Source organism: Callospermophilus lateralis, chromosome 9 (genome assembly GCF_048772815.1).
Source record: "Callospermophilus lateralis isolate mCalLat2 chromosome 9, mCalLat2.hap1, whole genome shotgun sequence".
Taxonomy (NCBI): domain Eukaryota; kingdom Metazoa; phylum Chordata; class Mammalia; order Rodentia; family Sciuridae; genus Callospermophilus; species Callospermophilus lateralis.
In genome coordinates, this window is record NC_135313.1 from 121,220,736 (window position 1) to 121,292,824 (window position 72,089).

Here is a 72,089-nt window from a genome sequence, read left to right on the forward strand (position 1 = left end):
TCAACCGGGTGACTGAGTACATTCTGCAGTTTGGCAGTTGGGGACAGCACATTCTGGGAACAAGATGAGCAAACAGTTCTCAAGATTTCAACAGTGTTTTGTTAAGCATACGGAAAAACAGGAATTGACAAGTACCTATTTTATTAACATTTCATTCCCCACTTCTTCTTCTGGTTTCTTTTAATCATAAAAGTGATCATTGATGGGTGTTACATTTTATATCTGCTCGTGTGGTATATTGTTGTCTAATTACCATAGTTTAACTTGTCCAATTTGTGCTTGGAGAAAGGAAACTACATGATTGAGCCAAAAGGGTCCTACAGTTCACAATAATATAAGGATTATTAATGGACCAGCCAGGGCTGATGAAAGCATGGTTAACCAGACGGACTGTGTGAGCCAAGATTCAAACCACCCTTTTTGGGCCTCTCTCTCTCGTTGACCCTCCTCAAAGCGTATTCTTAATTTACTCCTAGATTCTTTTACAACTCTAGTGTGGCCGGCATAAAAACAACATTCTTCCCTCAATGCACCACAAAGTTCCCTTTCTCTCATGAAGAGGAGGTTTTAACCCTCGCCTGTTCTGTAAAACAGCTTCATAGAGAGAGGTTAAACATTCCTGTAAAGCTGTGATGGAGGTTTTATTATCTTTAAGTTTTGGTCTATTGCTGCTTCTAATTGGGTCATTTGTTGTGTCCTTTGGACTAGGGCAGTGGTTCCTTTGCCCATTTCTGCAGCAACTCCTATTCATAATAGGATGGCTAAAGTGAGAATTACAGGTTCCCAGCAGAACTGGGTTGTATGCCCTCCTAATTGACCTTTAAATGGACGTGCGTCAAGATAGAGCACTCTGGGAAACATCTGCAACATTACATAATTAATCACATCTGTTGACCATTTCATGAAAACATAAACAATGTTTAAGTATATAGAATCTTTCTGTAGTAGGGAGGAACAAGGCAAGGCACCTAAGATAGCACCGAAGACAGGGAAACAGTCCTATTTGGTTGCAAACGGATTTAGATGGCATTGCTTCTGTTGTAATTAATTAATCCCCTGAACCCCAAGTTTAGGTAGTTTCAGAATTTGTACCCAACATGTAAGGGAAGGGGCTCAGAAGTTCACAGTCTGCAGAAGTTCACAAAAAGCTGTTTTTCTATCTTTTATTTTTTCCTCTGTTCTGGGCAAGTTAACTTTTCAAGGACACCTGAAAGGGAGAGAGATTTTTTTTTCCCTGCCAGCTGTTACCATGGAGCCTAGTTGGTAACTTCTTTATCTTAGAAATGTAGCCATCTCTGTGAAGCCCCAACTCAAGGTCAGAGGCCTTGTTCATATATTTTTTGAAAAACAAGTAAGGGTGTGTCTAGCTCAGAAGTGCTGATTTTTTTTAGCCAGTTGCCAAGTAGACCAGGGCAACACGAAAAGAGGAAGTTTATCTACAGTGAACTCTTTTTTAGGGACTCTTTTGCTGAAAGTTCTAAAGTCAGCCATGGTGAAGACTTCTGGAGAAGGTCAGTTAAGATTTTTCTGTGGGCCTGGTACAGAGGGGGAAGACGTGGAAGGCAAGGCTGAGAGCAGCTCTATGGGTCGGAGAATGAGGAAGGAGAGATGTAAAAGAATATTGGGAAAGGGGTTTGAGATTTTCCTAGCAACAAAAACTTGAGCAGTAGAACAGATAGAGCAGAGGGGATGACGGGAGTGAGTATCCCAAAAAGCCTGTGAGGGATTTTAAATTCATAGTCACCTGTTTTCAGTGATGACAAAGCAACTTTAAAGGCCATTTTCATTACATCATGGATAGGGGTCTGAGTGATCTCCTCAGCTGGTTTGAGCTTTGGGTTAGCTGGTTAGAGGACCTGATGGGACCCGGTGCGGGCTCTGACAGGAGAAGAGAGGAGTGAGTGTGTGGAGGGGTACCTGAGTACCGGATACCTCAGCAAGGAGGCAATTGTCTGAGAACCGGCAGAGGTTTTGATTTTTGATCTAGTAATTGGAGGGGAGAAATCAGGTTTCTCAGGTGCGAGTGCCAGCAGAGAGTCTGGAGCAGAAGGCTGAGGGTTAGCATCTATTGGAGAAGTATAGTTCAGGATGTGAGCAAAGGAGGAAAAAGTCCTCCACATAGGGGAATCTCCTTTCACCCTTTTGAGCACTTGCAGAAGTTAAAAAGGTCACGCAGAATTTGAGGATCTAGAGACCCCTCTGGGGGTCATCGGTTTTGATTGTCTAATTGGTAATATGGCCAATTCTGTGTTTTGAATTTGATGATGAGTAAGGGTTCCACCAGGCAGTCCCTGTATGTTAACATCCCCATGACTTATAGAAGAAGTCGGCTTTTCCCCCACAAAGCCGTGGCTGTTTGTGGCTTTGATAGTCTTCCGGGAAAACATAGTAATCTAGGCTTCCAACCTGCATCTGGCTCATGTGTCTCTACATTCATAATGTTTGTTTCCATTATCTATGATACGGAAGGGATTTAATGGAATTTTAGTGGGATCTGCTTTATCAGGGATATCCTAATAAGAAAAACCTATAGGCAGCTGACAAATGTCTGGGTGTTGAGATGGCCAACAGGTCCCTATGTGGGCTGTAAGCGAGATAGACCGTTCTTCTTTTCTATGAGGATTTGTGATCAGCCATCGCTGATGAATGGGCTGATGAGGATTAGGACTAGTGGTGGCCAAGGGGAGAGTCAATAGCCTTATCCTCATGCCAAATACGCAATTTGAAAGGGTTACCAGTCATTTCCAGTTTCCAGAAAGAATATGGACAGGGCACAGGCTTGAGATGGGAAGCATGGATACAGGAAGGGATTCCGTCTACATTTACTGCTGTAGGTGTTATAAATAGCACGTGATATGTTCCTTTCCAGCGGGGTTCCAGGGATGACACGTGATGTCGTCTAATATAGATGAAGTCTCTTACTTGATATCGATGTGGAGTCCTCTCGTCCCCAGGTTGGTAGGCCGTGGCCACTGTTTTAACAGGTATTGCTGAGTTCTTTCAAGAGCTTTAAGTCTGTCAAGCAAGGGGGTGTGGAAGGGATCCTTAGTTTTTTGAGTTGGGGTTAGGTCCCTTACTGGAGGAGGGGCAACATAGAGAATTTCACAGGGGGAGAGGTTACACAAAGAAACAGAGGGAGTAATTCTTACATGAAACAGTGCATAAGGCAGGAGTATAGTCCAATCTTTTATGCTGGTCTCTAAGCTTAATTTTATTAAGGTCTCTTTAATGGTTCTATTTATTTTTTCTACCTGTCCTGAGCTCTGGGATCTATAAGCATAATGTAACTACCAATTAATCACCAGGGTACTGGTTAACCCATGACTTAACTGGGCCATGAACACCAGTCCATTATCAGACCCTATTACCTTAGGCAGGCCGTATTTTGGAAAAATATCTTTCAGGATCATCTTGACCACCATTTGCGCCGTGTTTTTTTTTTCTTTTTTTTCTTTCTTTCTTTCTTTCTTTTTTTTTTTTTTTTTTTTTTTTTTTTTTTTTTTTGTTGAGATGGTTTCAATACATACTGAAAATGTATCTACAAACTAGGAGATATTTAAGTCCATACCTTGCTGGCTTAATTTCAGTAAAGTCCACTTCTGAGAATTTTCCTGGTCTGGTTCCTCGAAGGTTCTTTCCTGCAGGAAGCTAAGAAGGGTAAGCATTAACCAATTGATGAACCCGAGAGGCTTTTGATACCCACTCAGTTATTTCCTTCTGCTGTGAGTCGGTTAGTAGAAAACTCTGTTCTTGATCCTTCAGTAAAGAATGCAGTTTCTTTGAACTAAGGTGAGTGAGTTGATGCACATTTTCTACTGACTTTCTTAGAGCCATGACTATAGGAGTTTTTACTGAAGGATTTAGAAATTCCACTTGGGGGCCTTCAGGGTTAAAAGTTATTATGGCCCAGAGCTTGGTGAGCAGATCTCTACCCATCAATGGGGCCAGGCATTCTGGGATTACTAGGAAGGAGTGATGGATTTTTCCATTCCCCAGGTCCATGGTCCTCTTTGTTTTCCATGCCCGATATTTACTGCCATTAGCTCCTTGAAATAGAGACCTTTTATTTGATTGAGGACCCAATGGGGCCTTAAGGGCTGAGTATATTGCCCGTGTGTCTACTTCAAAGTTTACTGGGGTCCCCTCAACTTCAAAAGTTATTTACTTTCACTGTGAGTTTGTTAGTGTAGTTGGTTAGACTTCATTCACAAAGAGTGCTCTTTTGGCAATTTTGGTTTTGGATGCACACAAGGGATCTTTCTTTACTTTCATCAAGTGCTGAGAATCGAAGCCACAGCCTCACACAAGGCCAAAATGCTGATTCAGACACATCCCTTTCCAATGCAATTAAGCAAAGAGTAACAGGTGATGTCCACTCATTTCCATTTGAAAACTCTTTTCTTCAGGCTTTACAAAGGGGTGGCCTGAGGCAAAGACCTTCCTGACATTCAGGCAACATAACAATAGGCAAGCAAAAGGCCCATAGCAGGGTTTCTCCACTGAGACTTTCCTGGTAACACTGATATCTGAGTTTTCTGAGATGCTCACCATTCCCTTCAGCTGTCCAGTACATGGCCATATCACAGATCTTGGAGATTGTACATATCTGATACACAAAACCATGAGCCTATTCTGGAAAGTGACCAGAATTCAGGAAGAAAACAGGAACTTAGAAAGATAGTAGGTGTTGCCCATCCATAAGTCAAGCCACAGTCCATTCATCAATTGGGCAAGATGAATCCTGGGAAGCTTTCTCCTAGACAGGAAACATCCATTGATGCACTCTCTTTTCTAATTTCTACAACCACGGACACAGTGGGATACACAGAAATAGAAACACTCACCTTGTCAAATGACTTACCAGAAACAGTTCACACCAAACCAAACAAACCGCCTTTCCTACCTATTCTCAGAACATGACACAAAACCACAAACACACACCCACATCCACAAAGGCACCTCCTTCCCCCAAGGAGGTCTGTGACTATCCAGAGTGTTCTCTGACTGGTGGGCAATACTATGTTCTCCCGAATTGGACTGTCTTGTCTCAGACCTGGTCTCCTTGACCAACTCTGTGAACTTCATAGCTGCATACATCTTCTCCAGAGATTATTTCTGCATGGATCTTTGAGGTTCTTAGCAGGTGGAAGATCCCCTACATTCCTGTATTGTAAGACCAACACTGTTCCTGCATCTTCTGTAATGTTAGGTTGAGGAAACAGTGTATGGTTAGGGTTAATAACATGTTCGATTTGAGTTAGGAATCATTCTGCAGGATGAATAATGGTATTGGGAACCTGCGATATTTACAAGAATATATAGATGAAATATAAGTATGAAAACAGGAATCCTGGTAAGATTTGGAGCTCAGAAGGGCATTGGGCCCTTGATTGGGATACTTAGTTTTGCATTATGTTCTGCACACATGCCTCAGATAAATCGATATAAAATGGCATGGGACCTTGTTCCTTGGATGATTGAATGTCGAAGAGAACATCCAGTCAAAAAGGGACAGTAGGTAGGATTAGGAATATAGTCAGTAGGTCTAGAAAAAAGCGCGAGTATAGGATTCGGACCAAAATTTTTTTTTAGCAATAGGGTTTCATTTAGAGAGTGAATGTCAATGTCAGCACATGTGAAGAATGAGTCACAATGATGAGCTGGAGAAAATATGTAGGAAAGCAGATATCAATAAAGAAATTACAAAATGAGACAAAGTATAAAGTGAGTAATTCGATTAGACATTTTCAACAGGCTTGAGTTTGAATATATAACCTTAGGAAGAAACAAAAATGACGTAACCAATAGGATTGACATTTGAGAACATTAGGCAAATTGAACATGGATATTTTTAGTAATTCATGATCACGTTCCATTTTGGCTTTAGTACAATCATAAGTGCGAACTTTGCATTTTTTGTCCCGAATATAACTGTGATAAAATGTATATGTATATCAGGTGTCATGAGTATGTCTTCCACCATTTCTGGGAGCAATATTTTGAAGACATATAATTAGTATTGGGGGTACAAAGAGGTGTACTCTGTGTCTATGTATATAGAGATAATGCATGAAGAGACCATACTGTGAACAAATAATATAACTGGTTACACTTTAAATAATGGATTGAATTGATATCTGAAAATATATAGGAAATCTTATATTGATATACACTCATTCATTCCAACCAATTATACATATAATGGTAATATTAGGGTTTCAGTTTATCATGACGTGTGTGTGAGTTTTGCTTCAAAAGTGACGATGGAAATTGAAAATAATGTGTTTGGAAGGAAGTCTCATGAAAAGAGCAGTCAAGAAACATAGAGGAATACATGTGTTCTGAAACAGGATGTGATTGAAAGTGAAACAAATGCCTATCAATTTGATAAATTTTGGATGAAATATATATGCTATGATGTGCATAAAATGAAGAAATAGTAAAGTACCAGTGTTGAATAAAAATGAATGCCAAAATACACATCATGTCCCATAGGAATCTACTTGCATTGATGTGAAACTGGGTCAGTTACTGTAGAAATATTAGGATTTGTATGCACCATTTACTGAAGATAGTTTTCAGTACTAGGAAACAAATATGTATTTCAGGTGGATGAATATTTCGGAGAATAATCTTGTGAAAAGTTGATTATAAATCCACATATATGAATATGAATGCATTTAGGGAGTGTATAATAAGACACATATATTTCAAAATTTGAAAAATCTGGAGACTGTGTATATATATATATATATATATATATATATATATATATACACACACACACACACACACACACACACACACACACACACAGATATTAAAGGTAGCAATATATATGAAAATCGAAATTCATCATGAAATATATATCATCCACAGATTCAAAAATATTCATTTTACTGAACATGGATTTATGTATAATGTTGTTCAACTAGGAAGGGAACAGTGTATGGTTAGGGTTAATAAAAGGTTCAATTTGGGTTAGGAATCATTCTGCGGGATGAATAATGGTATTGGAAACCTGCAATATTTACAAGATTGTATAAGTGAAATATAAGAAAGAAAACAGAAATCTAGGTAAGATTTGAAGCCCAGAAGGGCATTGGGCCCTTGATTGGGATACTTAGATTTGAGTAATGTTCTGCAGAGATGCCTCAGATAAATTGATGTACAATGGCATAGGACCTTAAACCTTGGATGGTGGAATGTGGATGAGAACTTCTAGTCAAAAAGGGACAGTCAGTATTATTTGAAAGAGAGTTGGTAGGTTTAGAAAGAAGAGTGAGTATAGGAATTGGACCAAAACTTCTTTAGCAATAGGGATTCGGGCAGAGAGTGAATGTAAATGTGAGCACATGTGAAGAGTCAGTCACAATGATCAACTGGGGAAAATATGTAGGAAAGCAGATATCAATAGAGACATTAGGAAATCAGGCAAATGATAAGGTGATTGATAGGATTAGACATTTTCAACAGGCTTCAGGTTAAATATATAATTTTATGAAGAAACAAATAAGTAGTCACCAATAGAATTTTCATTTGAGAGCATTAGGGAAACTGGACATGGATGTTTTTTCTAATCTATGTTCACATTCCGTTTAGGTTTCGTACAATCATAAGTGTGACCTTTGTTTTTTGTGTCCTGAATATTACTATGATAAAATGTATATGTAGATCAGATGACATGGGTATTTCTTCCCCCATTTCTTGGAGCAATATTTTGAAGACGTATGAATTAATATTGGGGTTCAATGAGGTGTACCCTGTGTCTATGAATATAGAGATAATGCATGAATAGACGATACTGTGAATAAATAATATAACTGATTCCACTTTAAATAATCGATTGAATTGATATCTGAAAATACACAGGAAATTTTATATTGATAAACAATCATTCATTCCAATCGGTTATACATCTAATTTTAATATTAGGTTTATGGTTTATCATGAAGAGTATGTGAGCTTTGTTTCCAAAGTGATTATGGAAATCAAAAATAATGTGTTTGGAAAGAAGTCTCATGAAAAGACCAGTCAAGAAACCTGGAGGAATACATGTGTACTGAAGCAGGAAGTGATTGAAAGTGAAATTAATGCCTATAAGTTTGTGAACTTGTGGATGAAATATATATCCTATGATGTGCGTAAACTGAAGAAATAATAATGTACCAGTGTTTTAAAAAAATGAATGTCAAAATACACATCATGTCCCATAGGAATCTACAGGCAATGATGTTAAAGTGGGTCAGTTACTGTAGAAATATTAGGATTTGTATGCAACATTCACTGAAGTTAGTTTTCAGTACAAGGAAACAAATATGTATTTCAGTTGAATGAATATTTCTGAGAATAATCTTGTGAAAAGTTGATTATAAATCCACATACATAAGCATGAATGAATTCAGGGAGTGAATATAACACACATATATTTCATATTTTGAAAAATCTGGAGAGTGTGTATATATATATATATATATATATATATATATATATATATATATATATATATAAACACACACAGACATTAAAAAGTAGCAATATATATGCCAATCGAAATTCATCATTATATCATCAACAAATGCAAAAGTATTTATTTTAGTAAACATGGATTTATGTATAATGTTTTTCAACTGGAAAGCTCACCCATAATTTGAATTTTCAGTTCCAAAAGCATTTTGGAGGAGTTATCTCTTCTCAAAATTTGTATCTTCCTAGTCAGTCACCTCAAAAGTATGTATGTGTGATACCAGGTAGAATTCTATATGTGCAAATAAAATTACATGTGCTGAATAGGCTACAGAGAAAGGGAGACAGGAATTCACATATTCATTAACTTTAAAACACATGGAGAACTATTTCAACAGAAAATTTACTAGATTTAAAACACCAACCCTTTATCATGCAAAAGGCAAGTCCAACTATACACCATTCCTCCTCTGAACTGCTTGTATTTCTATTCTGTTTGGGTTATTTTTGTCCATCATAATGGTTTTGTAGTCAGAAACTAGTCAGCTATTGGTTAGTGTCAGGGATTCAGTATTTCAAATGGAAAATTAGATAATGAATCCAATGTGTATGCAAATATGTGCTAAACAAAATTCTTCTCACTCTCATCCAGAACAATGCCTTCACATTACTTCTGCCCCAAGTAAGACACAATTAGAGGAGAAGAGTTAGAAAATCTGTGAATACATATCAGGAATGCAAAATCCTCAGGAGTTCACAACCTTGGAGGTGGTAGGGAAGTTTCCAAAAGTAAGGGACAGTGTTGATAGATCCAACCTGATCTTTTATTAAAATTGGAAGCCATCTTTCCACAAAGCCATGAAAAGATAATTTTGGCTTTACTATAAATTAGTGCAAATTCTGAACCTGCTTGGAATGCTTACCAGTGCCTTCAACTCACCCATGCCTGGATCTCTGACCAGATAGCAGCACTCTCTGAAACTTTAGTTATACCTCATAAATATTTTCTTTCCCTGACCAGACAACTAGTCTCTGAGGCTCTAATGGTCCTCATAAATTCTGATGTTGGGGCCAGCAAAAAAAAAAAAATGTAAAATACTATTAGTGTGATGCTTGTCAAAGTTCTCTTATCTGTAACCCCCCCTTTTGTGTATCTTTCTGGGCTACATAGCTGGGCTATAGGAAAGGTGGGGTTGCTGTCTTGTTCCCTCCTTTTTGGAAGGGAGAGGCAGCCTGGCCGGTTGAAATAATAAGCTTGCCTTAATTTGATTTCAATTGGAGTCAGTGGTCTTTTCTTGCATCCTGGTCTAACATTTTGGAGTTACAAAGCGAGATGACCCTGATCACAAGATCACCCAGATCACAAGACCAGACTGCTGGAAATTCTGAAGCTGGCCTTCCCTCCAGGGCTCCAGGCTGGAGAGCCACTCTAGGTGGTGTGCAACTTGAGATGTTTAAAGGCCTTGGATTGAGCCTTCGGTCCGTGGAGAACTGCAGTGAACCAAAGCACTAAAACTATTAGCAAGCACCTGGTGGAGGAGGCCTACATAGGTAAGTGACACTTTTATAACATCTGATATCCGGTAAAGGGTGATCTCTTCTGATGACAGAGAGGTGACCTGGGGAGGCTCACATATACTCCTCTCTGGGACAGTAACGAGAATCATTCTGTCCTCTGTTCTGTTCTGTAGGGAATTGCTCTGGAAGGGTAGAGAGGTGCTGACGCGCACGCATGCCCTCCTACCCCAGACCTTTAACAAGATGTTGCATTGCTCCTCTGTTTTTTTCTTTTGGCACCGGGTTTCTTTTTTTGTGTGTGTTTTCTTCTGTGTTCTATATGTTATTTGTTTGTTTGGTTTTGTGCGTTTTGTTGTGTGATTTCTGTGGTAAAATCTTAAGGATATTGGACGTGAAAAAGGGTAACAAAGCAAGTAAGCCTGACACCACTTTGGACTGTGTTCTAAGGAACTATGATGAACTTTACCCTCCTTTGTTAAGCAGGATGAGAGAAGCCCCAAGCTGGCTGCCTGGAACACACCCACTGCAGAGGGCAATTCCTGCTTGGGACCTAAGAACTGAGTATCTCCCAGGCTAACAAGTGAAACTACTTTAAAACCCCTTGTCCCTCCAGATCAAGAGAGTCACAACCTTTGGGCAAAGTCCCCTGTGTTTCTCCTTTGCTAGCAAAGCAATAAACCTCCCTTTTTCTTTTTCTCTAAACCCAGTCCTCATTATTTAATTGGTATTAATTGGCTTCAAGATCAGGAAGCGAACTTTAAGTTACAAATTTTGATAGCCCCCCACCCCGGAACTTTTTGAGTGCTGACTACTAAAATGTTAGGAAATGGAGCGTGCGTGGGGTGGACCCGAACCTGAGGAGGTAATCCTGTAAGTAAAAGGAGGGACTGAGGGACTCCCAGCAGCTGCTGAAGTCCTGTTGAATCAGGGAATTCCCTCCTTCCTTTCCAGCACTGTAAGGATTATACCACCTCTGTCTTCTTAAAAAAGAGAAAAAGAAAAAGGGGACACTAAATGCAGTAAAGTCACCATGGAGACCCTTGATTTTACATTTCAGGTTGCCCTCTGTGAAAACATCAGGTCCCCTTGTGGGGACATCTATGGTGCCACTGGTGTAGGAGATTTTTCTCTTATCTGCTCGGTTTTAATGGCTTCCGTCTGTCAACCATAGTCTGGAGCTCCTTTCTGTCTTCCTTGTGTCTTTGTTTCTGCCCCTTTAAGACATGAGCAATAATGTTTTGATATTATAAATTGTTTCTTGGGAATGATCTTAGCTGAATGTGTGTCTAAATGATGATGTTTTATTGTAACAATCTGTTATCTGAATAGTTTTTTGAATCATTGAATAATCTTGCAGTTAAATGTCAGTTTTAGGTAATTGTTAATTTATGATTTCAGATAATTCATGCCAGAGAACTTAAATACTTAGGATGGAAAACTAAAGAACTCTACTTCCAAGATGGCAAGTAACTTCGCAATCATTCAGTCTTTTTTTTCACCAATTTTGAATTGGGTAGCCTGGAAAATGTCACTGTGTGTACCAGTGCATTAATTTGGACAAGGATAGTAAATCATAGTATATCTTTTGACAAAACAAGATGTAAAGATATAATATTTTGTGAATTGCATCTTAAACTTGTATCATTATTTTCAACATCCTAATCTGAAAATTATGGGTAAAATGCCTTAGGCCTGAGGTGTCTGCTCAGAATAGCAGTTTTTTCCAACTCCTTCAAGACCTCAGCCAGGACTTATGTTGAAATGCAAATGAAAGAAGCCTGCAAGCTCAGTCAGAGACTGGTCTGAGGCCTAAGGGGGAAAAATGTAAACTGTATGGTATCACCTAATTACTGGCCAGTCATTTTTTCTAGGACTCTTATTTTTTTTTCTTAGATTCTTTCTTTCTTTTTTTTTTTTTTTTGAGCTCATGATTTTAATCCTACAGACCTAGGTTAAAGTTTTTCTGATCAATTCTCTCTTTGAACCACTGTGGAGTTTTTGAAACATTGCAATGGAAATTTCACCAGTGAAAAGCTACAAGGCCTTTACTATTATTATGTGTGCACACTTCTTTATGTGTTGTATGTATATATATATATATATATATATATATATATATATATATATATATATATAAATGTATACATATGTCCTTATATCATATATGTGATACACAAATTAACATATATAAGAAGCGCCCATAAAAATGCGCTCATAAAAACAAATTTTAAAAAGTGGAACCAAAGATCTTTAATTCACGTGATTTAAATGTTTCAAATTAAATTGGTTAAACAGATAAATATAAATGTCTTTAAATTTAATGTCACAAGTTTTTCTAGGTGTTCAAAAATCTAATAAAATATTAATGTCTACAAAAGGTCTAATATGCCTTTGTTCTAGGACTTTTCCTTCAACAACAACAAAAAAAAATGTTTACAATTTTCAATACAATTGTCTAATATTTTGATAAATAAGTAAAGTAAATTTCATATGGGATTACTCATTCGTGAGTACTTTTGTTTGATATCTGATTGATTTACTAAGGTGTGTACAAGTTTGTACTAAAGTCTGTATAAGATTGTAAAATTCAATCATGTGTTAAAGAGACAAAAATTTCTGAAAACATACGTTTACCCATAACATTGTGTTTATTAAGTTTTATTTTTTCTAGAGCAAGCAACCATAAAAATTAAACAACTGATAAAATAAGAACTGTTATTTTAGAGAACTGTACTGCCATTTCTTTAAAAGCTAAACTTGGTTAATGTAGAAACATCAATGTAATTGTGATGCTATCAATGTGCTCATATCTTCCATGTATACAAGTCTGTAAGGTAGAAACTTGAAAAGAGCATTATATCAAGCTGGTGTTCTAAAGTTATATGGTAAAAAAATTATATTGGGGATTTATTTACCTGTTATCAATAAGACATATAAAGTTTTATGTTACTTTTTACATTGGGGAACAATTTAAATGTATTTTTAAGTTAATGAGAGCCTAAAATATGTAAAAGTTAAAAACTTTCAGCCTTTCTTTAATTCATGTTTTAAATGTGATATCATACGGTGTTAGCTAATGTTCATGTGACCTCAAACAATTTATGTAAACTTTGTAAAATGATATTTAAAAAACAAAGATCAGCTTTCGAACTAAAACACTTAAGATTCATAATGACCCCTGCATTACCTGAGATAAGGCTGTGTGTCCCATCTTACAACATGTCAGAATGACTACGAAAGCATTAGGTCAGATTCTATTTCATTTAAAGTTATGTTCAAAAGTTTCATTGGTTTTTTTTTTCTGCAAAAATTCCAAGGATCTCAAACAGGGTATATAATGTATAACTCAGCCAAAAAATTAAGGGTAGGTATTACACGAACTAAGTATTTTTACTCTTGTTAAAAATTTTTATATTGTAATTTCCTTATAAGTGATATAAAGAGTCCCTCTCAGTGTTTTATAGAAGTGTTGCTTTAAGAACACAACATGGGTTAATTTAAGTTAATAAGTCATCACCTACAAGACAGACAGAATAATACAGATCCCACCTAATAAACAGATAAATAATTTTAAAGTTATACACATTAAACCCCAGTACTTGTAATATAAGGCTGTTAAAAATTATTTTCTGGATGTTTAAGATTAGCATTTAATTAAAGTTAAATGAAAAGGGTCAAGTAAACCAATATTTTGCTCTTGCCCTCTGAGTCAGTCTGAATCCAGGGAACAGGGGACTTCTCTAAAGAGCTTTGCAACTCTGGGCCACATAACCTCCCGATCAGGGAGATTAATGAGACCACTGGAGAACAGAAAGCCAATCAGTGCATTTGCCATGAAGAGGAGAGTCATCAGAGAAGGGAGACATCCTGATGCTTCTGAGGAAAACCACATGGTCAAGCAAGATCTGGACCCACCTAGCAAAAATGGCACTATCAGAACTGAGAAGATGCTCTCAAGTTTCCCCAAAATTGACTCATAAAAGCTCAGCTGACTGTATACAATAGACAGAAACAAAAGTCAGTTTGACTGTTTCATCTTAAACACTTAGCAAAGACAGTTAAAACGAAAATACAGCCATTCTTGGGTATTTTAATTAATAATTATAATAATAATAATAATAATAATAATAATAATAATATTTTAAGGTATACACTTTATGTTAGCCTCCGAAAATAAGTGAGACTGGAAGTTACAAAGAAGGATTCTCAGACAGGAATGCCTGATAACTATAAAAAGAGACTATCAAGAGGAGCTGCCAGAGGCAGAAGTTTTTAGGTTAAGTCCTACTGATATTCCTAACCTACACAGGTAGTCTTGGTGTCTGATAGTACGATTATCCAGCCCTGAGTAACAGAATTAAAGGTTTCTCTATTAGACACAGAGGTCAACTAGTAAAAGGATTTAGCAAGATCAAATGACATTAAATTATTACACTGTATCTTATGGGGAGGGACAACTGTAACAAGATAATTAAAAGGTTAAGTTGACAGTCCTGATAACTGGGGAAACTAAATCCTGGTGAGGGAACTTCTATACAGCGACATGTTTCAACTGCTGCAACATTTATTCAGTACTCATTGAGAAACAAAAACTTTCAGGGCAGCGGAACAATAGGTAATCAAAAGGCCCAAAGCAGGGTTTCTCCACTGAGACTTTAATGGTCACACTGATATCTGAGATTTCTGACATGGTCGCTATTTCTTTCAGCTATCCAGTACATGGCCATGTCACAGAGATTGGAGGTGTTACATATCTTGAACACAAAACCATGAGTCTATTCTGGATAGTCGCCAGAATTCAAGAAGAACACAGGAACTTAGGAAGATAGCAGGTGTTGCCCATCGATAAGGCAAGCTGCAGTCCATTCATAAATTGGGCAGGATGAATGTTGGGAAGCTTTCTACTAGACTGGACACATTCAATGATGCATTCTCTTTTCTAATGTCTACAACCACGGACAGAGTGGGATACACAGACATAGAAACACTTGCCTTTTCAAATGACTTACTAAAAACCATTCACTCCAAACCAAATAAACCGCCTTTCCTACCTATTCTCAGAAAATGAGACAAAACCACAAACCCACACCCACACACACAAAGGCACCTCCTTCTTCCAAGTAGGTTTGTGACTATCCGGAGTGTCCTCGGACTGGTGGGCCATGCTGTGTTCACCGGAAATGGCCTGTCCAATCTCAGATCTGGTCTCTTTGGCCAACTCTTTGAAGTTGTCAGAAGCGAGCTGTGAGCCACTACCTGCTTTCTCAGGAAAGGCCGCTCTTCAGAGCTTTCCTGGCATTTGGCCATCCTCACATCAGTAGGTACAAAGAAAGACTGACCCTGTCATTGGTAAATCCAAACAAGTGAGACAACTGGGACTGGGAATGGGACTGGCTCTGGGTGCCTGGCATCCCGGATCCCAAGTTCAGAGAGTTTCATCACCAAGGAAGTGAGATGAGGTCACTTCCTTCCTGAACTGAATGAGGTCACTGCCTTGGCAACCAGTTTGTCCTAACAGTTGCTTCCAAGGGTCCCATGAGATGGAGGCTGCCCCTACTTCCTGTGACCCTTTCACAAGTTAGAATGTTAAATCAAACATAGGGACCCGAGAACAGCTCTCCACACAGGCCTGGTTTGGTCCATCTTCTCTACATTAAGAATAGAGAGGCTGATTCAGACACAATCCTTCATCCTGACTAGGTTGCTTTCCATGGAAGAAGACTTTTGCTCTCTCAGATCCTTCATAACTGCCTACATCTTCTCCAGGCTTCATTTCTGCATGGACCTTTGAGGTTCTTAGCAGGTGTAAGATCCCTTACATTCCTGTATTTTAAGACCATCTCTGTCTCTGCTCTTCTGTAAAGTAAGATTGAGGGAACAGTGTATGGTTAGGGTTAATAACAGATTCGATTTTGGTTAGGAATCATTCTGCAGGATGAATAAAGGTATTCAGAACCTGCAATATTTACAGCAATATATAGGTGAAATATAATTATGAAAACAGAAATCTATGTAAGATTTGAAGCCCAGAAGGTCATTGGGCCCTTGATTGGTATACTTAGCTTTGAATTACTTTCTGCACAGATGTCTCAGATAAATCGATATACAATGGCATAGTACCTTGTACCTGGGATGATTGAATGGAGAAGAGAACATCCAGTCACAAAGTGATCGAAGTTAGGATTAGGAAGATATTCGGTAGGTTTAGGAAGAAGAGTGAATATAGGATTTGGACAAATGTTCTTTAGCAATAGGGTTTCGGTTAGAGAGTGAATGTAAATGTCACCACATGTGAAGATTCAGTCACAGAGATGAACTGGGGAAAATATTTAGGAAAGAAGATATCAATTGAGACATTACAAAATCAGGCAAAGTATAAATTGAGTGACACGATTAGACTTTTTCAAAAGGGTTGAGTTTGATTATATAATCTTTGGAAGAAACAAATATGTAGTCACCAATAGGACTTTCATTTGAGAGCATTAGGCAACCTGGACAAGGATGTTTTTAGTAATCCCTGTTCACTTTCCATTTAGGTTTGGTACAATCATAAGTGTGACCTTTGCTTTTTGCATCCTGAATATTACTGTGATAAAATGTATATGAAGGTCAGGTGACATGAGTATTTCTTCCACCATTTGAGAGGAATATATTGAAGATATAAATTAGTATTAGGTTTCAATGAGTTGTACCCTGTGTCTATGAATATAGAGATAATGCATGAATAGACGATACTGTGAATTAATAATATAACTGATTCCACTTTAAATAATGGAATGAATTGATATCTGAAAATATTTAAGAAATCTTATATTGATATACATTCATTCATTCCAACCAGTTGTACATCTAATGTTAACATTAGGGTTATGGATTATCATCAAGAGTGTGTGAGTTTTGCTTCAAAAGTGATTATGGAAATTGAAAATAAAGTGTTTGGAAAGAAGTCTCATTGAAAGACCCGTCAAGAAACCTGGAGGAATACATGTGTTTTGAAACAGGAAGTGATTGAAAGTGAAACAAATGCCTATAATTTGCAAACTTGTGGATGAAATATATATCCTATGATGTGCATAAACTGAAGAAATAGTAAAGTACCAGTGTTGAATAAAAATGAATGTCAAAAGTCACATCATATCCCATAGGAATCTACTTGCATTGATGTTAAACTGGATGAGTTCCTGTAGAAATATTAGGATTTGTATGCACCATTCACTAAAGTTAGTTGTCAGTACTAGGAAGCAATATGTATTTCGGGTGGATGAATATTTTTAGAATAATCTTTTGAAATGTTGATTATAAATCCACATACATGAACATGAATGAATTTATAGAGTGCATAATAAGAAGCATATATTTCATATTTTGAAAAATCTGGAGTGTGTGTGTGTGTGTGTGTGTGTGTGTGTATATATATATATATATATATATATATATATATATATATATATATACATATAACACACAGACATTAAAAAGTAGCAATATATATACCAATCGAAATTCATTGTGAAATATATATCATCCACAGGTCCAAATATATTTATTTTACTCAGCATGGATTTATGTATAATGTTGTTCAACTAGAATATTCACCCATAGTTTGAATTTTTAGTTCCAACAGCGTTTTGTAGGAGTGATCTCTGCTCACAATTTGTATCTGCCAAATCAGCCATCTCAAAAGAATGTACATGTGATACCAGGTAGGAATCTATATGTGCATATAAAATTACATGTGCTGAATAGGCTACAGAGAAAGGGAGACAGGAATTTATATATTTGTTAACTTAAAAACACATGGAGTACTATTTCAACAAAAAATTGACTAGATTTATAACAGCTACACTTTATCATGCAAAAGGCAAGTCCAATTGTACACCATGCCTCTTCTGAACTGCTTGAATTTTAAATCTCTTTGGGTTATTTTTCTCCATCATATTAGGATTAGTAGTCAGAGTCTAGTAGCTTATGGAGTAATGTTAGGGATAAAGTATTTCCATAAGAAAATTGGAAAATGAATCCAATGAGTAGGCAAATATGTGCTACAAAAATTCCTCCCACACTCATCCAGAACAATGCCTTGACATAACCATTTCCCCAAGTATGACACAATTAGAAGAGACAAGTTTGAAAATCTGTGATTATATATCTGGAATAAAACATGCTCTGGAGTTCACAACCTTGGAGGTGGTAGAGGAGTATCCAAAAGTAAGGGACAGGGTAAACACGCCACAAACATGGAGTTCTGCTGGAATAAAGACTTATTAAGAAACAGCCTCTGAGTTGGACACATGAAATATATGTTGTTGTCAGGAGCTTTAGCTTCCTTTGTAGTGAGACCATCAAAGCTGGGTCTGCATCTATGTGACCTGTAGGACGTGGTTTTTTATTTTCCAATGAACACGAGGCAGCAGTGCTGAATTCTATCTTTGTAGGTAAACTGTAGCCCTAGGACACTATGTGTCTCCCCCCCTGTGAACCGTGAAGCCATTTGGTCATCCTCCATTTTTCCTGGGGTTTCTTGCAGCTGCACTGGGAGGTTGGTATTTGCTTCACGAAATACAAGGAGTTCAACTGGGACACAGTGCTGGAGGGAGTTCTGTCATGTGTGGTGGGACAGGGTCGGCAAGAGAATGCAGCAACCAGGCTTCTATCCCATATAGCTTGCCCCCTTGAATATAGCAACCTGATTCTGAACATTGCCCTAAAAGTTCTCCATATAACAAGATGCCTTTACTTAAAAGGGTCTGCTGGCTACGCCATGTCTGTCACAAGCCATTTGGAAGACAATGCGGATCCACATGGCCCCACCACAGATGTTTTATCACACACCTGACCACCACTCCTTTAGGCCCACTACTCAGCAGGCACCAACTTACTGGCATCTCTGTTCTACACCATTTTTATGAAACCCAGTCAATCAAGGCACTGTGTGGTACACTCATGATCAGCAACAGGACATCCAAAAGATGTCCAGTGCCACCTGTTCATGGGAATTTAAAAAATTATATGGTATTTATCTAGCCATTTTTTAAGGATGAGGTTGGAGGCACTGTGGGTTTCAAATCATTCAGGAAACATTAAATGGTGAAGAAGCTCATTTCATAGAAAGCTCTGGAGGACTATCACAGGCAAGACTTCCCCAAAAGTGGCCATAATGTCACATGAAGCCAGGCCCATTGAGGTATACAATGTGAGGTCCATGTGTGTTTTGCCTCTCAACTCTGGCTGTCAAGTTTTTCAGAATAAAATTATGTGATATCCTAGCTGAAATTCCCAGTGCTCTGTGGAAAACAACCCTGGCCCTAGATAAGTTTTCAAAGGCAACTCTTGTGCGTGGCCTCCTAAAATCCCAACACAATTCATGGCAATATTTCTCTGATGTCAGTTCCGGAACTCAGTATCTAAGGGGAATCACACCAGAGTTCAAGCCAAGGTGGACCCAGTCATCCCTTCCAACTGCCACACAAATAACCGCAATTAAAACCAAAACACTGCCACATGGCCCTCATCTTCTTCCATATAGGCACTTAACAAAAACTCTGGTTGGTGGTTTCCATGACGGATGAAGCTCAAGACAGTGTCAAAAATATGCTCCCTTGCCACTCTTTTGCCTAAAGTCAGAGTGGCCTGGACTCACTTCCGGTGAACCAGGAGTGATCAAATAGGCCTGCCATTAATGCTGCTCTGCTTCTCCAATTTGAGGCCTACTGACAGTCTGGTATAGATTCTTTATGCGATTTGGAGTCATGAGAAAACCCAAGCACCTCTGCAGGGCTTTTAAGAACTCATTTGACCCAACGGATCCCTATTCTCACTTGATGGAGGTCAGGAACCTAACAGAGGAAGGCAAGTGACTTCATCCACAATGACTGATCTTATTGCCATTTTGGTTTTGGATGCACATATGGGATCTTTCTTATGATCCATTAGGTGCTGAGAATCTAAGCCACAGCCTCACACAGGGCGAAGAGGCTGATTCAGACACATCCTTTCCCAAAGCATTTAAGCAAAGAAACACAGGTGATGCCCATTCATTTCCATTTGAAAACTGTTTTCTTCAGGGTTCCCCAAAGTTTGGCCTGAGGCAAAGACCTTCCTGACATTCAGGGCAACAGAACATTAGGTAAGCAAAAGACCTAAAGCAGAGTGGCCAGAATTCAGAAAAAAAAACAGGAACTTAGGAAGGTAGCAGGTGTTGCACATCAATAAGGCTAGCCACACTCTATTCATAAATTGGGCAGGATGAATGCTGGAAAGCTGTCTACTAGACAGAAAACATTCATTGATGCATTCTCTTTTTTAATATCTATATCCACAGACACAGTGTGATACACAGATATAGAAACACTCTCCTTGTCAAATGACATTCTAGAAGCAGTTCAGTACAAACCAAACAAACTGCCTTTCCTACCTATTCTCAGACCATGAGACATAACCAGAAACACACACCCACACCCACAAAGGTACCTACTTCCACCAAGTAGGTCTGTGACTATCTGGAGTGTCCTCTGACAAACTGACTTTCCCTGAAATGGCCTGTCCTGTCTCAGATTTGGTCCTTTGGCTAACTCTTTGAGGTTTTCAGTAACCAGGGGTGAGCCACTACCTGCTTTTTCAGGATAGGCCCCTCTTCAGAGCTTTCATGGCATTTGCCCATCCTCAGATTAGTAGGTACCAAGAATGACTGACCCTGTCCTTGGTAATTCCAATCAAGTGAGCACACTGAAACTGGGACTGGGAATGGCTCTGGATGCCTGGCTTCCTGGATCCCAAGTTCAGAGAGTTCCATCAACTAGAAAATGAGGTGAGGTCACTTCCTTCAGGAACTGAATGAGGTCACTGCTTTGGTAACCCTATGTCCTTACAGTTGCTTCCAAGAGTCCCATGAGATGGAGGCTTCCCCTACTGCCTATGACACTTTCACAAGTTAGAATGGTATATCAACCATAGGCACCCTAGAAAAGCTCTCAACAGAGGCCTGGATTGGTCCACCTTCTCTATATTGAGAAGATAGTGGCTCATTCAGACCATCCAGATCAAGTTGTTTGCCAGGGATGATGACTATTGCTCTCTCAGGTCCTTCATAGCTGCATACATCTTCTCCAGGGATAATTTCTGCATGGACCTTTGAGATTCTCAGGAGGTGGAAGATCCCCTACATTCCTGTATTGTAAAACCACCTCATCCCTGCTCTTTTGTAAAGTTAGATTGAGGAAACAGTGTATGGTTAGGATTAATAAAATGTTCGATTTGGGTTAGGAATCATTCTGCTGTATGAATAATGGTATAGGGAACCTGTGATATTTATAAGAATATATAGGTGAAATATAAGTATGAAAACAGAAATCTAGGTAAGATTTGAAGCCCAGAAGGGCATTGGGCCCTTGATATGGATACTTAGCATTGAATTATGTTCTGCACAGATGTCTGAGATAAATCGACATACAATGGCATGGGACCATTTACCTTGGATGATTGAATGTAGCAGAGAACATCCAGTCAAAGAGAGAGAGTCGGTAGGATTAGGAAGGTAGTCCGTATATTTTGGAAGAAGAGTGAGTATAGGATTTGGACCAAAAGTTCTTTAGAAATAGGGTTTCTGGTAGAAAATGACTGTAAATGTCAGCACATGTGAAGAGTCAGTCACAATGATGAATTGGTGAAAATATGTAGGAAAGTAGATATCAATAGAGACATTAGGAAATGAGCAAAGTATAAAGTGAGTGATTGGATTAGACCATTTCAACAAGCTTGAGAGAATATATAATCTTAGGAAGAAACAAATATGTAGTCACCAATAGGATTGACATTTGAGAGCATTAGGCAAACTGAACGTGGATGTTTTTAGTAATCCCTGCTCACTTTCCATTTAGGTTTTGGTAGAAGCATAAGTGTAACCTTTGGTTTTTGTGTCCAGAATATTACTGTGATAAAATATATTTGTAGGTAAGGTGACATGAGTATTTCTTCCACCATTACTCGGAGCAATATTTTGAAGATGTATAAATTACTATTGGGGATACAAATAGGTTTACACTGTGTCTATGAATATACAGATAATGCATGAATAGATCATAATGTGAATAAATAATATAACTGATTCCAATTTTAAATAATGGATTGAATTGATATCTGAAAATATACAGGAAATGTTATATTGATATACATACATTCATTCCAACGAGTTATACATCTAATGGTAATATTAGGGTTATGGTTTATCAGGAAGAGTGTGTGAGTTATGCTATTGTGGGTAAAGGGACACGTGAGCCAGATGCAGGTTGGCTAGCTTAGATTAGTATGTTTAGATGGCAGTTATCAATGCCACAAAAGCCACGGCTGTGTGAGGGAAAAGCCAACTTCTTCTGTAAGTCATGGGGTTGTGAGCATGTAGGGGCAGTCTAGTGGTACCAAATTCCTCATCAAATTCAGTACACCGCATTGGCCATATTACCAATTAGACAACCAGAACCAATGGCCCCCAAAGGGGCCTCTAGATCCTCAAATTATGCGTAACCTTTATAACTTTGGCAAGTGCTCAATAGCGTGGAAGGAGATTCCCCTATGTGGAGGCCTTTTCCCTCCTTCACTCAAATCCTGAACTATGCTTCTCCAATAGATCCTCACCCTCTGCCTTCTGCTCCAGACGCTCTGCTGTCAATCCCACCTCAGCAACCTTATTTCTCCCCTTCAATTACTAGATCAAATACCCAAACCTTCGCCGTTTCTAAGACCTTTGCCCCCTTGCTGAGGTAGCAGGTACTGAGGTACCCCTCTACACACTCACTCCTGTCTTCTCCTGTTAGGGTCCGCACCGGGTCCCACCAGGTCCTCTTACCAGCTAACCCAAAGCTCAAACAGGCTGAGGAGAGCTCTGAGACCCCTATCCAAGATGTCACGAAAATGGCCTTTAAAGTTGCTTTGTCAACACTGAAAACAGGTTACTAATAATTTAAAGTACCTCAAAGGCTTTTTGAGATACTCACTCCCATCTTCCCCTCTAGTCTATCTCTTCTACTGCTCAACTTTTTGTTGCTAGGAAAATCCCAAACCCCTTTCCCATTATTCTTTTACATCTCTCATTCCTCATTCTCAGATCCACAGAGCTGCTCTCACCCCCCACATTCCACGTCTTCCCCCTCTGTACCAGGACCACAGAAAATTCTTAACTGACCTTCTCCAGAAGTCTTCACCATGGCTGACTTTAGGACTTTCAGCCAAAGAGTACCTATAAACGAGTTCAATTTAGATAAACTTCCTCTTTTCTTGTTGCCCTGTTCTACTTGCCACTGGCTGGTATAATCAGCAATGGTAAGCTAGACACCCCCTTACTAGTTCTTCACCAAATATGTGAACAAGGCCTCTGGCCTTGAGCTGGGGCTTCACAGAGATGGCTACATTTCTAAGATAAAGAAGTTACCAACTGGGCTCCCTGGTAAGAGCTGGCAGGGAGAAAAAAGAAAGAGAAGACAAAAGCTCTCCCCCTCCCAAGTGTCCTTAAAAAGTTAACTTGCCCAGAACAGAGGAAATAAAACAGAAACAAAAATTGCTTTTTGTTAACTTCTGCAGACTGTGTACTTCTGAGCCACTTCCCTTACATGTTGGGTATAAAATTCTGAAACTACCTAAACTTGGGGTTCAGCGGATTAATTGATTACAACAGAAGCAATGCCTCTAAATCCATTTGCAACCAAATAGGACTGTTTTCCTAGCTTCGGTGCTATCTTAGGAGCCTTGTCTTGTCTGTCCCTACAACAGTATAATTCTACATACTTAAACATTGTTTATGTGTTCGTAAAATGGTCAACAGATGTGATCAATTATGTAATGGTGCAGATGTTTCCCAGAGTGCTCTATCATGACACAGGTTCATTTAAAAACCAAATAGGGGGGCAAAAATCTTGGTTCCGCAGGGAAGCTGTATCCCTCACTTCAGCCATCCTATTTGGAATAGAAGTTGCTGCAGGGGTGAGCACAGGAACCACTGCCCTAGTCCATGGGACACAACAAATGACCCAATGAGAAGCAGCAAGAGATCAAAACTTAAAGATATTAAAAACCTCCATCACAGCTTTACAGGAATCTTTAACCTCTCTCTCTGAACTAGTTTTACAGAACAGGCGACGGTTGGACCTCCTCTTCATGAGAGAAGGGGTCTTTGTGCTGCATTGAGGGAAGAATGTTGTTTTTATGCCAACAATACTGGAGTTTTAAAAGAATCTATGAGTAAATTAAGAAAACGCCTTGAAGAGTGTCAACGAGAGACAGAGGCCCAAAAAGGGTGGTTTGAGTCTTGGTTCACACAGTCCCCGTGGTTAACTACATTTTTATCAGTCTTGGCCGGTCCATTAATAATGCTCATATTATTGCTAACTGTAGGGCCCTGTATGCTCAACCATGTAGTTTGCTTTCTACAATCTCAAATTTGACAAGTTAAACTTATGTTAATCGGACAGCAATATACCCGACTAGCAGACATAAAATGTGACACCCCCCAATGATCACTTTTATGATTAAAAGTAACCAGAACAAGAAGTGGGGAATGAAAGGTTAATAAAATAGGTACTTGTCAATTTCTGTTTTTCTGTATGCTTAACAAAATAGTGTTGAAATCTTGAAAAGTGTTTGCTTATCTTGTTCCCCAAATAAACTGTCGCCAATTGCCAAACTGCAGAATGTACTCTCTCACACATTTGCACACAAACCGCCCACTTGCCGTGACCAATCAATAAATTTCACTCCCTGCCCTCTCCAAGGAAAGTATATAAGCTCTGCTTAAGCTGTTCTCAGGGCTCTCTGCTAAATTCAACTGAGCACTGAGCCGCAGCATGCTGGACACCCAATAAACACTTTGCTGTTGCATGAGACAGTCTCTTGGTGGTCTCTTACTCCAACGCTCAACCAACCTTTACATTGGTACAAACATAAGTGTGACCTTTGCTTTTTGTTTCCAGAATATTACTTTGATAAAATGTATATGTAGGTCACGTGACATTAGTATTTCTTCCACCATTTGGGAGGAATATTTTGAAGACATGTAAATTAGTATTGAGGGAATAAAGAGGTGTACCCTATGTCTATGAATATAGAGATGATGCATGAATAGACAATATTGTGTATAAATAATATAACTGGTTCCACTTTAAATAATGGATTGAATTGATATCTGAAAATATATAAGAAATCATATATTGATATACAATCCTTCATTTTAACCAGTTATACATCTAATGGTAATATTAGGGTTATGGTTCATCATGTAAGGTGTGTGAGATTTGCTTCAAAATAATTATGGATATCAAAAATAAAATGTTTGGAAAGAAGTCTCATGAAAAGACCAGTCAAAAAACATGGAGGAATATATGTGTTCTGAAGTAGAAAGTGATTGAAAGTGAAACAAATGCCTACAAATTTGCGAACTTGTGGATGAAATATATATCCAATGATGTGCATTAACTAAAGAAATTGTAATGTACAAGTTTTGAAAAAAATTAATTTCAAAATACACATCATGTCCCATAGAAGTCTACTTGCATTGATGTTAAACTGGGTCAGTTACTGTAGAAATATTAGGATTTGTATACACCATTCACTGAATTTAGTTTTCAGTAGTAGGAAACAAATATGGATTTCAGGTGGATGAATATTTCTGAGAAAAATCTTGAAAAGATGATTATAAATCCACATACATAAATATGAATGAATTTAGGAAATGTATAATAAGACACATATATTTCATATTTTGAAAAATATGGAGAGTGTGTATATATATATGTATATATATATATATATACATATATATATATATATATATATATACACACACACACAAACACACACAGATATTAAAAAGTAGCACTATATGCCAATTGAAATTCACCATGAAATATATATCATTCACAGATCAAAAATATTCATTTTACTGAACATGAATTTATATATAATGTTGTTCAGCTAGGAAGCTCACCCATAGGTTGAATTTTCAGTTCCATCAGCATTTAGGAGGACTGATCTCTTCTCACAATTTGTATCTGCCAATTCAGCCACCACACAATAGTGTACGTGTGGTATCAGGTAGGATTGTAGATGTGCTTATAAAAATACATGTGCTGAATAGGCTACAGTGAAAGGGAGACAGGAATTCACATATTTGTTAGCTTTAAAACACATGGAGAACTATTTCAACAAAAAATTGACTAGATTTATTACTCCTACCCTATATAGTGCAACAGGAAGTCCAACTGTACACCATGCCTCTTTTGAACTGCTTGTGTTTCAGTTTTGTTTGGGTTATTTTTCTCCATCATATTAGGATTAGTACACAGAGTCTAGTAGGGTATGGGTTTGTGTCAGGGATTCAGTATTTCAAATGGAAAATTGGAAAATGAATCCAATGTGTATGCAAATATGTGCTACAATAAAATCCTCCCACTCTCATCCAGAACAATTCCTTGACATTACCTTCGCCCCGAGTAAGACACAATTTGAGGAGAAGAGTTATAAAATCTGTGAATACATATCTGGAATGGAAATTGCTCAGGAGTTCACAACTTTGGAGGTGGTAGACGAGTTTCCAAAAGTAAGGGAAAGTGTAAAACTCCACGATCATGGAGCTCTGCTGGCCTAAATACTTTTTGAGAAACTACCTCTGATTTTCGGCACTTGAAATATATGTTGTTGTCAGGAGCTTTATCTTCCTTTGTAGTGAGACCATCAAAACTGGGTCTGCATCTATGTGACCTGGAGGACATGGTCTCTAATATTCCAATGAACATTAAGCAGCAGTGCTGAATTCTCTCTTTGTAGATAATTGTGGCCACTGGGGGCTAAGTGTCTCCCCATGTGGACTGTGTAGCTATTTGGTCATCCTCCACTTTTTGCGGTGTTTCTTGCCGCTGCACTTGGAATTTGGTATTTGCTTCACGAAATACAAAAAAGTTCAACTGGGACAAACTGCTGAAGGGAGTTCTGTCATGTGTCATGGGTCAGGGTCTGCAGGAGAATACAACAACCCAGCTTCTATCCCACATAGCTTGCCCCCTTGAGCAAAGGAACCTGATTCTGAACATTGCCCTGAAACTTCTCCATATAACAAGATGCCATTACATACAAGGTTCTGCTGGCTGCTCCATGTCCGTCACAACCCATTTGAAAGCCAATGCCAGATCCACATGGCCCCACCACAGATGTTTTAACACACACCTGCACAACACTGCTCTTCGACCACTAATCAGCAGGTTGCAACTTATTGACATCTGTGTTCTACATCATTATCATGAAACCCAGTCAATCAAAGCACTGTCTGGTTCACTCAAATCAGCATCAGGACATCCAAGGTTGTTAAGTGCCACCTGGTCATGGGAATTTCAATAATGTCATGGTATTTATGTAGCCATTTTTCAAAGATAAATTTGGAGGCACTGTGGGTTTCAATTCATTCAGGAACCATTAAATGTTGAGGAACATCATTTCAATGAAAGCTCTGGAGAACTCTCACAGGCAAGGCTTCCCAAAGAGTGGCTAAAAGGTTACATGAAGCCAGGCCCATAGAGGTCTACAATGTGAGGTCCATGTTTGTTTTGACTCTTAACTATGGCTGCCAAGTCTTTCAGAATTAAATCATATGATATCATGGGTGAGATTCCCTGTGCTCTGTGGAAAGCCACCCTTGGTCTAGATCTCAGTTTCCATGGGTGACTCTCATGCGTGGCCTCCAAGAATCCCAACACAATTCATGGCAATACTTCTCTGAGGTCAGTTCCACAACGCAGTCTCTAAGGGGAATCACAACAGAGTTTAAAACTCGGTGGACACAGTCATCTCCCAACCGCCAAACAAATGACCAGAATTAAATCCAAAACACTCCCACATAGCCCTCATATTCTTTCATATATACATTCATCATAACCTGTGGGTGGAGATTTCCATGAGGGGCACATCCAAAAACAGTGTCCAAAAGAAGCTCCCTTGCCCCTCATTGGCCTAAAGTCATTGTGGCCTGGACACCCTTCCTGTGAATCTGGAGTGATCAAGTAGGCCTGCTCTCTGCTTCTCCAATTTGAGGCCTACTGACTGTCAGGTATAGATTCTTCATGTTATTTGGAGTCATGAGGAAACCCAAGCACCTCTGCATGGCATTGAAGAACTCATTTGACTGAAAGGATCTCTATTCTCACTTGATGGAGGTCATGAAACTAAGAGACAAAGGCAAGAAGCTTCATCCACAATAACTGATTTTTTGCCATTTTGCTTTTGGATGCACACATGGGATCTTTCTTTAGATCTATCTGGTGCTGAGAATCTAAGCCACAACCTCACACAGGGCCAAGATGCTGATTCAGACACATCCCTTTCCAAAGCAATTAAGCAAAGAGCCACAGGTTATGCCCATTTTTTTCATATGAAAACTATTTTCTTCAGGCTTCACAAAGTGTGGCCTGAGGCAAAGAGCTTCCTGACATTCAGGGCAACAGAAGAATAGGTAAGCAAAAGGCCCAAAGCAGGGTTTCTCCACTGAGACTTTCCTGGTCACACTGATATCTGAGTTTTCTGAGATGCTTCCATTCCCTTCAGCTATTCAGTACATGGCCATTTCACAGAGCTTGGAAGTGGTTTATATCTTGGAAACAAAACCATGAGCCTATTCTGGAGAGTTACCAGAATTCAGGAAGAAAACTGGAACTTGGGAAGATAATAGGTGTTGCCCATCTATAAGGCAATCTGCAGTCCATTCCTAAATTGGGCCGGATGTATGATGGGAGCTTTCTATTAGACAGGACACATCCATTGATTCATTCTCTTTTCTAATGTCTACAACCTCGGACACAGTAGGATACACAGACATAGAAACAATCCCCTTGTCAAATGACATACAAGAAACAGTCCACTCCAAACCAAACAAACCGACTTTCCTACCTATTCTCAGAACATGAAACAAAACCACATACTCACATTCACACTCAAACGGCACCTCCTTCCCCCAAGTAGGTCTGTGACTATATGGAGTGTCCTCTGACTGGTGGGCCATACTATGTTCTCGCAAAATGCTTTCTACGGTCTCAGATCTTGTCTCCTTTTCCAACTCTGTGAAGTTGCCAGGAGCCAGTCGTGAGCAACTATCTGCTTTCCCAGGAAAGGCTCCTCTTCAGAGCTCTACTGGCATTTGGCCATCCTCACATCAGTAGGTACAAAGAAAGACTGACCCTGTCCTTGGAAAATCAAAACAAGTAAGCCCAATGTGACTGGGACTGGGACTGGCTCTGGATGCCTTGCTTCCTGGATCCCAAGTTCAGAGAGTTCCATCACCAATGAAGTTAGGTAGGTCAATTCCTTCAGGAACTGAATGAGGTCACTGCCTTGACAACCATATTGTCCTAACAGTTGTTTCAAAGGGTCCCATAAAATGGAGGCTGCCCCTACTTCCTGTGACACTTTCAAATGTAAGAATGGTATTTCAACCATAGGCACCTGGGAACAGCTATCCAAACAGCCCTGGTTTGGTCCATGTTCTCTATATTAAGAAGAAAGAGGCTGATTCAGACACATCCCTTCATCCTGACCAGGGTTTTTTGCCATGGAAGATGACTTTTGCTCTCTTAGGTCCTCCATAGCTGCCTACATCTTATCCAGGGATCATTTCTGCATGGACCTTTGAGGTTCTCAGCAGCTGGAAGATCCTGTACATTCCCGTATTGTAAGACCAACTCTGTACCTGGTCTCCTGTAACGTGAGATTGAGCGAACAGTGTATGGTTAGGGTTAATAACAGGTTCGATTTGGGTTAGGAATCATTCTGCGAGATGAATAATGGTATTGGAAACCTGCGATATTTACAACAGAAATCTAGGTAAGATTTGAAACCCAGTAAGGCATTAGGCCCTTGATTGGGATACTTAGTTTTGAATTATATTCTGCATAGATGTCTCAGATGAATCGATATACAATGGCATAGGACCTTGTACCTTTGATGATTGAATGTCGAAGAGAGCATCCAGTCAAAAAGGGATAGTCAGTAAGATTAGGATGATAGTTGGTAGGTTTAGAAAGAAGAGTGAGTATATGAGTGGGACCAAACATTCTTTAGCAATAGGCTTTTGGGTAGAGAGTGAATGTAAATATCAGCACATGTGAAGGGTCAGTCACAATAATGAACTGGGATAACATCCTCACTCCATGGGTGCATCCTCCCCCAAGTGGAGAGGCCCATGGGGGACGAACCCTTATGGCAAGGGCAGAAGATGGTTGGTCAGAGCTGTTACTCATACTTTTATATAAGAAAAAGATATCTGTGGAGATGTAAACTTAAGAAATAAGCCTGTGAGAAGGGTAGAACATCCTTTTTAATGTTTGCAGCGCTTCCTTCACTGTCTAGGGTAAGAAAAATAAGGGCAAATAATTCATGGTTAAGTCGATGCCTGGGAGTGGTAAATCCAAGGGCGGAAGCCTTATGGAGTGTTAGCCAAGTCTTTAAGCTTAGGTGGGCACGTTCCACAATGCCTTGGCCCTGAGGGTTGTATGGAATTCCAGTAGTATGACGAAATTGCAAGGTAGCACAAAACTATTTAAACTTGGCACAGGTATATGCAGGATAATTATCTGTTTTAATATGTATTGGTTTACCCATTATGGATAAGGCTGAAACAAGAGGAGAAAGGACATCTTTGGTAGCCTCTCCAGAATGTGGTGATGCAAAAATAAAGTCGCTGAAGGTATCTATAGAAACGTGTATATATTTGGTTTTTCCAAATTCAGGAAAATGAATAACATCCATTTGCCAAAACTGATTCGGCAGTAATTCTCGGGGGTTAACTCTCAAGTGTTGAATGGGGAGGGAGTCAGTGCAACCAGGGTATGCTTTTACTATTTCTCTTGCCTATTTCCTGGTAATTTTACAAAGTAATTGAAGGCTCTTGGAATTTAGATGGTGAAGATTGTGTAACTCCGTGGCCTTTTGAATGGAGCCCACAAAAATTGGAAAGATGGAACGAGTTGCTGCATCAGCTTGGGCATTACCTTGTGTTAGAGGCCCGGGAAGATCAGAGTGTGCCCTGATGTGTCCTAAGAAAAATGGGTTTTGTCTGGCCTGAATTAGCTGCTAAAGCTGGTGAAACAGAAAGGCCACATTGGAAGAAGCCTTAATGGCAGGTGAAATCTCCAGCATGGGCACAGAATGAGCAATGTAGGCACTGTCTGTATTAATATTAACAGGATTATAAAAAAAATGTTATAAAAACTTGTGTTATGGCAAACAATTCCAAAAAATGTGCTGACTGATAGATATTATCAAAGGTGGTAGGCTGGTTATTGATAAAAAAGACCACTTGGCCATTACTGGAACCGTCTGTAAAGACAGTAAGGGCTTGAGGAATGGGAGCCCTTTGAGTAATTTTTGGAAAAATAAATGGATGTAACTGGACAAAATGTAAAAGGGGGACATTGGGGAGGTGGTTATCAATTGTTCCCAAAAAGCCTGATAGGGCAATAAACCATTCATCCCATGTCTGTATTAAAAATTTTGTTTGGTCCTTCGTATATGGAATTAAAATATTATCCGTTTCTTTGCCAAAATGTTGTCGAGAAAGCAAACGATCTTTAATAATAATAGAAGCTACCTGAGCAAGATAAACAGTAATAACCTTGGAGGATGTGGTGGGAAAATGGACCCAAAGCAAGGGGCAGCCTTTATTTTTAAAATGTGGATCTCGCTGCCAAAATATTTCTGTGGGTGTATGAGGAGTGTGTAAAATAATCAGAACCAGAGGAAGGTTATAAGAAATTTGTGTAACAAACTGTTGGGCAATGGCTTCTGTGACTTGGTTTAATGCCTGTCATGCCTCGGGAGTAAGCTTTTGAGGGGAGGAGGGGTGGGAATCACCTCTCAAAACATCATTAAGGGGCAAAATTACACAACTGGGTAATTTTAAATATGTTCTTAGCCATTGAACATCCCCCAGTAATTTTTGAAAATTATTAAGTGTATGAAGATTGTCCACACGTAGTTGTATTTTACGAATTTGGATCTGATTATCTTGAAGTTAAAGGCCAAATAGGTATAAGGGTCCTGTGTTTGAACCTTATCAGCAGCTTTCTGTAGTCCCAAGGTAGTGAGGGTTTTGTAAAGGTCCAAGTAACGATTATTAAGGTCATTGGTATTAGGTGCATCAATTAACGAATCATTGATATAATGTAAATTATAAATTTGTGGCCATCACTCTCTCACAGGGTCTACTGCTTGAGCAACGTATTTTTGGCAAAGACTAGGGCTGTTGGCCATATCTTGGGGAAGAACCTTCCATTGAAATCTCTGCATAGAGCCCTGAAAATTAATGTGTGAGAGACTAAAGGCAAAATAGGGTCTAGCCTCAGGATGTAAAGCAATGGTAAAAAAGCAATCTTTTAAGTCAATAACCATTTTAAAGTCAATAACCATTTTAAAATAGTTTTTGGGGATAGCCACTGGTGTGGAAATACCTGGCTGTAGTGCTCCCATCGGGCACATAACTTTATTAATGGCACACAAATATTGTAAAAGGTGCCACTTGCCTGATTTTTTCTTGATAACAAAAATATTTGTATTCCATGGTGAGGTTGAGGGTTCTACATGGCAGGCTGCCAGCTGTTCCTGCTTTAACATGGAGGAAGCCTCCAAATTTTCTTGGGTAAGGGGCCAGTGATCCACCCACACAGGAGTCTGAGTCTCCAAAATAATTTGATCTGCATGGGGTACAGGAGTGTCAGGGACCAACACTAAAAGTCCGAATACCCAAGCCCATATGTATTTGTTTTCTGTATGGGTTGTATTGGCTCAATCAGTCCTTGTCTCAGTCTCACAAAGCTTGTACCAGGGACAAAATTAATACGAAGCATTTGATGAGTCACCATGGAATTGGGACTGGAAAATATAACTTCCATTTGACTCAAAATATCTCGACCGCATAGGTTAGCAGGGAGGTCAGGAACAAAGAAAGGAGTGACAGTTCCCTTATTACCCTCTTTATCAGTCCAGCTAAGAGCCCTAGATCTGACCAGAGGATTTTTTGACTGTCCTATCCCTTTAAGGTCTGTCAAGGATGGGGTGAGGGGCCAACCTGTTGGCCAGAATTTTTGAGAAATAATTGTGGCATCAGCACCAGTAAAAAGAATTCCTTGGAATTCCTTTCCTTAAATAAGTAAGATAAGGGTGGGTCTATTGTGAGAAATGGGCTGAACCCAATATACATCAGAGGAGCCCAAGGAGGTAGTCCCCTTCGGTAGGTTTGGGTGGTGGAAGTGCCTCCTGAATCCAAGGGAAGGAGTATTAATTGTGCAAGTGTTGTTCCTGCTGGGATGGCCACAACTCCATTAATAGCTGTGGCCAGTATTTTTATTTCTCCTGTGCAATCATTATCATAAATGCCAGGGAAGACCTGAACACCTTGTAAGGTAGTAGAGGCTCTTTCAAGAATAAGGGCACACGTATGAGATGGAGGGGGACCCATAATTCCAGTGGGTATTATCTGGGGCCTTTGCATTGACTCCAATATTGTATTGGTGGCGGCAAAAAGATCCAATCCTGCGCTGCCTGGGATGGCTAGTTGGAGGGAGGCAATTGTGGAGAAGGACTTTGCGATAGGCTGCTGAGGGCATTTGTCTTTGATATACACTCACTCACCAGTAATGACCTTTACCACATCTACGGCAAAGGGTAGCTGGGGGTTTTTTAGCTCCAGTTTAAGGAGACGCTATTCCTAAGCTTTGTTTGCCTGTCGCACACTCACATACAAAATGGCCAGGTTGTTTACAAGTAAAGCAAGTACGTGAGCCAGGATTGTGAAAGGCCTTGGTAAAGACGGCACCTAGGGCGAGACCCATGGCAAGGGCTACACCCACCCCTGCACAGAGTCTAATAAAGTCAGAAAGTTTCACTTTATCCTTATGTGTTCAAAGAACATCCTGACATGCCAGGTTGGCGTTTTCTAAGGCAAGGTGTTTTACAAAGGTTCTTTCACTTTCGCTTGGTCCTAGCAAGCATTCCGCAGGTAGGTTAAGCCGGGGAACAAAGTCGGTATAAGGCTTGTCGGGCCCTTGTCTAATTTTTGCCAGGGAAGTGGTAGCGGAGGCCTTTTGAGGGAGGCGACTCCAAGCATGTAAGCCAGCCATCTGAATCTGCGCCAAAAGTCCAGCAGGGAAACGTGCCTGTTTAGTTTTAGTGTCAAAAGGCGCATTGCCCACTATCTTAACATAAGTCCAGGAATTAGAGAAGGACTTAGTTAATTTTTTTTGAGTGGTTTCCTGATGGTGCTCTTTGAAATCTGCATTCCATAACAGCAAGTCTCCGGCACTGAGGGTAGCTTGGTCTAAAAATTTCCAATCATTGTTAGTAAGACATTGTGTGCTGTGGCTTTCTAATACAGCCTACGTGTAGGGCTCAGTGGGTCCATAGTGAGCACAAGACTTTTTAAGTTTTTTCAAGAAAATGCAGGCTTAATATTTTGTAGACACTCTGGGTTCCTTCCTTCGGAGGGGTGAACTCCTCATCCTCTGAGTCCTGATCTCCTTGATCCATTTCCCACACTTCTTCCTCTTGATCCTCGTCTAAGTCTTTGAACTCAACCTGGGCAGGCTTATCTATCTGACTGCAGGTGACTGGGAAGGGGAGAACAGTCCTATGGAGTGGCTTAGCCTTTGTTTTAGACCACCTTGGGCCAGCTTGCGTTGACTCCATGCCTAAGGCTATTGAACAGAGCTCAGAGTCCAGGGATCTTAATTCTTTTAAAAGTTGGATCTCTTTCAGTCTATGTTGGAGAGACTCTCCCAAGGAGGCCAGGTTAGGCAACGGAAATGGGGAAAAAATATCTGGTGTGGGGATTTGGCCCCTGAAGGGCCGGAGCACAAAAGGCAAGAGAGATATAGGAGGCAGGTGGATGTGTAAGTCCTATAGGCTGTGGCAGGGTCCTAAGAGGTGGCCGTTCTTCTGAATCATAGGGAGCTGCTTCCTTCTCCAAGTTAGCCTCCTCTCCAGGGATCAATGTGTCTCCAGGATTGTAAACTGGATAAAGGTGGTTGGTAACCATTTGAGCCCTATTCATTAGGGTGGTATTTTGAGGGGGACAAGGAAGGTTCCAGGGTCCTGGGGAGACTGAGAATGGTCTATGTCTATACTAACTGATGGGCATGCGAGGGGGGACAAGAGGTCTTTTGCATAGTCTGTTCCCCAATCCTGAAAAGTTTTAAGGTACCATTGTCAAAGGGTGAACTTTTAAGAATTTCATTAATTAATTTCCAGTAGAAAAGGTGGGAAAAGGCAATTTTTCTGGCCAAAGGATTCATAATAATCTTTTAAACAGTCTCCTACTCTAAGCTATCTTTTACCATCAATGGTCCCTTCAAGGGGAAATCATGGACACAATTCCCCTATGTATGAAAAAAAAAAATTTAAGTCCTTTTTCTTAACACACACCCCCCCATGTCTTGAAAGACTCCTTGAGGGCTGACAAAACAAATCATGTGACGAAACTGCTTGTCCCATGGTGGGTCACTCCCCGTGCGTTATCCCCACTCTCCTCCTGGATCTGTCTCTCGGTGGTGTGTGCTGAGGCAATCGAGAGCTCCGCTTGACCAAGTCTTCCAGGAGAACGGGGTTCCCTATCACTCAAAGGCTCAAGCCCCAGTCAGTGGGCGCTAGATGTCCCGGCTGACAGGACACATCAACATGGGCAGCGAACCTAGATGGGGAGAAATGAAGAGACAAGAGTCACGAAGGATGACAACTAGACAAGAGTTCTGATCAAGCTGCAAAATTCATTGTTCACACAGGGGAATTTATATGCTGGAGATGGGAAAGCTCTCTTATTGGCAGTTCCTGGATGTCTTCACAAGGTGAGATAACCTCAGGCTATTTCAAGAAGACAGATGGCCATAGGATGTCTCAGGGACACAGATGGCTACAGGATGTCTCCAAGACAGGATATCTCCCTGGGTGCTGTTTCTTGTAAGTGTCAGGCTATTCTTTGAAGGAGAATTTCTTCTACCCCTGACAGTCAGGGATTCAGTATTTTGAATGGAAAATTGGAAAAAGAATGCAATGTGTTTGTATGCAAATATGTGCTACCCAAAAATCTTCCCACTCTCATTCAGAACAATGTCTTGACATTACCTTCACCCTAAGTAAGACACAATTAGAGGAGAAGAGTTAGAAAATCTGTGAATACACATCTGGAATGGAAAAAACTTAAGAGTTCACAAACTTGGAGGTGGTAGAGGAGTTTCCAAAAGTAAGGGACAGGGTAAAAACTCCACAAACATGGAGCTCTGCCGGCCTAAAGATTTCTTGAGAAACTGCCTCTGAGGTTGGGCACTTGAAATATATGTTGTTGTCAGGAGGTTTAGCTTCCTTTGTAGTTAGACCATCAAATCTGGGTCTGCATCTATGTGACCTGGAGGACATGGCTTCTTATTTTCCAATGGACAAGAAGCAGCAGTGCTGAATTCTCTCTTTGTAGTTAAACTGTTGCCACTGGGGGCTAAGTGTCTCCCAGTGGGGACTGTGAAGCCATTTGATCGACCTCCACTTTTCGTGGTATTTCTTGCAGCTGCACTGGGAGTTTGGAATTTGCTTCTCGTAATACAAGGAGTTCAACTTGGACACAGTACTGGAGGGAGTTCTGTCACGTGTGGTGGGTAAGAGTCTGCAAGAGAATGCACCAACCAGGCTTCTATCCCACATAGCTTGCCCCCTTGACAATAGCCATCTGATTCTAAACATTGCACTGAAACCTCTCCATATAACATGATGCCTTTACATACAAGGGTCTAGGGGCTGCACTATGTCAGTCACAAACCATTTGGAAGCCAATGGCAGATCCACATGACCCCACCACAGATGTTTTAACACACACCTGCACACCACTGCTCTAGGCCGACTACTCATCAGGTTCCAAATTACTGGCATCTCTCTTCTAACACTATTTTCATGAACACCAGTCAATCAAGGAACTGTCTGGTACACTCATGATGATCAATAGGACATACAAAGTTTCTCCAGTGCCACCTGGTCATGGGAATTCAAAAATTTAATGGTATTTATCTAGCCATTTTTCAACGATGACATTGGAGGCACTGTGCGTTTCAATTAATTCACAAACCATTAAATGGAGAGGAAGCTCATTTCAATGAAAGCTCTGGAAAACATTAACAGGCAAGGCTTCCCAAAGACAGTCCAAAAGGTACATGAAGCCAGGCCCATTGAGGTCCACAATGTGATGTCCATGTGTGTTTTTACTTGCAACTATGGATGCCACGTCTTTAAGAATAAAATCATGTGATATCCTTCCTGAGATTCCCAGTGCTTTGTGGAAAGCAACCCTGGGCCTAGATCTCAGTTTCCAAGGGCAACTCTCATGTGTGGCCTCCTAAAATCCCAACACCATACACAGCAATACTTCTTTGAGGTCAGTTCCAGAACAAAGTCTTTAGGGGAATCACACCAGTGTTCAGGCCCAGGTGGACCGAGTCATCTCTTCCTACAGTCACACAAATTACCACAATTAAAACCAAAACACTCCCACATGGCCCTTATCTTCTTCCATACAGACACTCAACATTACCTCAGGCTGTTGGTTTTCATGAGGGGCGCATCCAAAGAGAGTGTCCAAAATAAGCTCCCTAGCCTCCATTTTCCTAAAGTCAGTGTGGCCAGGACACCCTTTCTGTGAACCAGGAGTGATCAAAGAGGCCTGCGGTTAATACTGCTCTGTTTCTCCTTTTTGAGGCCTACTGGGGTTTAGATTCTTTTTGTTAATGGAGTCATGAGGAAACCCAAGCACCTATGGTGTAGACTCTGCAGGTCTTTGAAGAACTCATTTAACCCAAAGGATCTCTATTCTCAATGATGGAGGTGAGGAACCTTACAGAGGAAGGCGAGAGACTTCATCCACAATGACTGTTCATTTGGCTATTTTGGTTTTGGATGCACACATGGGATTTTTCTTTAGATCCATCAGGTGCTGAGAATCTAAGCCACAGCCTCACACAGGGCCAAGAGGCTGATTCAGACACATCCCTTTAAAAAGCAATTAAGCAAAGAGCCACAGGTGATGTCCACTCATTTCCATTTGAAAACTGTTTTCTTCAGGCTTTTCAAAGGGGTGGCCTGAGGCAGACCTTCCTGACATTCATGGCAACAGAACAATTGGTAAGCAAAAGGCCCAAAGCAGGGTTTCTCCACTGAGACTTTCCTGTTAACACTGATATCTGAGTTTTCTGAGATGCTCACCATTCCCTTCAGCTATCCAGTACAAGGCCATGCCATAGAGCTTGGAGGTGGTACATATCTTGGACACAAATCCATGAGCCTATTCTGGAGATAGGCCAGAATTCAGGAAGAAAACAGGAACTTAGGAAGATATTAGGTGTTGCCCATCCATAAGGCAAGTGCAGACCATTCATAAATTTGGCAGGATGAATGCTGGCAAGATTTTTATTAGAAAGGACACATGTATTGATGTATTATCTTTTCTAATTTCTACAACCAGGAACACAGTGGGATACACAGACATAGAAACACTCACCTTTTCAAACGACTTACTAGAAACAATTCAAACCGAACCAAACAAATCGACTTTCCTTCCTTTTCTCAGAACATGAGACAAAACCACAAACCTACACCCACACCCACACAAACCCCCAAGTAGGTCTGTGACAATACGGAGTGTTCCTCGACTGGTGGGCCATAATATATTCCCCCATAATGGGCTGTGCTGTATCAGATATGGTCTCTGTGGCCAAATCTGTGAAGGTGTCAGGAGCCAGAGGTGAGCCACTACCTGCTTTCACAGGAAAGGCCCCTCTTCAGACCTTCCTGGCTTTTGGCCATCATCACATCAGTAGGTACCAAGAAAGACTGACTCTATCCTTGGTAAATACAAACAAGTTTGACCACTGGGACTTTGACTGGGAGTGGCTCTTGGTGCCTGGCTTCCTGGATCACAAATTCAGAGAGTTCCATCACTAAGGAAGTGTAGTGAGGTCACTTCCTTTAGGAACTGAATGAGGTCACTACCTTGGCAACCACTATATCCTAACAGTTGTTTCCAAGGGTCAAATGAGATGGAGGCTGCACCTACTTCCTGTGACACTTTCACAAGTTATAATGGTATATCAAACATAGGCACCCGGGAACAGCTCTCCTCACAGGCCTGGTTTGGTCCATCTTCTCGACATTAAGAAGAGAGTGGCTGATTCTGACACAACCCTTCATCCTGACCATGTTGTTTTCCATGAAAGATGACTTTTGCTCACTCAGGTCCTCCATAGCTGCCTACATCTTTTCCAGGGATCATTTCTGAAAAGACCTTAGAGGTTCTCAGCAGGTGGAAGATCCTCTACCTTCCTGTATTGTAAGACGAACTCTGTTTCTGCTCTTCTGTAAAGATAGATTAGGGAAGTGTGTATAGTTAGGGTTAATAACATGTTTGAATTGTGTTATGAATCATTCTTCTGGATGAATAATGGTATTGGGAACCTGAGATATTTTTAAGTATATATAGGTGAGATATATGTATGAAAACCAGAAATCTAAGATTTGAAGCCCAAAAGAGCATTGAGAACTTGATTGTGATACTTAGTGTTGAATTGCGTTCTGCACAGATGTCTCAGATAAATCCATATACAATGGCACAGGACCTTGTACATTGCATGATTGATTGTGGAAGAGAACGTCCAGTCAAAAAGGGATAGTCGGTAGGATTAGAAAGATAGTCTAATGTTTAGGAAGAAGAGTGAGTATTGGATTTGGACCGAAAGTTCTTTAGCAATAGGGTTTCAGTTAGAGAGTGAATGTAAATGTCAGCACATATGAAGATTCAGTCACAATGATGAACTCAGGAAAATATGTAGGAAAGCAGATAAAAATAGAGATATTACAAAATATGGCAAAGTATAAATTGAGTGATAGTATTAGACATTTTGAACAGGGTTGAGTTTGAATATGTAATCTTAGGATGAAACAAATATGTAGGATTGACATTTGAGAGCACTGGGCAACCTGGAAACGAATGTTTTTAGTGATCCATGATCACTTTCCTTTTAGGCTTTGGTACAATCATAATTGCGAACTTTGCATTTTGTGTCCAGAATATTACTGTGATAAAATGTATATGTAGATCAGGTGACATGAGTATTTCTTCCAGCATTTCTGGGAGCAATGATTTGAAGTCCTATAAATTAGTATTGGGGGTACAAAGAGGTGTACCCTGTTTCTATGAAAATACAGATGATGCATGAAGAGACCACATTGTGATTAAATAAAATAACTGGTCGCACTTTAAATAATGGATTGAATTGATATATGAAAATATATAAGAAATCATATATTGATATACAATCATTCATTCCAACCAGCAATACATCTACTGATAATATTAGGGTTATGGATTATCATGAAGTGTGTGTGAGTTTTGCTTCAAAAGTGATCATGGAAATCGAAAATAATGTGTTTGGAGAGAAGTCTCATAAAAAGACCAGTCAAGAAACATTGAGGAATACATGTGTTCTGAAGAAGAAAGTGTTTTAAAATGAAACAAATGCCTAGAAATTTGTGAAATTGTGGATGAATTATATATACCATTACCTGGTGCGTGAGGGAGTTCTGTCACGCGTGGTAGGTTATGGTCTGCAGGAAAATGCACCAGCCAGGCTTATATCCCTCATAGCTTGCCCCCTTGACCATAGGAACCTGATTCCAAACATTGACCTGAAACCTCTCCGTATAACAAGATGCCTTTACATATAATGGTCTGCTGGCTGCACAATGGTAGTCACAAGCCATTTGGACACCAATGGGAGATCCGCATGGCCCCACCACAGATATTTTATCACACACCTGCCCACCACTGCTCTAGGCCCACTCCTCAGCAGGCTCCAACTTCCTAGCATCTCTGTTCTGCACCATTTTCATGAAAACTAGTCAATCAAGGCACTATCTGGTATACTCATGATCAGCCACAGTATATACAAAGATTCTCCAGTGCCACCTGGTCACTGGAATTTTAAATTCCATGGTATTTATCTAGCCATTTTTCATGAATGAAGTTGAGTCACTGTGGGTTTCCATTCACTCTGGAACCATTAAATGGTGAGGAAGCTCATTTCAATGAATTATCTGGAGAACTCTCACAGGCAAGGCTTCCCAAATAGTGGCCAAAATATCACATGAATCCAGGCCCATTGAGGTCTAAAATGTGACATCCATGTGTGTTTTGACTCTCAACTATGGCTTCCAAGTCTTTCAGAATAAAATCATGTGATATCCAGGCTGAGATTCCCAGTGGTCTGTGAAAAGCCACCCTGGGACTACATATCAGTTTCCAAGGTGAACTCTTGGGAAGCCTCCTAAAATTCCAACACAATTTTTGGCAATACTTCTCTGAGGTCAGTTCCAGAACTCAGTCTCTAAGGGAAATCACACCAGAGTTCAAGGCCAGGTGGACCCAGTCATTTCTTCCAACCGCCACACAAATGACCACAATTATAACCAAAACACTCCCACATGGCTCTAATCTTCTTCCATATAGACACTGATCATAACCTCTGGCTGGAGGTTTCCAAGAGGGGTGCAGCCCAAGACAGTGTCCAAAATATACTCCCTTGCCCCTCATTTGCCTAATGTCAGAGTGGCCTGGACACTCGTCCAGGGAACCAGGAGTGATCAAATAGGCCTGCTGTAAATACTGCTCTGCTTCTCCAATTTGAGGCCTACTTTTCATGATTTATAGATTCTTTATGTGATTTGGATTCTGGCAAACCCAAGCACCTATGGGCTAGCGGCTGCAGGGCTTTGAGGAACTCATTTGAACCAAATGTTGCAATTCTCACTTGATGGAGGTCAGAAACCTTATAGAGGAAGGCTAGAAACTTCTTCCACTAGGACTGCTCTTTTTTGCCAATTTGGTTTTGGATGCTGAGAATCTAAGCCACAGCCTCATACAGGACCTACAGCCTGATTCAGACACATCTTTTTCCAAAGCAATTAAGCAAAATGCCACAGGTGATTCCCATTCATTTCCATTTGAAAACTGTTTTCTTCTGGCTTCACAAAGGGGTGGCCTGAGGCAAAGACCTTTCTGACATTCAGTGCAACAGAACAATAGGTAAGCAAAAGGCCCAAAGCAGAGTTTCTCCATTGAGACTTTCCTGGTAACACTGATATCTGAGTTTTCTGAGATGCTCCCATTCCCTTCAGCTCTCCAGTACATGGCCATGTTACAAAGCTTGGAGGTGGTACATATATTGGACACAACACCATGAGCCTATTCTGGAGAGCTGAAAGAATTCAGGAAGTAATCAGAAACTTAGAAATATTGTATATGTTGCCCATCCAAAAGTCAAGCAGCAGTCCATTCAAAAATTGCGTAAGAATAATCCTGGGAAGCTTTCCACTAGACAGGACACATCCATTGATGCATTCTATTTTCTAATGTATACAACCACGGACACAGTGGGATACACAGACTCAGAAACTCTCGCCTTGTCAAACGAATTACTAGAATCAGTTCACTCCAAACCAAACAAACAGCCTTTCTTACCTATTCTCAGAACATGATACAAAACCAGAAACCCACACCAATACCCACAAAGGCACATCCTTCCCTCAAGTAGGTCTGTGACTATCCGGAGTGTCCTCTGACTGGTGGGCCATACTATGTTCCCCCGAAATGGCATGTCCTGTCTCAGATCTGTTCTCCTTGTCCAACTATTTGAAGTTGACAGGAGCCAGGGGTGAGCCACTACCTGGTTTCTCAGGAAAGGCCTCTCTTCAGAGCTTTCCTGGCACTTGGCCATCCTCACATAAGTAGGTACCAAGAAAGACTGCCTCTGTCCTTGATAAATCCAATCAAGTGAGAACTCTGGGACTGGGACTGGGACTGGCTCTGTGTGCCTGGCTTCCTGGATCCCATGTTCAGAAAGTTACATCACCAAGGAAGTGAGGTTAAGTCACTTCCTTCAGGAATTGAATGAGGTCACTGCCTTGGCAACCACATTGTCCTAAGACTTGCTTCCAAGTGTCCCATGAGATAGAGGCTGTCCCTACTTCCTGTGACACTTTCACAAGTTAGAATTCTTTATCAACCATAGGCACTCAGGAACAGGTGTCCACACAGTCCTGCTTTGGTCCATCTTCTCTACATTAAGAAGATAGAGGCTGATTCAGACACAACCCTTCATCGTGACCAGGTTTTTTGCCATGGAAGATGACTCTTACTCTCTCAGGTCCTTCATAGCTCCCTACATTTTCTACAGGGATCATTTCTGCATGGACGTTTGAAGTTCTCACCAGGTGGAAGATCCCTACATTGCTGTATTGAAAGACCAACTCTTTCCCTGCTCTTTTGAAAAGTCAGATTGAGGGAACAGTGTATGGTTATAGTTAATAACATGTTCGATTTGGGTTAGAAATAATTCTGCTGGATGAATAATGGTATTGGGAACCTGCAATATTTATAAGATTATAGAGGTGAAATATAAGTATGAAAACAGAAAACTAGGAACGATTTGAAGCACAGAAGGTCATTGGGCACTTGATTGGTTTACTTAGCTTTGAATTAGGTTCTGCACAGATGTTTCAGGTAAATAAATAATCAATGGCAGAGGAACTTGTACCTTGGATCACTGAATTTAGAAGAGAACATCCACTCAAACAGGGTAGTCAGTAGGATTAGAAAGATAGTTGGTAGGTTTCAAATGAAAAGTGAGTAAAGCATTTGGACCAAAAGTTCTTTAGCAATGTTGATTCAGTTAGAGAGAGAATGTCAATGTCAACACATGTGAAGTGTCATTCACAATGATTAACTGGAGAAAAGGTGTAGGAAAGCAGATATCAATAGAGACATTAGGAAATCAGGCAAAGTACAAAGTGTGTGACAGGAAAAGACATTTTTAAAAGAATTGAGGTTGAATATATAACCTTAGAAAGAAACAAATATGTACTCACCAATAGGAATGATATTTGAGAGCAGTAGAGAACAAGGATATGGATGTTGTTAGTAATACATGGTCACATTCAATTTAGGCTTTGGTACAATCATAAGTGTGACCCTTGTATTTTCTGTCAGGAATATTACTGAGATGAAATGTATATGTATATCAGATGAGTAGAAAATACATCATGAAATATATATCATCCACAGATCCAACATGGATAACATGGATATATAGGTAAAATATAAGTATGAAAACAGAAGCCTAGGTAAGATTTGAATCCCAGAAGAACATCGGGCCCTTGATTGTGACACTTAGATTTGAATTATGTTCTGCAGAGGTGTCTCAGATAAATCGATATAATATGGCACAAGACCTTATATCTTGGATGACTGAATGTCAAAGAAAACATGCAGTCAAAAAGGTATAGTCGGTAGCATTAGGAAGATAGTCAGTAGGATTAGAAAAAATAATGAGTAAAGGATTTGGACAACAAGTTTTGCTTCTCCAATTTGAGGCCTACTGTCATGCATGGGCGATGCTCATGCATGGCCTCCTAATATCCCAACACAATTCATGGCAATACTTCTCTGAGGTCATTTCCAAAACTCAGTATCTTAGGGGAATCACACCAGAGTTCAACCCCAGGTGGACCCAGTCATCTCTTCCAACCACCACACAAATGACAACAATTAAAACCAAAACACTCACACATGGCTCTCGTCTTCTTCCATATAGACACTCATCATTACCTCTGGCTGGAGGTTTCCATGAGGGGCGCAGCACATGACAGTGTCCAAAATAGCTCCCTTGCCCCTCATTTGCCTAAAGTCAGGGTGGCCTGGAAACCCTTCCTGTGAACCAGGAGTGATCAAATAGACCTGCGGTTAATATTGCTTCACTTCTCCAATCTGAGGCCTACTGACTGTAGGATTTAGATTCTAAATGTGAATTGGAGTCATGATAAAACCCAAGCACCTAAGGGCTAGCCTCTGCAGGGCTTTGAAGAACTCATTTGACCCAAAGGATCCCTATTCTCACTTGATGTAAGTCAGGAACCTTACAGAGGAAGGTGAGTGTCTTCATCTACAATGACTGCTCTTTTTGCCATTTTGGTTTTGGATGCACATATGGTATCTTTGTTTAGATCCATCTGGTGGTGAGAATCTAAGCCACAACCTCACACAGAGCCAAGATGCTGATTCAGACACATCCCTTTCCATAGCAATTAAGCAAAGAGCCACAGGTGATGCCCATTCATTTCCATTTGAAAACTGTTTTCTTCAAGCTTCACAAAGGTTGGTCTGAGGCAAAGACCTTCCTGACATTCATGGCAACAGAACAATAGGTAAGCAAAAGGCTCAAAGCAGGGTTTCTCCACTGAGACTCCCTGGACACACTGATATCGGAGTTTTCTGAGATGCTCGCCATTCCCTTCAGCTATCCAGTACATGGAAATGTCACAGAGCTTGGAGGTGGTACATTTCTTGGACACAAAACCATGAGGACAAAATGGAGAGTGGCCAGAATTCAGGAAGAATACAGGAATTTAGCATGATAGTATGTCTTGAACATGGATAAGGCAAGTTGCAGTCCATTCATAAATTGGGCAAGATGAATGCTGGAAAGCTTTCTACTAGACAGGACACACCCATTGCGGCATTCTTTTTTCTAATGTCTACAACTACAGAGACAGAGGGATACACAGACATAGAAACACTCGCCTTGTCAAAGACTTATTAGAAACATTCCACTCCAAAACAAGCAAACTGACTTTTTTTTACCTATTCTCAGAACATGAGACAAAACCACAAACTGTCGTCCACACACACCAAGGCACATTTTCCCCCAAGTAGGTCTGTGACTATCCGGAGTGTCCTCTGACTATATGCCATATGATGTTCCTCAAAAATGGCCTTTCCTGTCATAGATCTGGTCTCCTTTGTCAACTCTGTGAAGTTGTCAGGAGCCAGCAGTGAGCCACTTTCTGTCCTCTCAGGAAAGGCCCCTCTTCAGAGCTGTCCTGGCATTTGGCCACCCTCACATCAGTAGCTACCAGGAAAGACTGACTCTCTCCTTGGTAAAATTAAACAAGTGAGCTCACTGGAACTGGGACTGGTACTGGCTCTGTGTGCCTGGCTTCCTGGATCCCAAGTCCAGAGAGTTTCATCACCAAGGAAGTAGGTGAGGTCACTTTCTTCAGGAACTGAATGTGGTCACTGCCTTGGCCACCTCTTTGTCCTAACAATTGCTTGGTATGGTCTCCGAGATGGAGGCTGCCCCTAATTTCTGTGACACTTTCAGAAGTTAGAATGGTATGGAAACCATAATTGCCTGAAAACAGCTCTCCACCCAGGCTTGATTTTGTCCTTCTTCCCTACATTAAGAAGAGAGAGGCAGATTCAGACACATCCTTTCATCCTGACCGAGTTGTTTGCCATGGAAAATGACTTTTGCTCTCTCAGGTCCTTCGTAGCTGCCTACATCTTCGCCAGGGTTTATTTCTGCATGGACTTTTGAGGTTCTCAGCAGGTGGAAAATCCACTACCTTCCTCTATTGTAAGACCAACTCTGTCCCTGCTCTTCTGTAAAGTGATAATAAGTGAACAGTGTATGGTTAGGGTTAAAACCATGTTCAATTTGGGTAAGGAATCATTCTGCTGGATGAATAATGGTATTGGGAACATGTGATATTTATAAGAATATAGACATGAAATATATGTATGAGAACAGAGATCTAGGAAAGATTTGAAGCACAGAAAGGCATTGGGCCTTTGATTGGTATACTTAGCTTGAATTATGTTCTGCACCAAGGTATCAGATAAATTGATACACAATGGCAAAGGACCGTGTACACTGGATGATTGAATGTAGAAGAGAACATCCAGTCAAAAAGGGATAATCCATAGAATTAGGAAGATAGTCAGTATGTTTAGGAAGAAGAGTGAGTCTAGGAGTTGGACCAAAAGTTCTTTAGCAATAGGCTTTCAGTTAGAGAGAGAATGTGAATGTCAGCACATGTGAAGAGACTGTCACAATGATGAACTGGGGAAAATATGTTGGAAAGCAGATATCAATAGGGACATTAGGAAATCAGGAAAAGTATAAAGTCAGTTATAGGATTAGATATTTTCCACAGGCTTGAGGTTGAATATATAATCTTAAGAAGAAACAAACATGTAGTCACCAATAGGATTGATATTTGAGAGCATTAGGCAACCTGGACGTGGATGTTATTAGTAATCCATGCTCACTTTCCATTTAGGCTTTGGAACAATCATAAGTGTGACCTTTGTATTTTGTGTCCAGATTACTACTGTGGTAAATGTATATGTAGATCAGGTGACATGAGTATTTCTTCCACCATTATGGGGAGCAAAATTCTGAAAACTTATAAATTAGGACTGGGGATACAAATAGGTGTACCCTCTTTTGATGATTATAGAGATGATGCGTGAATTGACCATATTGTGAGTAAAGTGTATAACTGGTTCCAACTTTAAATAATGTATTGAATTTACATCTGGAAATCTATCAAAAATCTTTTATTGATATATATTCATTCATTCCAAAGAGTTATATATCAAATGGTAATATTAGGGTTACAGTTTATTATGAAGAGTGTGTGAGTTTTGTTTCAAAAATGATTATGGAATCAAAAATAATGTGTTTAGAAAGAAGTCTAGTGAAAAGAAAAGTAAAGTATCATGGAGGAATACATGTGTTCTGAAGTAGGAAGTGATTGAAAGTGAACCAAATGTCTACAAATTTGTGAACTTGTGGATGAAAAAATATATCCTATTATGTCCATAAACTGAAGAAATTGTAATGTACAAGTGTTGAATTAAAATGAACTTCAAAATACACATCATGTTCCATAGGAATCTACTTGCATTGATGTTAAACTGGGTCAGTTACTGTAGAAATATTAGGATTTGTAAGCACCAATCACTGAAGTTAGTTTTCAGTACTAGGAAATCAATATGTATTTCAGGTGATTGAGTATTTCTGAGAATAATCTTGTGAAATGTTGTTTATAAATACACACACAGGAACATGAATGAATTTTAAGAGTGTATAATAAGACACATATATTTCATATTTTGGAAAATCTGGAGAATATATATATATATATATATATATATATATATATATATATATATATATACACACACACTCACACACACACACATTAATATGTAGCAATATGTATGAAAATCGAAATTCATCATGAAATATAATTCATCCACATATCCAAAAATATTCATTTTACTAAACATGGATTTATGTTAATTATGTATAATGTTATTCACTAAGAAGCTCACCCACAGGTTGAATTTTCTGTTCCCTCAGTATTTAGGGGAGTCATCTCTTCTCACAGTTTTTATATTCCAAAGTCAGTGAGCTCACAAAATATATGTGTGATATCAGGTAGGGTACTATATATGCATAAAAAAATACATGTGCTGAATAGGCTACAGAGAAAGAGAGACAGCAATTATTATATGTGTTAACTTTAAAAATTCATGGAGAAATATTACAATGAAAATTTGACTAGATTTATAACACATACTCTTGATAAAGCAGAAGGCAAATCCAAGTATACACCATGCTTCCAATGAAAGGCCTGTATTTCTATTCAGTTAGGTTTTTTTTTCTCCATCATATTAGGATTAGTAGTCAGAGTCTAGTAGGGTATGGGTTCGTGTCAGGGATTCAGTATTTCTAATGGAATATAGGAAAATGAATCTAATGTGTATGCAAACATGTGCTACACAAAAATCTTCCCACTCTCATTCAGAGCAATGCCTTGACATAACCATTGGTCCAAGTAAGACACAACTACAGGAGAGGAGTTAGAAAATCTGTAAATACATATGTGGAATGGAAATTGCTCAGGAGTTCACAACACTGGACGTGGTAGAACAGTTTCCAAAAGTAAGGGAGATGGTAAACACTTCAGAAACATGGAGCTCTGCTGCCCTAAAGACTTCTTGAGAAACTTCCTCTGAGGTTGGGCACAAAATATATGTAATTGTCAGGAGATTTAGCTTCGTTTGTAGTGACACCATCATATCTGGGTCAGCATTTATGTGACCTGGAGGACATGGTTTCTTATTTTCTAACGAACACGAGGCAGAAGTTCTGAATTCTCTCTTTGTAAATAAACTGTGGCCACTGGGAGCTAAGTGTCTTCCCGTGTGGTCTGTGAAGCCATTTGGTCATCCTCCATTTTTCGAGGTGATTTTACTGCTGCACTGGAAGTTTGGTATTGGCTTCACGAAATACAAGGAGTTCAACTGGTACACAATGCTGGAGGGAGTTCTTTCACGTGTGGTTGGTCAAGGTCTCCATGAGAATGTATGAACCAGGATTCTATCGCACACAGCTTTCCCCCTTGACTATAGCAACCTGACTCTGAACATTGCCCTGAAACCTCTCCATATAAAAAGATGCCTTTACATATAAGGGTCTGCTGACTGCACCATGTCACTCTCAAGTATTTTGGAAGCTAATGGCAGATCCAGGTGGTCCTACCAAATATATTTATTCACACACCTACAGTCCCCTGCTCTACGCCCACTACTCAGCAGGCTCCAACTTACTGGCATCTCTGTTCTACACCATTTTCACGAAACCCAGTCAATCATGGCACTCTCTGGTACACTCATGTTCAGCAACAAGATATCCAAAGTTCTCCATTGCCACCTGGTCATGGGAATTTCAAAAAATTTATGGTATTTATCTAGCCATTTTTCAAGGATGAAGTTAGAGGCACTGTGGGTTTCAATTTATTCAGGAACCATTAAATGGTGAGGAAGCTCATTTCAAAGAAAGCTCTGGAGAACACTCACAGGCATGCCTTCCTAAAGAGTGGCCAAGAGGTCACATGAATCCAGGCCCATTGAGGTCTACAATGTGAGGTCCATGTGTGTTTGGACTCTCAACTATGGCTGCCAAGTCTTTAAGAATAAAATCATGTGATATCCGGGCTTAGATCCCCCGAGCTCTGTGGAAAGCGAAATTGGGCCTAGAACTCAGGATGCAAGAGCGATTCTCATGCGTGGCCTCCTAAAATTTCAAGAATATTTATTGCAATACTTCTCTGAGGTCAGGTCCAGAATTCAGTCTCTAAGAGGAATTACAACAGAGTTCAAGCGCAGGTGGACCCAGTCATCACTTCCAACAGCCACACAAATGACCACAATTAAAACCAAAACACTCCCACATGGTCCTCATGTTCTTCCATATAGACACTTATCATAACCTCTGGCTGGAGGTTTCCATGAGGGGCGCAGACCAAGACACTGTCCAAAATAAGCTCCCTTGCCCCTCATTTCCCTAAAGTCGAGGTGGCTTGGACACACTTTCTGTAAACCAGGAGTGATCAAATAGGCCTGCCCTTAATACTTCTCAACTTTACCAATTTGAGGCCTATTGCCTGTGGGGTTTAGATTCTTAATGTAAATTGGAGTCATGACAAAACCCAAGCACCTATGGCCTAGCCTCTGCATGTTTTGAAGTACTCATTTGACCCAAAGGATCCCTATTCTCACTTGATGAAGGTCAGGAACCTTACAGAGGAAGGCGAGTGACGTCATCCCAATTACTGCTCTTTGCGCCATTTTGGTTTTGGATGCACACATGGAATCTTTTTTTAGATCAATCAGGTGCTGATAATCTAAGCCACAGCCTCACACAGGGCCAAAGGGCTGATTTAGACAATCCAAAAACAATTAAGCAAAGAGCCACAAGTATGCCCATTCATTTCCCTTTGAAAACTTTTTTCTTCAGGCTTCAAAAAGGGGTGGCCTGAGGCAAAGACCTTCCTGACATTCAGGGCAACAGAACAATTGGTAAGCAAAAGGCCCAAAGCAGGGTGTCTCCACCGAGACTCTCCTAGTCACATTGATATCTGAGTTTTCTGAGATGCTCGCCATTCCCTTCAGCTATCCAGTTCATGGCCATGTCACAGAGCTTGGAGTTCGTATATATCCTGGACACAAAACCATGGGCCTATTCTGGAGAGATGCCAGAATTCAGGAACATCAGGATCTTAGGTAGATATCAGGGGTTGCCCATCGATAAGACAAGCTACAGTCCATTCATTAATGGGGCACGATGAATGATGGAAATCTTTCTACTAGACACGACATATCCAGTGATGCATTCTCTTTTCTAAAGTCTACAACCACGGACACAATGGGATACACAGATATAGAAACACTCGCCTTGTCAAACGACTTACTAGAAACAGTCCACTCCAAACCAAACAAACCGAATTTCCTATCTATTCTCAGAACATGAGACAAAACCACAAAACCACAACCACACCCACAAAGGTACCTCCTTCCCCCAAGTAGGTTTGTGACTCTCCGGAGTGTCCTCTGACTGATGGGCCATACTATGTTCCCCTGAAATAGCCTGTCCTGTCTCAGATCTGGTCTCCTTGGCCAACACTGTGATGTTGTCAGGAGCCACCGGTGAGCCACTCCCTTCTTTATCTAGAATGGCCCCTCTTCAGAGCTTCCTGTGACACTTTCACAAGTTTGAATGGTATATCAACCATAGTCACCCAGGAACAGATCTCCACACAGGCCTGGTTTGGTCCATCTTCTTGACATTAAGAAGAGAAGCTGATTCAGACACAACCCTTATCCTGACCAGGTTGTTTGCCATGGAAGATGACTTTTGCTCACTCAGGTCCTTCATAGCTGCCTACATCTTCTCCAGGGATCATTTCTGCATGGACCTTTAAGGTTCTCAGCAGGTGGAAGATCCCCTACATTCCTGTATTGTAAGACCAACTCTTCTCCTGCTCTTCTGTAAAGATAGATTGAGGGAACAGTGTATGGTTATGATTAATAACATGTTTGGTATGGGTTAGAAATCATTCTGCTGGATGAATAATGGTATTGGTCACCTGCGATATGTACAAGAATATGTAGGTGAATATATGTATGAAAACAGAAATCTAAGTAAGATTTGAAGCCCAAAAAGGCATTGGGCCCTTGATTAGGATACGCAGTGTTGAATTACATTCTTCACAGGTGTCTCAGATACATCGATATACAATGACATAGGACCTTGTACCATGGATGATTGAATGTAGAAGAGAACATCCTGTCAAAAAGGGATAGTCGGTAGTGAAAGCTTAATAAATTAGGTACTTTTAACTTCCTGTTTTTTTGTATGCTTAACAAAACTCTGTTGAGAAATGTTTGCTAATCTTTTTCCAAAATGTGCTGTTCCCAAGTTCCAAACTGCAGAATGTACTCCCTCACTCGGTGTCCGGCAAACCGCCCACTCGCCCTTACCCATCAGTAAATTTCCTTCCCTTCCCTCTCCAAGGAAAGTATATAAGCTTTCCTTAAGCTGTTCTCAGGGCTCTCTGCTCTATTCAAGTGAGCTCTGAGGCCCACCATGCTGGACCCCAAATAAACCCTTTGCTGTTGCATGAGAAAGTCTCATGGTGGTCTCTTCATCCGAAGCTCGCATGAACTTTACATATTGAGGTTCCACCGAGTTCTGGCAGCGGCGGACGAGAGACCCCAAGGGGCTTCTCTTGGGGCAAGTAAGGCGCCTCTTTCTGGTTTCATATTTCAGGTTAGGGCTTGGCAAAATCGCTGGCTATGAAGAGCCTGAGCTCTCTCTGATGGTGTCTGAGAGACGTGTCACAGAGACACAGGGCACATCCCTGGGGGACGCCCCAGAAGACTCGGGAAATCAAGGAACAATAGTCTCCTCGACTCAGTGATATTTTGTTTCAGATTCGGTATTGCTAGCCCATCGGATTTTCCCAGCTACTCCTTCCGGGTCTCAGTGTTGGACGTCCATTGCCTGTCTTTATTGTCTTGTCTTTTCTGTGTCCTGTGTCATTGCTTTTACTGTTTGTGTACCTTTCATTATAGGACAGAGCACTTCAATGCCTCTGTCCCTGACCCTTGATCACTGGACCAAAGTCCGTTTAAGGACTCAGAATCTTTCTTTTTCAGTAAAACGCTGGACCTGGCAGACTCTTTGCTCCTCAAAATGGCCCACCTTTGGATTCGGATGGCCCCTAGAAGGCTCATTCTACTTTCCACTAATTTAAAAAGTCAGAGATATTGTCTTTCAGCCGGGGCCACATAGCTATCCTGATCAACAGCTATATGTCTTAACTTGATAGGACCTCTGCAAATCTCTTCCTCTATGGGTGAAGCCATTGCTTGCCCCTGCCCCCGCTCCTACTCCATCCCCCATGATATCTCAAACCCTCTGCTCCTCCCCCTCATTCACCGTCTGTTCTCCCTGATTTGACTCTACTGAACTCTCCTCCCCCTCCTTATCCCCTGCCCTCGTCCCCTAACCCACAACACCCTCTAAGTGATTCTCCTTCTGCTAACTCAGCCTCTCTGCCATTGGAGAAAGCTAAGCCGGCCCAGCACCCTCCAGATAACTCCCTCGTGGCACACACATCCCCTCCTCCACTAGAAGAAGCTGGCCCGGCTAAAGGAACTCACTGGCGGCGAATAATTGAAAACCCTGGATCTCCCATGATGCACCACTTCCGTCCCTATTGGCCAAAGATTGATGATGGCCATGGGGGAAAAATGCAAGTCTACAATTATTGGCCTTTCTTCTCTTCAAACCTATATAACTGGAAAAATAAAAATCCCCCTTTTTCCGAGGAACCCACCCGGCTCACAGGTCTGCTTGAGTCATTGATGTTTTCACACCAGCCTACTTGGGATGACTGCCAACAACTCCTAAGGACTCTCTTCATGACAGAGGAACAAAAGAGAATCCTCCTGCAAGCTAGAAAAAATTATTCTCAGTCCAAGTGGGCAACCAACACAACTTCCCAACATAATCAAAGACGGCTCTCCCTTGAACTGACCCAACTGTGACCCCAACACCTTTGAAGGTAGGGAGAATCTGTGCACTTATCGCCGGGCTCAAATAGCGGGTTTCAAAGTGGCCACTAGGCGACCAACTAATTTGGCAAAGATAAGAGAGATTATTCAAGTGCCTGATGAATCTCCCTCTATGTTTCTAGAGAGAATTATGGAGGCATATAGGAGATATACTCCTTTCGATTCTCAGGCAGAAGATCAAAAGGCATCTGTCATAATGGCCTTTATTGGGAAAGGTGCCCTGGATATTAAAAGAAAGTTACAATGCTTAGATAGATTACAAGATATGACTTTGAGAGATTTAGTCAGAGAAGCCAAGAAGGTATACTATAAGAGAGAAACTGAGGAAGAGAAAGGAGCAAAGGGAGGATAAACGAAACAAATACAGACTAAGGCGTTGACTAAAGTCCTGGTCACAACAAAAAATAGGCCAGAAATTAAGAAACAGGGAGACAGGAAGGGATACCTGTGCCCATGCCAGAGGCCACCCCTGGCCTCAGATCAATGTGCCTACTGTAAAGAAAAAGGAAACAGGGCCAAAGAGTGCCCCAGAAATAGACAGCCACATTAGGCAGCCATTCTGACTCTGGAGGATGACTACAAGAGTTCGGGCTCAGATCTCCTCCCCGAGCTCAGGGTAACTTGAAGTGGTGGGGACCCAGTAAACTTTGAAGTGGATTCAGGGGCAATACACTCAGCCCTTAAGGCCCCATTTGGCGCTCTGTCAAATAAAAGGTCTCTATTGCAAGGGGTTAACGGCAGTAAATATCGGGCTTATACAACTACGAGGACCATGGACCTGGGGAAAGAAAAAATCCATCACTCCTTCCTAGTAATCCCAGAATGCCTGGCCCCATTGATGGGCAGAGATCTGCTCATCAAGCTCTGGGCCAAAATAACTTTTAACACTGAAGGCCCCCAAGTGGAATTTCTAAATCCTTCAGTAAAAAATTCCTATAGTCACGGCTCCAACTATGCCAGTAGAAAATGTACATCAACTTACTCACCTTGGTTCAAAGAAACTGCAGGCATTCCTGAAGGATCAAGAACAGAGATTTAAACTAACCCACTCACAGCAAAATGAAATAACGGAATGGTTAACAAAAGCCTGTCAGGTCCATATTGGTTAATGATTACCCTTTCAAGCTTCCTGCAGGAAAGCACCTACGAGGAACCAGACCAGGACAATTCTGGGAAGTGGACTTTAATGAAATTAAGCCAGCAGGGTATGGACTTAAATATCTCCTAGTCTTTGTTGATACATTTTCAGTATGGATTGAAACCTTCCCCACAAAAAAAAGAAAAAAGAAAAAGAAAAAAGAAACAGCGCAAATGGTTGTCAAGAAGCTCCTGGAAGATATTTTTCCAAGATACGGCCTGCCTAAGGTAATAGGGTCTGATAGTGGACCGGGGTTCGTTGCCCAGGTAAGTCAGGGGTTAGCCAGGACCCTGAAGATTAATTGGAAGTTACATTGTGCTTATAGACCCCAGAGTTCAGGACAGGTAGAAAGAATGAATAGAACCATTAAACAGACCTTAACGAAATTAAGCTTAGAGGCTGGAATAAAAGATTGGACTATGCTTCTGCCATATGCAATGTTGCATGCAAGAGATACTCCCTCTGTTTCTTTGTGTAATCTCACCCCCTATGAAATTCTCTATCGTGCACCTCCTCCAGTAAGGGACCTAACCCCAACTCTAACACCTAACGATCCCTTCCACCGCCCTTGCTTGACAGACTTAAAGCTCTTGAAAGAACTCAGAAATACCTGTGAAACCAGCTGGCCAAGGCCTACTAACCTGGGGATGAGGGGACTCCACATCGATATCAAGTAAGAGACTTCATCTACATAAGACGTCATCAGGTGTCATCCCTGGAATCCCGCTGGAAAGAACCATAGCAGGTGCTACTTATAACACCTACAGTGGTAAAGGTAGAAGAAATCACTTGCTGGATCCATGCCTCTCATCTCAAGCCTGCGCCCTGTCCAGACTCTGGCAGGAAACTAGAAAAGACTGGATACCCTTTCAAATTGCATATTCGCCGTGTGGATAAGGCTATAGACTCTCCCATTGGCCACCAGTAGTCCTAACCCTCCTCAGTCCGTTCAGTCGTGATGGGTGATCACAAATCCTACTGGAAAAGAAGTATACTCTATCTTGCATACAACCCCCTTAGGGAACTGGTGGCCATCTCTCCATACAGACATTTGTCAGCTGGCTATAGGTCTTTTCTATTAGGGTATCCCTGATGAAGAGGATCCCACTAAAATTCCATTAAATCCCTTCCGTAACATAGATAATGGAAACAAACATTATGGATGTAGGGACACGAGAGCCAGTTGCAGTTTGGCTAGCCTAGATTACTACATTTGCCCGGCGGACTATCAAAGCCACAAACAGTCACGGCTGTGTGGGGGAAAAGCCGACTTCTTCTGTATGTCATGGGAATGTGAGCATACAGGGGCTGCCTAATGGAAGCCAAACGCTTCATCAAATTCAGTACACATCCTTGGCCATATTACCAATTAGGTAACCACAACACATGGCCCCCAGAGGAGTCTCTAGATCCTCAAATTCTGCGTGTACTTTTTAACTTCTGCAAGTGCTCAAAAGGGTGAAAGGAGATTCCCCTATGTGGAAGCCTTTTCCCTCCTTCACTCACATCCTGAACTATGCTTCTCCAATAGATCCTCAACCTCAGCCTTCTGCTCCAGACTCTCTGCTGTCACTCCCATTTAAGCACCCTTATTTATCCCCTCCAATTACTAGATCAAAAACCCAAACCTCCGCTGGTCCTCAGACCACTTCCCCCTTGCTGAGGTAGCAGGTACTCACGTACCTCTCCACCCACTCATTCCTCTCTTCTCCTGTCAGTGACCACACCGGGTCCCACCAGGTTCTCTTACCATCTAACCCAAAGCTCAAACCAGCTGAGGAGATCCCTCAGACCCTTATCCAAGATGTAATGAAAATGGACTTTAATGTTGCTTTGTCATAACTGAAAACAGGTGACTAAGAATTTAATGTCCCTCACAGGATTTTTGGATACTCACTCCCGTCTTCCCCTTTGCTCTAACTGTTCTACTGGTCAAGTATTTGTTGCTAGGAAAATCCCAAACCCCTTTCCCATTATTCTTTTACATCTCTCCTTCCTCATTCTCAGATCGTCAGAGCTGCTCTCAGCCCCACCTTCCCCGTCTTCCCATGCTGTACCAGGCCCACAGAAAAGTCTTAACTGACCTTCTCCAGAAGTCTTCACCATGGCTGACTTTAAAACTTTCAGCAAAAGAGTCCCTACAAAGAGTTCAATGTAGATAAACTTTCTCTTTTTGTGTTGCCCTGTTCTACTTGGCCACTGGCTAAAAAAACTCAGCACTTCTAAGCTAGACACCCCCTTACTAGTTTTTCAAAAAAATGTGAACAAGGCCTCTGGCCTTGAGCTGGGGCTTCACAGAGATGGCTACATTTCTAAGATAAAGAAGTTACCAACTGGACTCCATGGTAACAGCTGGCAGGGAGAAAAAAGAAAGGCAAGAAAAAGTGTCCCCCTCCCAGGTGTCCTTGAAAAGTTAACTTGCTGAGAACAGAGGAAAAAACAGAAACAAAAACTGCTTTTTGTGAACTTCTCAGGACTATGAACTTCTGAGCCCCTTCCCTTACATGTTCGGTACAAAATTCTGAAACTATCTAAACATGGGGTTCAGGGGATTAATTGATTACAACAGAAAAAGTGCCCTCTGAATCCGGTTGCAAGCAAATAGGACTGTTTCCCTGTCTTCAGTGCTATCTTAGGTGCCTTGCCTTGTCTTTCCCTACAACAATATATTTCTATATACTTAAATATTGTTTATGTTTTCATGAAATGGTCAACCGATGTGATTAATTGTGTAATGGTGCAAATGTTTCCCAGAGTGCACTATCATGACGCAGGTTCATTTGAAGATCAAATAGGGGGGCATACAACCTGGTTCCCCTGGGAACATATACCCTCACTTTAGCCATACTATTGGGAATGGGGGTTGTTGCAGGGGTGGGCACAGGAACCAGTGCCCTGGTCCATGGGACACAACAGGATCCAGTGCCCTGGTCCATGGGACACAACAGGTCACCCAATTGGAAGCAGCACTAGACAAATACATAAAGATATTAGAAACCTCCATCACAGCTTTTCAGGAATCTTTTATCTCTCTATCTGAAGTTGTTTTACAGAACATTCGAGGTTTGGACCTCCTCTTCATGAGAGAAGGGGACCTTTGTGCTGTATTGAGGAAAGAATGCTGTTTTTATGCTGACCATACTGGTGTTGTAAAAAAAATCTATGAGTAAATTAAAGAGACACCTTGAAGATCATCAACGAGAGAGAGAGGCCCAAAAAGTGTGGTTTGATTCTTTTCACACAGTCCCCCTGGTTAACTACGCTTTTATCAACCCTGGCCGGTCTAATAATAATCCTCATATTATTGCTAACTATAAAACCCTGTATGCTCAACCATGTAATTTCTTTTCTCCAAGCTCAAATTGGACAAGTTAAACATATGGCAATACCCCACTAGCCGACATAGAATGTACACCCACCAATGATCACTTTTATTTATTTATTTTTCCTTTCAATACATTTTTTCTTTTTTTTTAAATTAATTTATTTATTTTTTCATCTTCCATACATTTGATTCAAATGAGTTATGCATTTCCATTTTTACCCCAAATACAGATTGCAGAATCACATCAGTTACACATTCACAATGTTTACATAATACCATATTAGTGACTGTTGTATTCTGCTGACTTTCCTATCCCCTACTATCCCCCCTCCCCTCCCCTCTCATCTTCCCTCTCTACCTCATCTGTTGTTGTTCCATTCTCTCCCTTCCCCCCCTTTCCCCTCACAACCTTGTATATGTGATTTCGTATAAAAATGTGGGTGTCCTTCCGTTTCCATGCACTTTCCCTTCTCTCTCCCTTTCCCTCCTATCACTCGTCTCAGTTTAATGTTAATATTTTCCTCATGCTCTTTCCCTTTGTTCAGTTCTTAGTTGCTCTCCTTAAATCAAAGAAGACATTTGGCATTAGTTTTTTAAGGATTGGCTAGCTTCACTTAGCATAATCTGCTCTAATGCCATCCATTTCCCTGAAAATTCAATGATTTTGTCATTTTTTAGTGCTGCATAATACTCCATTGTGTATAGATGCCACATTTTTTTTATCCATTCATCTATTGAAGGGCATCTAGGTTGGTTCCACAATCTGGCTATTGTGAATTGTGCTGCTATGATCATTGATGTGGCACTATCACTTTTATTTTTAAAAGTATCCAATAGAAGAAGTGGGAAATGAAAGGTTAATAAAATAGGTACTTGTCACTTCCTGTTTTTCTGTATGCTTAGAAAAACACTGTTGAAATACTGACAACTGTTTGCTAATCTTGTTCCCAGAATGTGCTATCCCCAACTGCCAAATTGCACAATGTACTCCATCATCCGTTTGAACGCAAACCGCCTACTCGCCCTGACCCATCAATAAACTTCTATCCCTGCCGCCTCCAAGGAAAGTATATAAAATCTGCTTAAGCCATTCTCAGGGCTCTCTGCTCTATTCAAGGGAGCTCTGAGCTCCAGTATGCTGGACCCCTAATAAACCCTTAGCTGTTGCATAAGACAGTCTCTTGGTGGTCTCTTCCTCTGACGCTCGCCCGAATATTATTGGATGATTAAATGTAGAAGAAAACATACAGTCAAAAAGGGATAGTCAGTAGGATTAGAAAGATAGTCGGTAGGTTTAGGAAGAAGGGTGAGTATAGAATTTGGAACAAAAGTTCTTTAGATATAATGTTTCAGTTAGAGTGAAGTTAAATGTCAGCACACGTGAAGAGTCAGTCACAATGATGAACTGGGGAAAATATGTAGGAAAGCAGATATCAATAGAGACATTATGAAATCAGTCAAAGTAAAAAGTGAGTGATTGGATTAGACATTTTCAAGAGCGTTGAGGTTGAATATATAATCTTAGGAAGAAACAAATATGTAGTCACCAATAGGATTGACATTTGAGAGCATTAGGAAACCTGGACATGGATGTTTTTAGTAATCCATGTTCACTTATAAGAAATCTTATATTGATATACAATCATTCATTCCAACCAGTTATACATTTAATGGTGATATTAGGGTTATGGTTTATCATGAAATTGTGTGAGTTTTGCTTCAAAAGGCATTATGGAAATCAAAAATAATGTGTGTGGAAAGAAGTCTCATGAAAATACAAGCCAGGAAACATGAAGGAATACATGTGTTCTGAAGCAGGAAGTGATTGAATGTGAAACTAATGCCTATAAATTTGCTAACTGTGGATTATATATATATATATATATATATATATATATATATATATCCTTTGATGTGCATAAACTGAAGAAATAGTAATGTACCAGTGTTGAATAAAAATGAACGTCAGCCTACATATCATGTCCCATCAGAATCTACTTGAATTGATGTTAAGACTGTGTCAGTTACTATAGAATAATTAGGATTTGTATGCACCATTCACTGAAGTTTTTTCTCAGTACTAGGAAACAAATATGTATGTCAGATGGATGAATATTTCTGAGAATAATCTTGTGAAATGTTGATTATACATCCACATACATGAATATGAATGAATTTAGGGAGTGTATAATAAGACCCATTTCTCATATTTTGAAAAATATTGAGAATATATATATATATATATATATATATATATATATATATATATACATAAACAGACACACACAGAGACATTAAAAATAGCAATATATATTCCAATGGAAATTCACCATGAAATATATATCATCCACAGATCCAAAAATATTCATTTCGCTGAACATGGATTTATATATTATGATTTTCAACTAGGAAACTCACCCATAGGTTGAATTTTCAGTTCCAACAGCATTTAGGAGGAGTGGTCTCTTCTCACAATTTGAATATGCCATGTCAGCCACCTCACAAAAATGTAAGTGTGATAACAGGTAGGATTCTATATGTGAATATAAAAATACAGGTGCTGAATAGGCTACAGAGAAAGGAGACAGGAATTTGTTGAGAGCCACAGCTGAAGGGGCCCCAGTAAACCTCCAGCTGCCAGCAAATTTCCAGCTGTCTACTGATTATTGGCTCTCAGCGGCCCCAGCAACATCTAGCTGATTGACTCCTCTGCGGTGATGCTCATTGGGCTGTTTCCCTGCCCTTTCAGACCACTGAGCTGCTCATTTGGGAACTTTTTTGGCTCCACCCTTGTGACCGAGCCAATCGGCTTCAAGAGCAGGAGGATTGTGGGAGTTGGAGAGGCTTGTGGGTGTGAGAGAGACTTTACAAGGAAGCCAGTGGTGGCAGTTGGGCTCTAAGAGTTTTTCCTGAGGAGCTGTTTTGTTTGGCGTGTGTGGTTCTAAAAATTAAGTTTGTTTCTTTTGACAAGTGGCTCCTTAATCGTGCCCAGCCAGACTGAAGCATTTGGTGGCTCGCACGGGGACCGACTGAGGGTAAGTCATAAGGTAAACTGCTTGCCCCTGAGGGCAGGGTGAGAGGATGGGTAGACATTTTAAGATTCCTCTTTAGTTTTGCTTCACTTTTGTTTTAAGTTGCCTGTCCCTGGATATGAGTGAGATGGAAGAAAAACCGCTCACATCTGAGGAAAAACTTTTTACATCTGAGGAACAGAGAGTGATAAAGGATGGGTGCACATGTCAGGAGGATAGAAAAGCTATAATGACTTTTTGTTGTTCTCTTTTTATTTTATTCTGTCTCGGTTTTGTTTGGCGTCATCTTGTTGGGTTGTATTATAGTAGAAATGCAGAATCAAAAATTAGTAAAAAACAAACTGAAAAAGTGTTAAGTAAATTGTTAGAGGGAGGAGGCATCTCACTAAATCAAGAACAGTCAGGGCATATGTTGATACAATATAAAAATGTAGCCCATGGCTTTTTAAGGAGGAGTTGTTAAATATATCAGAATAGAACCATCATGGTGAAGATTTAAAAAGAGGAGAAAAGAACAGCCCAGGGAATCTTCCAGTTGGCACATTGCCATTGTGGACATTCATATCTGGTTTGCTTAGTCCAAAGCCTTCAGTTCAGACAAAGATAGAGGAACAAAGCTTAGATCAGAAAAAGCCATCAGGGGGAAAGTTACCAAAGGAGACTGCTACTAACAACTTTCTATCACCAGAGGGCATTAGTGCCCAACCAACAGCGCCACCTCTACAGGAGACTGTTACTAACACATTTCTATCACCAGAGAATGCAAATGTCCAACTAACAAGGCCACCTCCATATGCTGGAGGGCCCCCAACCCCCACAGTTGATAATTTGGATGCTGAGACAGGATCTCAAATATAAACATGCCCTGTATTTGAGGTAGAAGGGCAGCGAATTCACCATGCTTTAAATTTCAAAATAGTGAAGCAGCTAAAAGAGGCTGTAACAACCTATGGTCCTCAAGCAAACTTCATTGTAAGCTTGGTCGAATCCATTAACAACTTGAACATGACTCCAGTAGATTGCGCTAATATGTGTAAAGCTGTGCTAATTGGAGGTCAGTATCTGTTATGGAAGGTTGCCAATGAGGAATTTTGCAAGGAGACGGCTAGGCAAAATGCAGCAGCTGGTAATGCTCAGAGAAATCTAGATATGTTGTTAGGAAAGGGACCTAATGAGGATCAGCAGCAACAAATTGCATATGTTCCTGGCGTATACCCACAAATTCCTGTAAAGGTGGTTAGGGCATGGAAGACTCTACAAGGACATGGAGGTTTACAAGGTAAATTATCTAAGGTAATACAAGGAGCTAATGAATCTTTCGCTTAATTTGTAGATAGGCTTATTCCAACAGCTACCAGAGTTTTGGAAATACAGAACAAGCAATGCCATTAATAAAACAACTGGCTTATGACCAAGCAAATTGTGGGTGCAGAGACATCATTAGACCATGGAAACATGTGGATTTAAACACATATATTAAATTGTGCAAAGACACTAATGAACAAGAGCAAGTCGTGGCAGCTGCAGTACAACAGGCTTTAGATGCCAGAGACATTAATGAACAAGGGAAAACTGTGGCAGCTGCAGTAAAACAGGCTTTAGATGCCAGGCTAAGAACATGCTACAATTGTGAAAAATCAGGACTTTTTAAAAGGAATTGCCCCATAGGACGAGGGTTTAACAAAACTAGGTTTCACAAGAGTAGAATACGGGGTATTTGGCCACGATGGTGTAGAGGGAGACATTGGGCTAATGATTGCCATTCTCAAACCACCATAGAGGGTACTTCATTATCAAAAGAACGAACAAGGACCAGGTGATTATCCACGATATCATGGAGAAAGCCATCGGGCTCCATTTGCCAAAAAATGGACAGGGGGTCCCAATACTCTGGGGCAGCAAATCACAAATATACGGAGCACTGGAGGAACCCAGCAACCCCATCAGGGTAGTGCCCAGGACACATTGTCCATCAGATCCCTCATCAGAAAAAAGCAGAGGGAGCACAGGGTTGGACATCTGTGCCTCCACCACATCAGTACTAACTCCAGAGATTTGGGAGTTCAAATCATTCCCACAGGGGTGAAAGGACCTCTTCCCAAAGGAACAGTAGGCTTATTATTGGGACACAGCTCTTCTCCTCTAAAAAGACTTATGATAAGTCCTGGGGTAATTGATCCCAATTATGAAGGTGAAATAAAAATTTTAGCCAGTTCTCCAAAGGGTATATTAGTAATTTCACCAGGAGATAGAATAGCACAATTACTAATAATACCAAGCCTACATGATAAATTTTCCAGTCATACTGTAGAAAGAGGTTCCAAGGGATTAGGCTCCACAGGTGTAGATTGGGCTATGCTTTCTTTAAATTTAAATCCTCGCCCCATGCTAAAACTAAATATTCAAGGACATGAATTTAATGGGCTACTGGATACAGGTGCAGACCTTAGCATCATCTCTCGTCAAGAATGGCCAAAACATTGGCCATTACAACAAGCCACTCAAACACTTCGAGGCATAGGAGTGGCGACTAATCCCCATAAAGGTGCAATGGTATTAGATTGGAAGGATCCTGAAGGATGTGAAGAAACTATACAGCCATATTTATTGGACCATCTTCCCGTAAATTTATGGGGATGAGATGTCCTAGATCAATTAGGTTTGACATTAACAAAAAACATCAATCAAAATGCACCCACTATTATGGCTAGACAAGGTTTTAGGAAAGGAAAAAATTAGAAATACAAGAACAAGGCATAGCAGCACCAATACAAATTGATCAAGGATCAGACAGACATGGGTTGGATTTTCAGAAAGGCCACTGAGACAATAAAAATTACTTGGAAATCAGAAAGACCAGTATAAGTTCCTTAGTGGGCCCTGACTAAAGAAAAGATACAAGCAGCCCATGACCTGGTCAAACAACAATTAGCGGAAGGACATATACAACCTTCTGTATCTCCCCATAATACTCCCATTTTTATCCTCAAATGAAATCTGGTAAATGGATATTATTTCAAGATTTAAGAGCCATTAATAATGAGATGGTTATTATGGGACATGCTCAATCGGGGATTCCTCAATTGTCTGCTTTGCAAAAACTTGGCATGTTTTCGGTATAGATATTAAAGATTTTTTTTTTCAGTTCCAATTCATCCTGAGGATAGTCCACGTTTTGCATTTACTATTCCTGCACTGATACACGAAGGTCCTGATCAGAGATATGAGTGGAAAGTACTCCCTCAAGGGATGGCTAACAGCCCAACTATGTGTCAAATTTATTTTAACAAAGTAATCAAGCCACTTAGAAATCAAAATCCTGAACTACAAATATTTCACTATATGGATGATGTATTATTAGCACACAAAGCCAAAAACCCATTGCTAGAATGTTATGCCACACTTACAAACTTATTAAAAATTGTAATCTAGAGATAGCAATAAATAAAGTACAATTAAATTTTCCAATTAATTATTTCGGAGTTCTATAATCCTCAACCATGGTCCACCACCAAAAATTCAAATATGATTAGATCAACTCAAATCAATTGATGACTTTCAAAAGTGATTAGGAGACACAAATTGGATAAGGCCTTATCTTGGTATAACAACAGGAGAGTTAGGACCTTTATTTGATATCTAAAAAGGTCCATCAGATCCAACTTCACCCAGAATGTTAACACCTGAAACAAGAAAGGCATTAAAAAGCATTGAAACATATATGGGAAATATGCATTTGGATAGAGTTGATATAATTTTGCATTTATTATTTATTGTATTTCCTACAAAAAATATTCCTACAGGAGTATTTTGGCAAGAAGGTCCATTATTATGGATACATTTATCTTATTCTTCTAACACTATTATTACTAGGTATCCTGAGGCTGAGGGACAATTAATACACATAGGAATAAAAGCAGCAAAGGGAGTGTTTGGAATTTCTCCCAATAAAATTATTACTCCATATACTATGAATCAAATTGATGAATTAGCTAATGAGTTAAATACTTGGGCAACATTCATGTGTAAATCTAATGTTTCATTTGTTAACCACTTACCATCTAATCCTTTATTGTCGTTTTGCTCATCGCATTCTATAATTTTTCCAAAAATGACAAGAAAACACCTATCATGAATGCTCCAAATATGTTCACTGATGGGTCAAATAATGGTACAGCAGCAATAGTTACACCTGATCAAACTTTTACATTTTTAGTACCCAAACGATCAGCTCAAAAGGTAGAGCTTAATGCAGTATTACAAGCTTTTGTGATGTTTAAAGATTCTGTATTTAATTTATTTTCCTTTAGTCAGTATATAGTTAATTCTATAGTATCCCTTGAAGATGCTGGTAGGATTTCCCCTTCCTCTACTGTTTTCTCTTTGTTTTCCACTATACAAAGTTTAATTTGGGAAAGAAAAGATCCATTCTTTATAGGATATATCAGGACACATACAGGATTGCCTGGAACCCTTATTTTGGGCAATGATTTAGCAGAGATAGCGAGACGTGACATACATTCATATTTTCTCAACATTAGAAGAAGCTATAAATTTTCATAAAAAGTTCCATGTAAATGCTAATTCTTTACAAAAGCATTTTAAAAAGACTAAGGAACTAGCTAGACAAATAATAAAATAATGTCAAAATTGTGTGACCATTTTACCACAAGTTAATCTTGGAGTCAATCCTAGAGGATTGATACCCAACCATGTTTGGCAGATGAACGTCACACACTTGCCAGAATTTGGAAAATTAAAATATTTGCATGTTACAGTTGATACTTCTTCTGGATTTTTGATGGGCTCCCTTCATGCCGGAGAAAAAACTAAAGATGTTATAGCTCATTGCTTACAAAATTTTGCGACTGTGCGCGTTCCTAAACAGTTAAAAACAGATAATGACCCTGGTTATACTTCTACCTCTTTTAAAAAATTTTTCTCATCATTTGGCATTACTCATATAACAGGAATCCCATACAATCCACAGGGACAAGGCATAGTTGAAAGAGCACATCAAACTATTAAAATGTACTTATTAAAGCAAAAAGACGGAATTGGAAAGGAGTATATATTGCCCAAAGATAAACTTAAAATAACCCTTTTTCCTCTAAACTTTTTAAATTTGGATTCATCAGGACTTAGTGCTGCGGAAAGGCATATGTGTCCAAAAAATGTGCATAAGCCCAAGGTACTTTGGAAGGATATTCTAACAGGACATAGGAAAGGTCCTGACCCAGTAATTGTCTGGAGTCGGGGGTCTGTTTGTGTGTATCCTCCGGAGGAACAGCAGCCAATTTGGATTCCAGAGAGATTAACTAAAGTGATTTCTATACACAAAAAAGAAGATTTTTTGGCTCAAATCCATAACTGCTGAAATATAAAACTCCAGTTTGGCTATACTTAAATCTGCAACAGAACCAGGATGCTTTTTTCAATATCTATTTTATTTTTGCCCCTTCCAACATCATGAAGTTTTATTTTTGTTTTTTGAGCTCATACAGACCTAGGTTAATGTTTTGCTGATCAGTTCTATTTTTTGACGATAGATTTTTTTAAACATTTCAATGGTGATTTCACATGTAAAAATTTATAAGGCCTTTTCTATTATCTTATGTGTTGTATGTATTATATTATGTGTGCACACTTGTGTTTTGTATTATATGTTTGAATGTACGTACGTCCATATATCATATCTGATGAGCACTCATGAAAAAATGGATCCAAAATTTTTTTTTATTCACGTAATTTAAATAGTTTAATTAAAATTGGGTAAACAACTGTTGAGGATTGTTCTAAGATGTGAACAAAAAAAGGACGTTAACAGAACTGTTTGTTTACTTTCATCTTTCCTTTTCATTATATTTAATAATTCTCTTCAAGATAATGTAAACTATTAAGAAATTTTTTTTTAGTGCCTTCTGGAATGATACATAATTTTTTCTTTAGCCGTTATTGCCAGAATTCCTATCTTCATCCCAGTGCTGGTGAAGACAAAGATAAAACCAATCTACAGCTTCTGCAATAGCCATCACTGAACTGTTTGCAGAACATGCCTGGACTATGTATCACTTGTATGCATTGTGAACTCACTTGTACGCATTGTGAACTATCTGTTGGTGCAGCGACTTGTGGTAGTGTTGGGGTATTTATGCTGATGCTGTAATCGGTGGTACAATTTTTCCAAAAGGAGCCAAAAATTGGCTTGGTATATCTTCCCTATTCTCACTTGATAGAGTTCAGGAACCTTACAGAGGAAAGGGAAAGACTTCATCCGCAATGACTGCTCTTTTGGCCATTTTGGTTTTGGACGCACACATGGGATCTTTCTTTACATCCATCAGGTGCTGAGAATCTAAGCCTCAGCCTCACACAGGGCCACAAGCCTGATTCAGACACATCCATTTCCAAAACAATTAAGCAAAGAGCCACAGGTGATGCCCATTCATTTCCACTTGAAAACTGTTTTCTTCAGGTTTCACAAAGGGGTGGCCTGAGGCACAGAACTTTCTGACAGTCAGGGCAACAGAACAATAGGTAAGCAAAGGACCCAAAGCAGGATTTCTCCACTGAGACTTTCCAGGTCACACTGATATCTGAGTTTTCTGAGATGCTCGCCATTCCCTTCAGCTATCCAGAACATGGCCATGTCACAGAGCTTGGAGGTGGTACATACCTTGGACACAGAATCATGAGCCTCTTCTGGAGAGCGGCCAGAATTCAGGAAGAAAACAGCAACTTAGGAAATTAGCAGGTGTTGCCCATTGATAAGGCACGCCACAGTTCATTCATAAATTGGACAGAATGAATGCTGGGAAGCTTTCTACTAGATAGGATTCATCCATTGTATCATTCTCTTTTCTTATGTCTACAACCACGGACACAGTGGGATACACAGACATAGAATCACTCACCTTGTCAAACAACTTATTAAAAACTATTCACTCCAAACCAAACAAATCACCTTTCCTACATATTCTCAGAACATGAGACAAACAAAAAACCCACACCCACACTTACTAAGGCACCTCCTTTCCCCAAATTGGTCTGTGACTATCCGGAGTGTCCTCTGACTGGTGGACCACACTATGTTCCCCTGAGATGGCCTGTCCTGTATTAGATTAGGTCTCCTTGGCTAACTCTGTGAAGTTGTCAGGAGCCAGCGGTGAGCTCCTAACTGCTTGCTCAGGAAAGGCCCCTCTTCAGAGCTTTCCTGGTATTTGGCCATTCTCACATCAGTAGGTATCAAGAAAGAATGACTCTGTCCTTGGAAAATCGAAACAAGTGAGACCACTTAGACTGGGACTGGGACTGACTCTGGGTGCCTGGCTTCCTGGATACCAAGTTCAGAGAGTTCCATCACCAAGAAAGTGAGGTAACTCACTTCCTTCAGGATTTAAAATAGTTCACTACCTTGGCAACCACTTTTTCCTAACAGTTGATTCCAAGGGTCCCATGAGACGGAGGCTGCCCCTGCTTTCTGTGACACTTTCACAAATTTGAATGGTATATCAACCATAGGCACCCGGGAATAGATCTCCACACAGCCGTGGTTTAGTCCATCTTCTCTACATTAAGAAGAGAGAGGCTGATTCAGACACATCCCTTTATCCTTACCAGGTTGTTTGCCATGGAAGATGACTTTTGCTCTTTCAGGTCTTTCATAGCTGCCTACAACTTATCCAGGGATTATTTCTGTATGGACATTCTAGGTTCTCAACAGGTGGAAGATCACCTACATTCCTGTATTGAAGTACCAACTCTGTCCTTGCTCTTCTGTAAAGTTAGATTGAGGGAACAGTGCGTGATTAGTGTTAATAACAGGTTCAATTTGGGTGAGGAATCATTCTGAGCGTTAAATAATGGTATTGGGAACCTGCGATATTTACAAGAATATATAGGTGAAATATAAGTATAAAAACAGAAATATTGGTAAGATTTGAAGCCCAGAAGGAAATTGGGCACTTGATTGGGATGCTTAGCATTGAATTACATTCTGAACAGATGTCTCAGATAAATCGACACACAATGGCATAGTACCAAGTACCATGGATGATTGAATGTCGAAGAGAACATCCAGTCAAAAAGGAATATTCGGTAGCATCAGGAGATAGTCAGTAGTTTTAGGAAGAAGAGTGAGTATAGGATTTGGAATAAAAGTTCTTTAGCAATAGGGTTTCGGTTAGAGAGTGAATGTAAATATTTGCACATATGAAGATTCAGTCACAATGATGAAATTTGAAAAATATGTAGGAAAGCAGAAAATAATAGAGATACTACAAAATCAGGCAAAGTATAAAGGGAGTGATAGGATTAGACATTTTGAACAAGGTTGAGTTTGAATATATAATCTTAGAAAGAAACAAATATGTAATCACCAATAGGATTGAAATTTGAGAGCATTGGGCAACATGGACATCGATGTTTTTAGTAATCCATGTTCACTTTCCATTTAGGGTTTGGTACAATCATAAGTGTGACATTTGCATTTAGTGTCCAGATTATTACTGTGAAAAAATGTATATGTAGATCAGGTGACATGAGTATTTTTTCCACCATATCAGGGAACAATATTTTGAAGACCTGTGAATTAGTATTGGGGGAGCAAAGAGGTGTACCCTGTGTCTATGAATATAGATATAACGAATGAATAGACCATATGCTGAATAAATAATATAACAGGTGCCACATTAAATAATGGATTGAATTGATAACTGAAAATATATAAGAATTGTTATATTGATATACAATCATTCATTACAACCAGTTATACATCTAATGGTAATATTAGGGTTATAGTTAATCATGAACTATGTGTGAGTTTTGCTTCAAAATTGATTATGGAAATCAAAAATAATGTGTTTGGAAAGAAGTCTCATTAAAAGACCAGTCCAGTCAAGAAACCTGGAGAAATACATGTGTACTGAAGCAGGAAGTGATTGAAAGTGAACCAAATGCCTATAAATTTGCTAACTTGTGGATGAAATATATATACTATGATGTGCATTAACTGAAGAAATAATAATGTACCAATGTTGAATAAAAATGAACGCCAAAATACACATCATGTCCCATAGAAATCTACTTGATTTGATGTTAAGCTGGGTAAGGTACTGTAGAAATATTAGGATTTGTGTGCACCATTCACTGAATTTAGTTTTCAGTACTAGGAAACAAATATGTATTTCAGGTGGATGAATATTTGAATATTTCTGAGAATGATCTTGTGAAAAGTTGATTAATTATCCACATACAAGAACATGAATGAATTTAGGGAATGTACAATAAGACGCATATATTTTATATTTTGAAAAATCTGGAGAATATATATATATATTTCATCCCGAACAATGCCTTGACAATACCTTCGCCCCAAGTAAGACACAATTAGAGGAAAAGAGTTAGAAAATCAGTGAATACATAACTGGAATGGAAAATGCTCAGGAGTTTACAAGCTTGGAGGTGGTCGAGGAGTTTCCAAAGTAAGGGACAAGGTAAAAACTACACAAACGTGGAGCTCTGCTGGCCTAAAGATTTTTTCATTTCCATTTGAAAACAGTTTTCTTCAGGATCCAAAAAGGTGTGGCCTGAGGCAAAGACGTTCCTGACATTCAGGGCAACAGAACATTAGGTAAGGAAATGGTGCAAAGCAGGGTTTCTCCAGTGAGACTTTCCTGGTCACACTGATATCTGAGTTTTCTGAAATGCTCCCATTCCCTTCAGCTATCTAGTACATGGCCATGTGACATAGCATGGAGGTGGTACATATCTTGGACACTAAACCATGAGCTTATTCTGGAGAGTGGCCAGAATTCAGGAAGAAAACAGGAACTTAGGAAAATAGCAGATGTTGCACATCAATAAGCCTGCCACACTCTATTCATAAATGGGGAATGATGAATGCTGAAAATCTGTCTACTAGACAGGAAACATCCATTGATGCATTCTTTTGTCTAATGTCCACATCCACAGACACAATGTGATACACAAACACAGAAACACTCGCCTTGTCAAACGACATTCTTGAAACAGTCCAGTCCATACCAAACAAACCGCCTTTCCTACCTATTCTCAGAACATGAGACAAAACCACAAACTCACACCCACACCCACAAAGGCACCTCCTTCCACCAAGTAGATCTGTGACTATTCAGAGTGTCCTCTGACGGGTGGGCCATACTATCTTTCCCTGAAATTGCCTGTCCTGTCAAAGATCTGGTCCCTTGGCCAACTCTCTGAGGTTGTCAGTAGCCGGTGGTGAGTCACTACCTACTTTTTAAGGACAGGCTCCTCTTCAGAGCTTTTCTGGCATTTGCCCATCCTCAAATCAGTAGGTACCAAGAATGACTGACCCTGTCCTTGGTAATTCCAAAAAAGTGAGCACACTGAAACTGGCACTGGGACTGGGATTGGCTCTGGGTGCCTGGCTTCCTGGATCCCAAGTTCAGAGATTTCCATCAACAAGGAAGTGAGGTGATGTCAATTTCTTCTGGAACTGAATGAGGTCACTGCTTTGGTACCAATATATCGTAACAGTTGCTTCCAAGAGTCCCATGAGATGGAGGCTGCCCCCAATTCCTGTGACACTTTCACAAGTTAGAATGGTATATCAACCATAGGCACCCTGGAACAGCTCTCCACACAGGCCTGGTTTGCTCCACCTTCTCCACATTGAGAAGAGAGTGGCTCATTCATACACACCCCTTCATCCTGATCAAGTTGATTTCCATGGATGAT